General features: G+C 45.0%; 1 protein-coding gene, 1 long non-coding RNA gene, 1 other non-coding gene and 1 pseudogene across 4 annotated transcripts; 3 read left to right on the top strand and 1 right to left on the bottom strand.

Moving 5' to 3' along the window:
- Positions 1–21,734: 21,734 nt before the first annotated feature.
- On the top strand, positions 21,735–25,638 carry LOC124677386 (annotated as a pseudogene).
- Positions 25,639–50,165: 24,527 nt separating this feature from the next.
- On the top strand, positions 50,166–53,924 carry LOC124675024 (pentatricopeptide repeat-containing protein At1g80270, mitochondrial-like). Its single transcript, XM_047211085.1, has 3 exons — positions 50,166–50,249; positions 50,655–51,198; positions 52,418–53,924. Exons 1-3 carry the CDS (start codon positions 50,221–50,223, stop codon positions 53,657–53,659), a joined length of 1,815 nt encoding a protein of 604 aa, XP_047067041.1. The 5' UTR covers positions 50,166–50,220; the 3' UTR covers positions 53,660–53,924.
- A 7,958-nt stretch (positions 53,925–61,882) lies between these two features.
- LOC124678037 lies at positions 61,883–62,833 on the top strand. 2 transcript variants are annotated; one of them, XR_006994310.1, is made up of 2 exons: positions 61,883–62,147; positions 62,338–62,833. It is a non-coding gene; the product is annotated as an uncharacterized LOC124678037 (long non-coding RNA). The 2 variants fall into 2 exon arrangements; XR_006994309.1 differs by having other exon boundaries at positions 62,335–62,833.
- Positions 62,834–69,391: 6,558 nt separating this feature from the next.
- On the bottom strand, positions 69,392–69,472 carry TRNAL-CAG. The gene has a single exon. It is a non-coding gene; the product is annotated as a tRNA-Leu (tRNA).
- Positions 69,473–72,089: the final 2,617 nt, after the last annotated feature.

Raw genomic sequence — 72,089 nt, 5'->3', positions numbered from 1 at the left:
TCGAGACCTGGCTCCCAATATAAGGGCCAGCAGAGGGACTACCGAGGACACACGCAATCATAGTAATCATAGCCACCGCAAGTCTAGAGCTAGGTAATCGCAGAACTTAGTCTCTCGACGAGATCATAGCCGAAACCTTCGGCACCCCATTGTAACCCGATATTTTCATAATCAAGACCAGACAGGCAGGATGTAAGGGTTTTACCTCATCGAGGGCCCCGAACCTGGGTAAATCGCTCTCCCCGCTTGTTTGATAACCGATGTCTCGTGTCAGCCTACAGGATTCCATCTACCCTAAGCCCCAAACGGAGGGCATTGCCGAGGAGTACCCTCGACAATTGGCGCCGTCTGTGGGAAACCTTTTGGCACAAGATCCGTCATCGGTAGATTCGGCCATGTCGTCGGCAGCTTCATCGACACCGCCGACATCACCACCGGCAGCTTCATCACCAAGCTCAGGGAATTCGATTCGATTCGGTTCCTTCGAGTTCACCCCGCACAGCGACTCGTCCCGTCCGACCTTTTCGGATCTGCAAGGAGGTTTGAGCATGACGTTTGGAAGTGTTCATCGCAGCATCAACGCGGAAGGGGTCCTTCGGTTGCTCGAGCCGTTCGTCCCCAGATCAACAAGGAAACCGTCTCCATCAGTTGCAGGATGGATCGTGTCGTCATCAATCGATCTATCTGAAGGAGATATGCCCTAGAGGCAATAATAAAGTGGTTATTATTTATATCTTTATGTTTATGATAAATGTTTATATATCATGCTATAATTGTATTAACCGAAACATTAGTACATGTGTGATATGTAGACAACAAAGAAGTCCCTAGTATGCCTCTTAAACTAGCTTGTTGATTAATGGATGATTAGTTTCATAATCATGAACATCGGATGTTATTAATAACAAGGTTATATCATTGTATGAATGATGTAATGGATACACCCAAATTAAGCGTAGCATAAGATCTCGTCATTAAGTTATTTGCTATAAGCTTTCGATACATAGTTACCTAGTCCTTATGACCATGAGATCATATAAATCACTTATACCGGAAAGGTACTTTGATTACACCAAACACCACCGCGTAAATGGGTGGCTATAAAGGTGGGATTAAGTATCCGGAAAGTATGAGTTGAGGCATATGGATCAACGATAGGGATTTGTCCATCCCGATGACGGATAGATATACTCGGGCCCTCTCGGTGGAATGTCGTCTAATGTCTTGCAAGCATATGAATAAGTTCATAAGAGACCACATACCACGGTACGAGTAAAGAGTACTTGTCGAGAGACGAGGTTGAACAAGGTATAGAGTGATACCGAAGATCAAACCTCGGACAAGTAAAATATCGCGAGACAAAAGGAATTGGTATTGTATGTGAATGGTTCATTCGATCACTAAAGTCATCGTTGAATATGTGGGAGCCATTATGGATCTCCGGATCCCGCTATTGGTTATTGGTCGGAGTGAGTACTCAACCATGTCCGCATAGTTCACGAACCGTAGGGTGACACACTTAAAGTTGGATGTTGAAATGGTAGTATTTGAATATGGAATGGAGTTCGAATATTTGTTCGGAGTCCCGGATGAGATCCCGGACATCACGAGGAGTTCCGGAATGGACCGGAGAATAAGATTCATATATAGGATGTCATTTTATGTGAATTAAAATGTCGCGAAAGGTTCTATGGAAGGTTCTAGAAGGTTCTAGAAAAGTCCGGAAGAAACCACCAAGGAAGGTGGAGTCCACATGGGACTCCACCTCCATGGCCGGCCAACCCTAGTGGGGGAGGAGTCCCAAGTGGACTCCCCCTTAGGGGGCCGGCCACCCCCATATGGGAGGTGGAACTCCCACCTTTGGTGGGAGTCCTAGCTTGGCTAGGTTTCCCTCTCTTATGGAAGGTTTTTGGTTCGGGTCTTATTCGAAGACTTGGACACGAACTCTTGGGGATCCACCTATATAATGAGGGGCCAAGGGAGGGGGCCGGCCACCCCAAGATGACAAGCTGGCCGCCCCCCTTGAGTGGCCGGCCACCCCTCCCAAACCCTAGCCGCCCCCTCTCCTCCATAGCTCCCGCGTGCTTTAGCAAAGCTCCGCCGGAGTTCTCCACCGCCACCGACACCACGCCGTCGTGCCGGTCGGATTCAAGAGGAGCTACTACTTCCGCTGCCCGCTGGAACGGGAGGTGGACGTCGTCTTCATCAACAACCGAACGTGTGACCGAGTACGGAGGTGCTGCCCGTTCGTGGCGCCAGAACCGATCGTGATCAAGATCTTCTACGCTTTTTGCAAGCGGCAAGTGAACGTCTACCGCAGCAACAAGAGCCTCATCTTGTAGGATTTGGAATCTCTTCAAGGGTGAGACTCGATACCCCCTCGTTGCTACCGTCTTCTAGATTGCATCTTGGCTTGGATTGCGTGTTCGCGGTAGGAAATTTTTTGTTTTCTATGCAACGTTATCCTACGATGGTATCGCAGCCGTGTCTATGCATAGATGGTTGCACGAGTAGAACACAATGGTTTTGTGGGCGTTGATGCTCTTGTTATCTTTAGTTGAGTACTTTGCATCTTTATGGCATAGTGGGATGAAGCGGCTCGGACTAACTTTACATGACCGCGTTCATGAGACTTGTTCCTCGTTCGACATGCAACTTGTATTGCATAAGAGGCTTTGCGGGTGTCTCGTCTCTCCTACTATAGTAAAGATTCAATTTACTCTTCTATTGACAACATTAGTATCAACGTTGTGGTTCATGTTCGTAGGTAGATTAGATCTCTCTCGAAAACCCTAAACCACGTAAAATATGCAAACCAAATTAGAGACGTCTAACTTGTTTTTGCAGGGTTTGGTGATGTGATATGGCCATAATGTGATGATGAATATGTATGAGATGATCATTATTGTATTGTGGCAACCGGCAGGAGCCTTATGGTTGTCATTAAATTTCATGTTGAGTAGTATTTCAAAGTAGTTGTAATAGTTGCTACATGGAAGACAATCATGGAGACGGCGCCATTGACCTTGACGCTACGCCGACGATGATGGAGATCATGCCCGAAGATGATGGAGATCATGTCCGTGCTTTGGAGATGAAGATCAAAGGCGCAAAGACAAAAGGGCCATATCATATCACATATGAACCGCATGTGATGTTAATCCTTTTATGCATCTTATTTTGCTTAGATCGCGACGGTAGCATTATAAGATGATCCCTCACTAAAATCTCAAGATAATAAAGTGTTCATCCTTAGTAGCACCGTTATCAAGTCTTGTCGTTTCGAAGCATCTCGTGATGATCGGGTGTGATAGATTCAATAAGTACATACAACGGGTGCAAGACAGTTTTGCACATGCGGATACTAAGGTGACCTTGACGAGCCTAGCATGTACAGACATGGTCTCGGAACACATGATACCGAAAGGTAGAGCATGAATCATATGGTTGATATGATGAACACTTTGAGTGTTCGCCATTGAAATCACACCTTTTCTCGTGATGATCGGGTTTAGGTGCGGTAGATTTGGTTCGTGTGATCACTAAGACAATGCGAGGGATATTGTTTTGAGTGGGAGTTCACCTAGTTTTTAATTATATTGAATTAAAATTTGAACTCAATTTGTCATAAACTTAGTCTAAACTTTTGCAAATATATGTTGTAAAGATGGCGTCCCCAATCAATTTTAACCAGTTCCTAGAGAAAGAAAAGCTTAAGAGCAACGGTAGCAACTTCACCGACTGGTTCCGTCATGTGAGGATCTTCCTCTCTGGCGGAAATCTGCAATATGTGCTTGATGCACCGCTAGGTGACCCTCCCGCGAAACTGAAACCGATGAAGTAAAAGCTGTTTACGAGACTCGGAAAACTCGGTACTCTCAAGTTCAGTGTGCCATCCTGTGCAGTCGGGAATCCGATCTTCAAAAACGTTTTGAGCACCACGATCCTCATGAGTTGATGAATGAGCTGAAAGCTATTTTTGAGACTCATGCGGCCGTGGAATGCTATGAAGCATCGAAACATTTCTTCAGCTGTATGATGGAAGAAGGCAGCTCCATTAGTGAGCACATGCTCGCCATGACCGGGCATGCAAAGAAACTCGGTGACTTGGGAATAGTGATTCCTAACAGACTGGGGATTAATCGTGTCCTTCAATCACTGCCACCAAGTTACAAGAACTTTGTGATGAACTACAATATGCAGAACATGAACAAGGAGTTACCCGAACTCTTTGGCATGCTAAAAGCTGCTGAGATTGAGATCAAGAAAGAGCACCAAGTGTTGATGGTCAACAAGACCACCAGCTTCAAGAAACAGGGCAAGTCTAAGGAAAATTCAAGAAGAGTGGCAAGAAAGCTGCCACTCCTCCCGTGAAACCTAAGAACGGCCCTAAGCCCGATGCCGAGTGCTATTATCGCAAGGAGAAGGGACACCGGAAGCGTAATTGCTCCAAGTATCCGGCTGATCCGAAGAGCGGCCTTGTCAAGAAGAAGAAAGAAGGTATATCCGATATACATGTTATAGATGTTCATTTCACCGGTTCTCGTTCTAGTACCTGGGTATTTGATACTCGGTTCGGTTGCTCATATTTGTAACTCGAAACAGGAACTAAAGAATAAACGACAACCGCCGAAGGATGAAGTGACGATGCGCGTTGGAAACGGATCCAAGGTCAATGTGATCGCAGTCGGCACACTTCCTCTACATCTACCTTCGGGATTAGTTTTAAGCCTAAATAATTGTTATTATGTACCTGCGTTGAGCATGAACATTATATCTGGATCTTGTTTAATGCAAGATGGTTATTCATTCAAGTCTGAGAATAATGGTTGTTCTATTTTTATGAATAATATCTTTTATGGTCGAGCACCACAAAAGAATGGCTTATTTCTGTTAGATCTCGATAGTAGTGATACGCATATACATAACATTGATGCTAAGTGAATTAAATTGAATGATAATTCTACTTATATGTGGCACTGGTCGTCTTGGTCATATTGGAGTGAAACGCATGAAGAAACTCCATACCGATGGATTACTTGAATCACTTGACTTTGAGTCACTTGATAGATGTGAAGCATGTCTAATGGGAAAAATGACTAAGACTCCATTTTCTCGGTATGATGGAGCGAGCTACCGACTTATTGGAAATCATACATACCGATGTGTGCGGACCAATGAGTGTAGCATCGCGCGGTGGTTATCATTATGTTCTAACCTTCACAGATGATCTGAGTAGATATGGGTATATCTATTTCATGAAACATAAATCCGAAACTTTCGAGAAGTTTAAGGAATTCCAAAGTGAAGTAGAAAATCAACGTAACAAGAAGATCAAATTTCTACGATCTGATCGTGGAGGTGAATATCTGAGTTATGAGTTTGGCATGCATTTAAAGAAATGCGGAATACTTTCACAATTGACACCGCCGGGAACACCACAACGAAACGGTGTGTCCGAACGTCGTAATCGAACTCTCTTAGATATGGTTCGTTCTATGATGTCTCTTACCGATTTGCCGTTATCATTTTGGAGTTATGCATTAGAGACAGCCGCATTCACTTTAAATAGAGCACCATCAAAATCCGTAGAAACGACACCGTATGAATTATGGTTTAATAAGAAACCTAAGTCGTCGTTCTTTAAAGTTTGGGGTTGCGAAGCCTATGTAAAAAAGTTACAACCGGACAAGCTAGAACCCAAAGCGGAGAAATGCATCTTCATAGGATACCCTAAGGAAACTATAGGGTACACTTTCTATCACGGATCCGAAGGCAAAATCTTTGTTGCTAAGAACGGAACCTTTCTTGAGAAAGAATTTCTCACTAAAGAAGTGACTCGGAAGAAAAGTAGAACTCGATGAGATTAATGAATCTATACTCGTTGATCAGAGTAGCGCAGTACCGGAAGTTGTACCTGTACCGCCTACACCGGCAACAGAGGAAGCTAATGATAATGATCATGAAACTTCTAACGAGGAAACTACTGAACCTCGCAGATCGACAAGGGAATGTGCCACTCCTGATTGGTATGATCCTTGTCTAAATGTCATGATTGTGGATAACAATGATGAGGACCCTGCGACGTATGAAGAAGCGATGATGAGCCCAGATTCCAACAAATGGCAAGAAGCCATGAAATCCGAAATGGGATCGATGTATGATAACAAAGTATGGACTTTGGTAGACTTACCTGATAGCCGAAAGGCTGTCGAGAATAAATGGATCTTCAAGAGAAAAACAGATGCTGATGGTAATATTATCGTCTATAAAGCTCGACTTGTCGCAAAGGGTTTCCGACAAATTCAAGGAGTTGACTACGATGAGACTTTCTCACCCGTAGCGAAGCTAAAATCTGTGAGGATTTTGTTAGCAATAGCTGCATTTTTCGATTATGAGATTTGGCGGATGGATGTCAAAACAGCGTTCCTTAATGGAGACATTGAGGAAGAGTTGTATATGGTACAACCCAAAGGTTTTGTCGATCCTAAAAATGCTGACAAAGTATGCAAACTTCAGCGTTCAATCTATGGACTGAAGCAAGCATCAAGAAGTTGGAATCGACGTTTTGATAAGGTGATCAAAGACTTCGGGTTTATACAGGTGTCATGGAGAGGCCTCGTATTTACAAGAAAGTGAGTGGGAGCTCTGTAGCATTCCCGATTTTATATGTAGATGACATATTATTGATTGGGAATGATATAGAACTATTAGGCGATGTAAAAGGTTATTTGAATAACGAGTTTTTGAATGAAAGACCTTGGTGAAGCATCGTATATATTAGGCATCAAGATTTATAGAGATAGATCAAGACGCCTAATAGGGCTATCACAGAGTACATACCTGGACAAGATTCTAAAGAAGTTTAGAATGGACGAAAGTAAGAAAGGGTTTTTACCTATGTTACTAGTGCAAGGTCTTGAGTAAGACTCAAGGACCAGCTACGGCGTAAGAAAGAGAAAGGATGAATCAGATCCCCTATGCTTCGGCAATAGGGCTCTATTATGTATGCCATGCTATGTACAAGACCGGATATAGCGCATGTTGTTAGTTTAACTAGCAGATATCAAAGTGATCCGGGAATGGAGCACTCGGATAGCGGTCAAGAATATCCTGAAGTACTTGAAAAGAACTAAGGATATCTTTCTTTGTTATGGAGGTGACCAAGAGCTCGTTGTAACAAGTTACACCGATGCAAGTTGGAACACCGATCCCGATGACTCTAAGTCACGATCCGGGTACGTGTTTATATTGAATGGTGCTGCAGCATAGGTCGGGCAAGCTCGAAGCGAGTGCACGGTGGCGAAGTCTTCAACGGAATCGGAGTACATAGCGGCTTCGAGGCTTCATCGAAGCGGTATGGATGAAGAGGTTCATTATAGAGCTCGGTGTGGTTCCTAGTGCATTGGACCCATTAATCATTTACTCGTGATAACATGGGTGCCATCGCCAATGCACAAGAGCCAAGGTCACACAAGAGGCTGAAGCATATCAAGCTGCGTTACCACTCGATTCGCGAGTACATCGAAGATGGAGAAGTAAAGATTTGCAAAGTACACACTCGATCCGAATGTAGCAGATCCGTTGACTAAAGCTCTCCCTAGGGCAAAGCATGACCAACACCGAATGCCATGGGTGTTAGGTATATTACAATGTAATCTAGATTATTGACTCTAGTGCAAGTGGGAGACTCGAAGGAGATATGCCCTAGAGGCAATAATAAAGTGGTTATTATTTATATCTTTATGTTTATGATAAATGTTTATATATCATGCTATAATTGTATTAACCGAAACATTAGTACATGTGTGATATGTAGACAACAAAGAAGTCCCTAGTATGCCTCTTAAACTAGCTTGTTGATTAATGGATGATTAGTTTCATAATCATGAACATTGGATGTTATTAATAACAAGGTTATATCATTGTATGAATGATGTAATGGATACACCCAAATTAAGCGTAGCATAAGATCTCGTCATTAAGTTATTTGCTATAAGCTTTCGATACATAGTTACCTAGTCCTTATGACCATGAGATCATATAAATCACTTATACCGGAAAGGTACTTTGATTACACCAAACACCACTGCGTAAATGGGTGGCTATAAAGGTGGGATTAAGTATCCGGAACGTATGAGTTGAGGCATATGGATAAACAGTGGGATTTGTCCATCCTGATGACGGATAGATATACTCTGGGCCTCTCGGTGGAATGTCGTCTAATGTCTTGCAAGCATATGAATAAGTTCATAAGAGACCACATACCACGGTACGAGTAAAGAGTACTTGTCGAGAGACGAGGTTAAACAAGGTATAGAGTGATACCGAAGATCAAACCTCGGACAAGTAAAATATCGCGAGACAAAAGGAATTGGTATTGTATGTGAATGGTTCATTCGATCACTAAAGTCATCGTTGAATATGTGGGAGCCATTATGGATCTCCAGATCCCGCTATTGGTTGTTGGTCGGAGTGAGTACTCAACCATGTCCGCATAGTTCACGAACCGTAGGGTGACACACTTAAAGTTGGATGTTGAAATGGTAGTATTTGAATATGGAATGGAGTTCGAATATTTGTTCGGAGTCCCGGATGAGATCCCGGACATCACGAGGAGTTCCGGAATGGTCCGGAGAATAAGATTCATATATAGGATGTCATTTTATGTGAATTAAAATGTCGCGGAAGGTTCTATGGAAGGTTCTAGAAGGTTCTAGAAAAGTCCGGAAGAAACCACCAAGGAAGGTGGAGTCCACATGGGACTCCACCTCCATGGCCGGCCAACCCTAGTGGGGGAGGAGTCCCAAGTGGACTCCCCCTTAGGGGGCCGGCCACCCCCCATATGGGAGGTGGAACTCCCACCTTTGGTGGGAGTCCTAGCTTGGCTAGGTTTCCCTCTCTTATGGAAGGTTTTTGGTTCGGGTCTTATTCGAAGACTTGGACACCAACTCTTGGGGATCCACCTATATAATGAGGGGCCAAGGGAGGGGGCCGGCCACCCCAAGATGACAAGCTGGCCGCCCCCCTTGAGTGGCCGGCCACCCCCTCCCAAACCCTAGCCGCCCCCCTCTCCTCCATAGCTCCCGCGTGCTTTAGCAAAGCTCCGCCGGAGTTCTCCACCGCCACCGACACCACGCCGTCGTGCTGTCGGATTCAAGAGGACCTACTACTTCCGCTGCCCGCTGGAACGGGAGGTGGACGTCGTCTTCATCAACAACCGAACGTGTGACCGAGTACGGAGGTGCTGCCCGTTCGTGGCGCCGGAACCGATCGTGATCAAGATCTTCTACGCGCTTTTGCAAGCGGCAAGTGAACGTCTACCGCAGCAACAAGAGCCTCATCTTGTAGGCTTTGGAATCTCTTCAAGGGTGAGACTCGATACCCCCTCGTTGCTACCGTCTTCTAGATTGCATCTTGGCTTGGATTGCGTGTTCGCGGTAGGAAATTTTTTGTTTTCTATGCAACGTTATCCTACACTATCGGCTGGTTTGACAGAATCGATGAATTCATCTTCACCATCAACCCCTTGGTCGATATCTTCTATGTTGATTGGATCCGATGACTCTATGTCACCCAATATGACCTCGTACTACTGCTTGAACTGCGACACCAGGCACGGATTGGGATCAAGCGATACACCGTTCATCTGCAGCGCCAGATATTCGTCGGGAGAGGAAAGTGTCAACAGCGCCATCAAGATGACCACTTGGAGGATGGCGCGTCACCAAGTCTACGCTACCCTCAATGCAGGAAACACGGGGAATGGAGGAGAAGAAGGAGATCACACCCCCCGTTCCGGCAGACGACGTAACTCTGAAAATAGTGCCAGTAACAGTAATACTGATTATACTATCGCAGAGGAAGAATGGGTAGCTGCTCGAGCTGTCGTGATCAATATCGTTATATTCTGGAGAAGAATAGGGAGCTACTATCAAACGAGCAGGCCACCCTCGATCGACGTCTACTTGCAGCAGATCAATCTAGCGAACAACGGAGGGCCTCGAAGCAGCCAAGGTGTAGGGAAGTATCGATCAAGATTGTCTCGACTTTCGGAAGACGTTGCCAGAGAAATAATGTCAAATATATCCAAGTCCTTCATGACCACAGATACTGCGGGTATGTTGAGACCAAAGACCGTCGAAGGAGCAACCGCTAATCTAGCGGCATACTTGATCAACCACCAGCACCCGAAGGTCCAATGGCCCAAGCTCATCGGGGTGCCTTCGAAAGCCTCGCAATCCTCGTAGATCAGTTGGTTCCACGGAAAGAGAAATCTATACTTCAAGCCAGTGGTTCAAGGCATCGTTCGAGGGACGCTCGAGACGAAATTACTCAGAGCAGGATCGACAGAGCCAGACGACGGCGAGCGGCAAGGGAAGAATACGACAGTGATGAATCCGAGGAAATCCAGGAGTACGACGGCGAGATGAGGGGAGCAGATTTTTTAAGCTACAAGATCCGCGAGACAATGCCGCCCAAAAGATTCAAACCTAATCCTACTGATGCCGCTAAGTATGACAGGCAACAAGAGCCGAGGTCTTGGATAGACGATTACCTGCAGACCGTAATCCTACATAAGGGAAACCAAATAGCGGCGATGCAGTGCTTACAGCTCTACCTGAAGGACTCAGCATGAGCCTGGTTGAGAGGTCTGCCGAAGGGATCCATCAAATCATGGGACGATCTAATAGACGCTTTTGTCAAAAATTTCCAAGCTACATATAAAAGGTCTCTTGGAATCGATGAATTACGTCATTGTCAGTAGAAGCCGAAAGAGTCGATGCGTACGTACATCGGAAGGTTTACCAAACTTTTGAACAATGCCGAAGATGTGTCTGTCGACAGAGCAATCGATGCCTTCAGCGATGGCATTCGACGTGAATCTTACATAGAGGAGCCTGGACGTAAGAAGCCGAAGACTATCACCAAATTAATGGAAATCGCCAATAGTTGGGCCGATGGCGAGGATAATGTACGGAAACTTCGCCCACGCAGTGACGATGAAGATGACGACCATCCGAGGCATGAATCGGGCAGTCGAAGATATCGCCGTAAGAAAAGGAAAGACCATGGATACGATGATGCTAACATGGTAGCCGCAGGATATTCTGATCGTCGGGATGATCGGTATGACGATAGGCGAGATGATTGGCAGGACAACAATCGCAATAATTCAAGGAATCGTGACAACTACAAACCATGACCCTCGAGGATCCCTGAATTGCCTTTTGCTGAACAGATAAATGCTACCTGTTACTTACATGCGTACATTGACCCTAAGGACGATAAGAAAAAGTCGAGTCATCTACTCAGAGATTGTCGACAGTTCATTGAGATGCAAAATTGTATCCAGCAACAACAGCCAAGCCCACCACCACCACCGCCACCACCTCAGCACCAAGTTCAGCAAGTGTAGCCTCGCAACTCTAACGAGTCCTTCCCTCCACCACATGGACAGATGAGCATGATTCACAGAACTAGTGTTTCGAGGAGGGAGATGAAGAAGCTCACCCAAGAAATCAACCTGGCAGAAAGTATCATGGCCAATATTCCAGAATACATCGACCGATCGTCTCAGAGCATTCTGTTCAGCAGAGCGGACCACCCGATGACAATCCCAAAGCCAGGACATGCTGCCTTAGTAGTTGAAGCGCAAATTGGAGGATTTAATATGAGCAAGGTCTTCATGGATGGTGGAAGTGGATTAAATCTGATATTCCTGAACACAATCAAAAATATGGGAATTACGATGAGGATGTTGGAAGAAACAGATACTTGTTTCCACGGGATCCTCCCCACTTCACCGGCGTACTCTCTTGGCAAACTTTACTTGAATGTTGTCTTTGGGAAACCCGATAACTTCAGGAAGGAAAGATCGAGTTCGAAGTAGTAAATTGGGAATCACAGTACCATGCTATATTCGGGACACCAGCTTATGCCAAGTTCATGGTTGTGCCACATTATGCGTATCTCAAGCTCAAAATGCCAGGGAACAATGGAACAAACATCACAGTCTATGGAAGTTTTTCACGCTCGGATAATTGCGATCGTGAGTTTCAGAGGATCGCTGCCAAGTTTGGAATGAAACAAGAACCTGACGACCTCCCTCCAAAATCGTTAGCACTCGGCGATAAGGAAGACGAACGCATCAAGAAATTAAAGAAGAAACCAAATGATCTCACTCCGAAAGCTTCAACAGTGGGCACTTCGGCAGCTGACGGCAAGGCCACTGCCGAAGAAAGTAAAACTCCATTGCTTGTTGCAAGTACTCCTGATGAAATCAGCGATGCCTCCAAAGCCACAGGCACATTAGACAAGATCGAAGATAAGAAGAACCCTCCTCTTATTTAAGAAGATGGGTAGCATTATATACATTTAGTTTTTCCTCTTTCAATAGGGCTTTTTTAGCTCCTTAGTTTTTGCTCACTTTATTAATAAAGACTCAAGCTTTGTTTGTCTAAAGTGTTGCAGTAATTCGAGACACCCGAACAGGTTTATCAAGACCTCTTTTCGTATACTATGGCGAACATTGGTTTATTTGAAAATATACCCAAGATTGCACTCTAAAGCCTCTGAAAATACGAGTGCTACGATGCAAAATTGGTGGGAATATTGCTTTTATCCTTTGCTGCAAAAGCCTCAAGAATACGAGAGTGCTGCAGATAGCAAGGATTATAAACACATACAAAACGACCCATGACCGGTACTTTAAACTACAGAAGTACTAAAGAGCGACGGAGTCATCGACAGATCTAGCTCCATCGATTTTTTCGGGAGCTGTTGTCAAGTCATACATCGGTTGAAAGCAAAGTTGCTCATACAACAGGTTTCACAAAACCTGCAACATGGGCTGATCACTCAAAGAATGTGCTGCCAATAAACTTACATATACATCATAATACAGATGTAACACGAGTAATTAAGATTTACTCTATTCATACTAAAAATTGCCAACGACACTTCAACACAATTAAAAGAAAAATGGAAGTACATATGTACACTTTCCATCGAATCAATGCACCCGAATATTCGGATGCAACAAGTGCTAAAGTATTTACATTACAAGAGCATAAAATATTTTCCAGGACTCTCCTTCTAGAACCTTTGCTTCTTCACCTACCTTTGATCAATTTTGTTCCAGCCTGTCGACTACAATGGTAGAAGGAATATGAGCCTTGGCAAAAAGATGTCCTACATCGCCATCGGCAGTTGCAATGGCCATCAGGTCTATGGCTGGGTGTTTCGACAGAAGAAGAGCAAAAGCAGATTGAGCTCCAGCAACAAGTTGTGCAGGGACCAAGCTTCGGATTTTCCTAACGTTGACGAATTCAGACATCAAAGCTCGTAACGTAGGAGGAACCCCATTTAGGGGGGACATTATCTTCCACATTACTCTTAAGACAGTATGGCACTTGGTCAAGAATCAGTGCACTTGCTGCACCCGATCCTGAAACTTTGCGACAGTAGAAGCTTTTGATTGACTTCTCCAGAAGACCTCATCCAAATATGCAAGATGGGTCAATGCATTTACGCGTTCATGAATACGCTTGTTCTCTTCCGCTAAGTTCAGAGCTATGACTATAGGAAGCAATGAAGGAAGTCAAGTCAAGAAAATTTCTTTATCCCAGAAGTTAAGGAACAAGAAGTTAGGACACTTACAATTCAAGCTTTCTGTGGCTTTGTGCAATTCTGTGAGGGCATATCATTCTGCGTCGGCGGCCAGCTCGCCCTTCATCTCTATAACAGCGGCCATGGCATAAATACCACGCATATCCTTCTCCATCTGGACGATCTGAGCTTTCATGCGTTGGAGGCGATTACTTTCAGAAGAAGCATCCGAAGAACCTTCGGTAAAGGAGGGTATAGGAAATACCTGCAAAGTTATGCCATTAAGAACACAATGGAGTATATGAGCTCATTATTGGGATTCACTCCCATCGGGAGCGTGCAATTAAAAGTATCAAAAGTATTACAGAAGGAGGGTATTGGCAACATTGCCAATAGGGAATTCGTTACAACCAAAAGGTCTTGTGACAGGAAAATTGTTTCAAAACGAAAAAGATTACAATCCAATGAAAAAGAAGTCAAGGAGCTTGGGTCTGAGTTGACAAGCTTGGGCCAGTAGCTGATCTGTTTGACGAAACCAATTCGAGAAGCTGGCGAGCACACTTGAGCGCTGAAGTTTTATAGACACCCAAGTCAATAATTCGCCCATCTTGTTCCTTTGGCAGCTCCTTGGACATTTGTTCAATATTGGCTTTGAATCCATGACCCATCCTAAGTTGAAAAGCTAGGAGAGCGCCGTAGGTGCGTGAAGTGCGTTTCAATACCTCGATAACTTCCTTCGTGTCGACAGCAAAAGCATCTGTTAGATGTTCCAGAGTTTTGTTTTTGTCGACCTTGGGAAGAATCATCGAGTGCAACCTCAACATGACTCCTTTATTATTCTGGAGAAGAGATTGAATAAGTTTGTGAGATTCAAGGGTCAATGTCAAAGCATCGACATGGGAATTATCCGGAAGCTTCTCCAAGGCATCAGTAGGGATATCGGCAGCTTCTGCAAAGGACAAACATGAAAAATTCGTTAATTACGATTGAGTCAAGAAAGGGGAATCGAAAATAAGTCAATGGGAATTACTGAGCAAGGCCAAGACAGATTGGCGAAGAAGATCATCCTTCTCATTCCTTTGAGCTTCGGCAGCAAGCTTCGAAGTTTCTTTGTCCTTCAGCTTGTTCTTCAGCTTCTCAGGTTCCTCCTTCAAAGAATCGGAATTTTGGCGGGTTTTGGCAGCCATTTTAATTGCGTTTTCAAGCTTTGAAGAAGCAGACTTGACTTCTTTATGCAGTCGAGCTTTATCAGCTTCAAGAGAAGTAAATTGAGAGGCGAAGACCTCCAGGGAAGAAATGACCGCTCGAAAGTCCTAGAAAAATAAGAAGAAATAGCTATTAACAGGCAATCAAACCCTTTTCGGAAAGTTTCTAATCCAATGAAGACCCACTCGGAGGCTGCCAGAGTCGAATATATTATCAAAGCAGAAAGGGCTTACAGGTTTTTCAGGAGGAGAAACTGTAGTCGCGATAGTCGAAGGAATCTCCTTCCCTTTGGAGAGGGAAAAAGCTGTTCAGACTTGAGCTGTTGGGGCCGTAGCAGGAGCCGAAGCCTCCGAGGCTGCCGGGGTTGGCTTGCTGGAGCTCGTCTTGGCCTTCTTTGTCGGAGGTTCTATGAATCCCTCATCACTACAAGTATGTGAATTAGGCAAAATGGGAGCTGAATACGGACGAACTCTGTCAAAATCAAACTTTGGAGTAAGTAGAGAGGACTTACAGATCAAAAAGATCATCTTCATCGGCAAAGCTGCCGGACGATCCCTTTGAGGGCAGCACGTTGGCCTTCTCCGCAGCTGCATCAACAAAGGCAGCGGGATCAACATCGTCATCATGGATCGACTCCGCCGTATCACTTGTGTCATCGGCGAGGGATTTAGGATCTATGGAAAAAGCTTCAGGATTCATCGGATCATTGTCTTCATCTTCTGGATCTATATTTTCTTCAGTATGGGATTCTACAAGAACGGAAGAGTTTCTTTCTTCGGGGGTGTCATCCGACAAGTATTGAAAACATTCGGGAGCTACCGGGATCTATCGAAAGAATTAAGCGACGATAATGAAAATTATAAGTTTGGAAGCAATAAATTAATGCAAACACAAAGGGGAAATTACCTCGTTCGGCGGATGGTCGACATCGAAAGGTGATTGAAGAGGTAGAAGTGGAATCGAGTCTTCTTGACTAAAGTGTGTTAAACGCCTAACTTCATCAAGCAGTTCTTTCTCGGATAGTTCGACAACATTCACTCTAGTCACGTCCTTGGGGCCTGAATACAACCACATTGGGTGGGCCCTAGACATAATTGGTTGGACTCGACGTTTCAAGAAAACGGCGGCTACCTCGGTACCTATCATGGTTTGGCCATCGGATTCTTTGATTCGAAGAACTCTCTCGAATAATCTATCGGCTGTTGGCTTTTCTTCGGGTGAGAGAATATTCTTCCAAGACCTCCTAGGCATGGCCTCCGGGACATCAGTAAATCGAGGAAGTTGTGTGTCGGCTGCTGATTAATCTCTTATGTAGAACCACTTCAACCTCCATCCTTGGACAGATTCCCTCATTGGAAAATTGAAGTAGTTGACCTCTTTGCGGACGACGAATCCAACTCCGCCGATGACGAAGGACCCGCTACTGCAGTTGTATCTCTTCACAAAGAAGATCTTCTTCCACAAACCAAAATGAGGCTCGATGCTCAGGAAAGCTTCACACAGGGTGATAAAGATAGCAAGATGGAGGATTGAATTGGGGGTTAATTGCCACAATTGGATCTCGTACACACGAAGCAGGCACCGGAGGAATTCATGAGCAGGAAGGGAGAGACCGCGATAAAGAAAAGACAAGAACATCACAGTAAAACTGGCGGGGGAGGACTGGGGCTTGAAGCCGCACCTGGGAGAATGACGTTCCCCTCATCAGATGAAATTATACCAAGACTCCCAGCCCTCTTCTCATCGCGCTTGGTGGTTGTAGAAGCCGGCCAATCACCGGGCGCAGGGACAGCTGCGGAGCTCTCCGGCGTGGGCGGCACAGGAGCTGAGGCAGAAGCATCAGATGCACCTTTCCTCGGTGCACTTGGCGAAGCTTTGGTGGCGGCACCGTTGGTAGTGGCGCTGGCGGCGAGAGTGAGATTCCTCTTCTTCACCATCACGAGATCTGAAGGAAGGCTAAAACAACGGCGGCGGTGGCGGCGCAGTGGTTGAGAGCAAGGAAGATGAGCGAGGAAGAAGGGTTGCGAGAGGAAAGGGTGAAAAGGATAAAATATGTCCTCTGCGATTATAAACTAAAGGAAGTTTGAGATTAGACGACCACGTGCCGTTGTTTCCAATTTATTAAAGGGTCTTTTTCATCACTGTGCGCGGAAACCGAGGAGACGCCTTGGTAGCTACACAAATACTGGTCATTCTGCGCAGAAGCAGGGCGGGCCCACCAGGTCATGTCCTATCAGTTAGATCGCAGCAGCAATTACGTCATCGATGATGTCATGAGAAGTATCGACTCTGCATGGAGCATCCGAAGGAAATTAAAAACTATCGAGTGGATTGACCTGAGTCTACACACGTATGCAAGCATCCACGCCTAGACTCGGGGGCTACTCCCATCAGGAGCGCTGAACGTGCATCCGATAAAAAGTTATGGACTCAAAAAATAATTTGTGCGATCCAGAATCATGCCCGGGGACTTGATTCTGTGTAGGGTAGCGTTGTTTTGCCATCGGCAGTTAACCAGCAAAGCTGGACACGTTACTCGATATCCTTTACGTACTAAATCTTATTTGAAAATATTAAAGTCCCGATATAAAAGTATCGGTTGACCTTGGAAATTTGTAGAAAGCTTCGGCAGAAGAAAACATTCGAGTAGTACAACTTGAGTCTACGTACGGTTGCAAGCATCGGTACCTAGACTCAGGGGCTACTCCCATCGGGAGCGCTGGACGCGCACCCGATAGAAAAAGGCTACTGTTACAAGGAGGTCAAGATTTGTCGGTTAAGGCGAGCATTCGACAGAAGGCATGCTTTTAGTCCCTGCCCGAAGTATCTTCGGCCAGTCACTCGGGGGCTACTGACGTGGGTATTACCCTTCGGATAACTAATATTGCACTACCTCTTGCGGCCCAATCAGGGGCCCATGAAGTCACTCGATGGCCAGGTGGGACGTTACGTCGGTTCCTAAGAAGAATTCTTGAAGAACAAGACAAGGAGACGAAGAATACAAGGAAAGTTTAGACCTAGAACTCTTTGTAACCTATTCGTACCCGGATATCTCTCTCGAGACCTGGCTCCCAATATAAGGGCCAGGAGAGGGACTGACGAGGACACACGCAATCATAGTAATCATAGCCACCGCAAGTCTAGAGCTAGGTCATCGCAGAACTTAGTCTCTCGACGAGATCATAGCAGAAACCTTCGGCACCCCATTGCAACTCGATATTTTCATAATCAAGATCAGACAGGCAGGACGTAAGGATTTTACCTCATCGAAAGCCCCGAACCTGGGTAAATCGCTCTCCCCGCTTGTTTGATAACCGATGTCTCGTGTCAGCCTACAGGATTCCATCTACCCTAAGCCCCAACCGGAGGGCATTTCCGAGGAGTACCCTCGACAAGTGGGTTATCACCAGAGGTTCACTCCATAACATATTCAGGCGATACACAGAGACTATCTCTCGGTACTTCCTGCAGGGGTTTGATACGTGTATTTTACATCATTAATATTGTTACATATATGTTTAGTTTACATTGATATTTACCACCATACATCATTATTTATGCATTTTTTATTTCCGGGACTTTTCTACAAAGTCTTGGTATTTAATTTCTGGAAAGTAGAAAACCTTCTTTTTTGTATTTTATTGTTTCAGGGACATTCAGGACACCTAAAAATTGAAGGAAAATACTTGATCAATTTTTCACCGAAAGAAGGACCGTGGGCCAAAGAATCATGCGATGGGACCTAGGTTCAATTAAACCTAGATCTTCTAGCCAAAAAGTATACAATATTACAATCCATAATCTGGATCGAAGGTATCACTGCTCCCACGTATTGGTTTGATGCGTACGTCACCCACATCGTTGTCGGCGTCTGGTCTCTCTGAAAATAATGCTCGCAACATCGTAGGACGCGATTTTGGCAGTTCGAGTATCCGTAGGACGAGATTTAAGTGCGATGTAGAATGATGAATCACAGAAGTTTCGGTCGGGGCACATACCTTCGGTCGGAGGAGGCGCGTGATAAGCATATGCAGCCCATGTGTCATGTTTTTTATGCGGTGCTCATTGGGGCTGTCGGTATTCCCTCCTAGCTCATTGGAGAACGAAACCAAAGATCCGCCCGTCGCATCGCCTGGATTCGATCGCATCATGCTCTCGATCGAGGCCGCTAGTTGTGCGATCTACGCGCTGGGAGTCGTGCGCAGAGAATCAAGGTCACCACCGATTTGAGTCCTTACGGCTTCCAGATCCGAGCTCACCGACGATCTGATGGAATGCATGATGTTGACGGTCTTGAGTTGGCGTGTGGTGTTGGCGACGAAGGGCTTGATGGAATCCAATATCTCTTTCTTGTAGTCGATGAAGCGCTTCTCGTACTCCTCCTTGGTGTCCGTCATGAGGAGCAATATAGAGCATTGGACTTGGGGAGAGGCTTTCTAACACTTCCGAACTGGAGCACGGTGCAAATTGAGTTAGGTACTATTGTTTGGGCAACTCTAGATCGGGGAATTTGGGGATTGAATTACTCTGATACCACTTGTAAGCACCAACTACTAATCTATCTAGAGGCAGGAAGAACAAGATCAAATTCAGAACAAATTGTAGCATTTCTCACTGAGATCCACCCAACCACCCACACAACAAGTTCTATGGCATCGCCGTCCTACCGTAGTGCCATCCAATTCTTTCTTTGGTTCCAAGACAACGCTTACAGAGAAGGAATCATCATTTAGTAGCACACCGGCGTATCTCGCCCGTAGACCCTTTAATTGGCCCACTCCTCGCCAGCATGCCCACCCGGGGCCCATCTTCACATCTTGGGCCGTCCACCTAGAGGTCAACCATCTTGATCAACGGAATTCTCTTCTTGTTCCCTTCTAGATACAAGCAGGTTGTTGACAATATGTTTCCTTCTCACGTCCTCGATGGGTTCCATGCGACCTCTCCTTGCCACAGCCACATCGCGATAGACCTCTCCCATCGCTTGTCGTGTATTCCATTTGATGCTGCCCGAATCGGATTGTCTCACGTCTCCCACTGCCATGATCCGCGTCAAGGCATGTATTCGTGCTCCCACCCTCTCGCCTAAGTCGGCTATGTCCCGCCACCGAAGAGCAAGAGCTAGCGAAACGCAGAATCCTCTTCCTCTTTCAGTTGCACCGATGAGAGTACCCCTTCCGGCATCTGCTCCTGCTGCCTCGATAATGACCAGCTCGGACGCCTACAACATGTTCGACGAATCGACATAGAGATATAATTTCACTTCTCTAGAGTTCAAACTTACATGTGTGTACCAAATTAGCTCCCTACTTAGTTATTTTTATTTCATTATTTAGTTTTGATTTGCATAATGTGCATGCTTTGTATGTGAGCATGATGGAGGATTCTGAATCAACCTAGATGTGACAATTGATCATATGGATGATTACGATTACTCGATTGATGTTGAGGATCTGTTTGATGCTTCTCAAAAGAAAACAAAAAGGAGAGGGAAACGGCAAGTAAATTACATAAACGATGAGGACGTGGCTTTGGTATGACATTGTTGTGTATCTTAATTAGTCTCATTTTTTTGTGAATGCACCCTGTATGTATTCACTCAAACTTGTCTTCAAGGAATTTTTTCAGCTTATGACCGCATTCAAAGGTACAAGGAAATGGCCATGTCAAAGGAAAAAAAAACATCGTGTTCAAACCTTATTTGAAATTGCTACAAAGTAGTGAGAAATGGAGGTTGAAGGAATCATGGTAAAGCAACTTGTCCACTATGGACTTGGATTATGAGGATGAGAAAGATGGTGAGGAACGAAGGCGGAGTCCAATGGTGGGGGCAGTCAAGGGGGAGACCGGATGGAAGGAAGTCAAAGAAGAATGTGATGAATATGGCCAAGGCTACATACATTGGAGGGAAAGTCGATGAGTTGATTCAGGCAATGAAACATACAACGGATCAAGCTAATACAAGTAAAGATGGAGCTATCCGAAAAGAAGCAACGAGAGGATCGCAATGTGGCGAAGTGTTAAACAAAACGACGATGAAAAGTTGACCGAACAGAAACGCAATTCCATAGTCGTTGCCTTGTGGTTGCAGGTAGGAGAGTAGGCTTAGCTTCATGAAAATACTACCTCATGTTGACATCAAAACTAACCGATTGATGGCGTTGGACAATGCCGAGAGTGGCACTTATTTAATTAGTGATACACATGTTGGGTATTCTCGAAAAAATAGATAGGGCATTCCTGGTGGTGGGGGGTTGAGACTTGAGGGCCAAAGGACAATTGGCGTGATACATTCTTCACTAATGGGATCACGTTGGTGGTCGATCGGAGAAGTGAAGACCGACGGGAACAAGTTGAATTCCACGACTCGATCGGAAGTAGAAAATGGATAGAAGTGCGTGCGCGAGGAAGAAACGTGTGCTTTTTCTAAGGACCGGCGGCTAGTGGTGCTGAGCCAACATATCCTTTATCCTTTGACTGAACTGTTTTTTATTCATTTGGCGAATTTCGCTTGACTGAACTTAGTCTCGTGGAAATCATCCTAGTATAATACAGTTTATTTCCTCGTGCCACCAAGTGTTCTCTGCTGATCTTGACACCTCCTCTCTCATGTGCCCGTCAGGTCAGGGGCCGTGCCTATCCATCGCCATCCAGAATCGCTTGACCCGATTTCCATGTTCCCACGCAACGTAACCGCTGCCCCTTAATTATTTCGTCCCTGATCGCGACCTCACTGACTCTGACTTACTCGTCCTACTCCTTTCGCCATCAGTTGCTGCCCTGCCTGATCGAGCAGGTAGCAACAGCAACTGTTTGATCGTCGCTGTCGCCTATCGGGCGTCAATTCCCACTTCTCGCCGCGCCCCGTAAACCCTCCTCCCCGGCGTCAGCAACTCAATCTCAACTCCATGACGGCCATGGCCACGCGGTGCCGTTGTAATCTTTCCTGCTACCTCGCCGCTGCTCTCCTACTCCTCGTAACCGCCTTCCTCAACGCGCCGCTCACCGCCGCGCAGCCGCTGCCATGGCAGCTCTGCGGCAACAACACCGGAAACTACACTGAGGGCAGCGCCTACCAGGCCAACATACGCGTCCTGGCCAGCGTCTTCCCCACGAACGCATCCGCGTCCCCGGCGCTCTTCACGAAGGGCTCTGCCGGCACGGCGCCGGACGCCGTCTACGCGCTCGCGCTCTGCCGCGGCGACACCAACTCCTCCTCCTGCGCGTCCTGCGTCGCCGCCGCCTTCCGGAACGCGCAGCAGCTCTGCGCCTTCAACAGGGTCGCTACCATGTTCGACGACCCCTGCATCCTCCGCTACTCCGACCAGGACTTCCTGGCCAACGTCACAGATAACCGGGGTTTGCGCGTCGCGTTGAACGGCAACAACGTCAGCGCGGGGTTGGCGCCGGCATTCGACGCCGCATCTGGCAGGCTCGTCAACGCCACCGCCGACTACGCGGCGAAAGACCCGAGCCGGCGGTTCGGCACGGGGGAGGTGGTGTTCGACGAGACCTACCCCAAGATCTACTCGCTGGCGCAGTGCACGCCGGACATGACGGCGGCCGACTGCCAGAGCTGCCTCAGGCGCATCATTGGCCTGGCCACTCCCAAGTATTTCGTCAGCCAGCCGGGCGGGAGAGTCTTCGGCGTGCGCTGCAACTTCCGCTTCGAGACCTACTCTTTCTTCTCTGGCCGCCCGTTGCTGCAACTCCCGGGCGTGCTGCCGCCTGCAACGGCGCCAGCGCCTGCGGCCACCGCACAAGGTGAGTTTCTGATTGTCTTCAATGGTGGAAGCGTAGGAAAGATGGCCTACTTCTTCGCGGCAGACTACGATTAAGATGCATCTCATCTGAAACGTGCACCAATGATTTGTTGCAGGAAGAGCAAGACATAGGACAGGGTTGATCTTGGCCATTACACTGCCTATAGCTGCTGCCCTGCTACTTCTCAGTGCAACGTGCGTTTGCTTTTGGAGGAGGAGAAAACAGGCAAAAAGAAAGCCGTCAGTACAATGTAAGCTACTACAATTAGTCCTCTCATGTTAAGGACATTAAGCCCTTTGCAACATCATACAATTGAGTACTAGTTTACACGGTAAATGATTCAATTGGTGGATCAGCGGGGGAGTGGTCGCTAATTAAACCTGTACCAGCCAATGATGCAACCATGCTACCTGAAGCACACGACAATTTGCCTATTAGAATTGCTAATGCTCAACTGATCATTGTACATCTGCCCTTTTGCAACAGACTCAACTAACCAAGATGACATCCAGAGCATTGATTCCCTCCTTCTTGACCTATCGACGCTGCGGGCTGCAACAGATAACTTCTCTGAAAGCAACAAACTCGGGGAAGGGGGTTCGGTTCGGTTTACAAGGTGCCGGTCATACACCCATTATGTAATATATTATGCAAACTTAATGGTTGTAATGTATTACCAGACCTTCTTTCTGAAGGTAATTGACTGTCTTTCGATTGCGCAGGGTGTTCTTTCTGAAGGTCAAGAAATAGCGGTGAAGCGGCTCTCGCAGACCTCCATGCAAGGAGTAGAAGAGCTGAAAACGGAGCTGGTTCTAGTCGCTAAGCTTCAGCACAAGAATCTTGTCACGCTCGTTGGAGTCTGCCTGGAAGGACAGGAGAAGCTACTCGTGTACGAATACATGCCAAACCGGAGCCTCGACACCGTTCTCTTTGGTACGCATCATTCTAGCTAGCACTGCACTAGCTGTTTTCATCTCAGAAATGGAACACTGACATTCACTGGCTCCGGGCTTATATTCGTTCGGTCAGCAGATTCTGAGAAAAGGAGAGACCTGGATTGGGGGAAGAGACTGAAGATCGTGAATGGGGTTGCTCGAGGCCTGCAGTACCTCCATGAAGACTCCCAGCTGAGGATCGTCCACCGAGACCTCAAAGCCAGCAACGTCCTGCTGGACTCGGACTGCAATCCTAAGATTTCGGACTTCGGGTTGGCGAAACTGTTTGGATGGGACCAGTCGCAGGCCGTCACCAGCCACATCGCCGGAACATAGTAAGTACATGCCGTGTTTTCTCGGCACCACGATATCAGAGAGTCTAGAGCATTTACAGGACCAGTTGGTCGCGATGAATGCAGCGGATACATGGCGCCGGAGTACGCGATGCGCGGGCAGTATTCTGTCAAGTCAGACGCCTTCAGTTTCGGCGTCCTGCTCTTGGAGATAGTCACGGGGAGGAAGAGCAGCAACTTCGCCGACTCGGAGCAATCCATTGACCTCTTAAGCCTCGTGAGTCTTTACTCTCTCTCTCTCCTTGTAAATCCATTACGAAACTGTCGGGATATTTTATAATTTGCCACACATTACTTTGGACCTTTATAATTTGCCACACATTACTTGCTCTTTTACTATTTGCCACATATTACATTGATTCCTTTACAATTTGCCATATTTCTCCTTTTACACATCTATTAACTTTTTTTACTCTAAAATACGCTGTGAAATACCGTAACTGTACCCATGTGGTTGGAAGCAGTTCTGGCTGGACTGAATCGATGAACAAAACGAATCAAATTCCAACTGGTCAACCATATTCCCCATTCCTCTTCCACTGAGTACCATCCAACGAGGGAGCGTGCCAGGGTCCGCCACGGCTGGGCCGGCCGCCATGCCCGCGCTCGTCCTGTGGCCGGCCGAGCGGCGACGAGCTAGCCCATGGCAGACGCGAGCTACCCCATGGCAGGGGAGGCAGCGGAGCTCCTCGACGCGTGGTGGGGCCGGCGGGGACCCCCCAAGATGGAGCCACGGTGGTGCTCGGCAGCGGCCGCGGCTGGTGCGACGAGGAAGAGCTGGCGGTCGCTTGCCTGGAGCTGCTTTTACCGGCATCCAACTGGAGTCGCTATCGGCGACTACAGACGCCTCCCAAACAAAGGCAGGAAAAACGATGAGATCCTATTGAGTCGATTAGCTAAGATGGAATATGGCTGCCCTTTCAAGGGAAAAAAAGGGCAAATGATGATCGGAAGGAGGAAGTTTAGTGGAGAGGAATGAGTTACATGGATCGTGGCTACCCTTCATGATCGCTGATCATGGCTGCTCCACCCGTGGTCCGGTCGCTGATCATGGCTGCCGGCGGAGATCCGGTTCAGCTCGGGTCTCCTGTTTCTCCTCCGATGCATAAGGAACCAACTGATTGGATCTGGTTGATCATTTTTTTTCTTCGTAGAACTGATCTGGTTGATCGATTGACAAGCCTGGTTAGCCGGTATAAGGTACTGTATTTCATAGCGTATTTTAGAGTAAAAAAAGTTAAAAGATGTGTAAAAATTGAAATATGGCAAATTGTAAAGGAATTAGTGTAATGTGTGGCAAATAGTAAATGAGCAACTAATGTGTGGCAAATTATAAAGGTCTAAAGTAATGTGTGGCAAATTATAAAATATCCCGAAACTGTCTGAACTCTGAACCAACATTGCAACACATGCAGGTGTGGGAGCACTGGACCACAGGAACGGTGGAGGAGCTGGCGGATCCGTCCCTGGGCGGCCGGTCTCCGGGAGGCCAGATGCTGAAGCTGGTCAACATCGGGCTTCTGTGCGTGCAGGACAACCCGGCGGACAGGCCGACGATGTCAACCGTGAACGTCATGCTCAGCAGCAGCACGGTGTCGCTGCAGGCGCCGTCGAGGCCAACGTTCTGCGTCGGCGAGATGGAGGGTTTCTCGGGCATGTACTCGGAAGCGCCATATCTAATGGGATCCCAGTCCCAATACGCTGGGGACAGCAAGCCGACGGAGATGTCACCGAATGAGGATTCGCTCACCGAGCTCGAACCAAGATGATGAGGGCGTTGAACCTAAACTTGCAATGTTATGCTCAATCTTGATCATAATCTAAGGGGGCAAAATCTACTCGTTGTTTATTGGGTCATGAGGAAGATGGTGGAGAAGAAGATCCACCCAGAGCAGCTCAATGGACGTACTAATGCAGAGGGACCTCCACTGCTTGAGGCCTAGGCTTGCAGACAAGTTTGTTTTCTCTATCTGGCAATCTACACCTGTACTTTTTTTTTCGAATGCGGGGGCAAAAGATTTGCCCACCATTCATTAATTAAGGGAAGGGAAAGTGTCTTGACAAGACAAAGTATTGAATCCGAACGAAAGAAAATACTAAGAGATTACTTTTCCGTTATTACAAAGTTCAAATACTTCGTATCCGCGACCCAAAGATTTGCCTAGGCTTTCATAATCTCAAGGAGCACGGTCGGAGGAGTGATCTTGTTGTTGGAGACTCTAGCATTCCGCTCTTTCCAAACGGTCCAACTTACAAGCATGACAATTGTGGTCACCGTCTTCCGATTTGTCATCGCATCCTTCAATAACTTAGTCCACCACGCCGCAAGGGTAAGATCATTGGATCACTCAATGGGGCGCACAGAGGGGATGCCAATCCAATTCTTCACCATTCCCCAAAAGCGTTTAGTGTAACGGCAGTGGGAGAGTAATTGTGCCACCGTTTCTTGGATTTGCTTGCAAAGTGGGCATAGGCCACAATTATTTCTACCCCTCCTCTCAAGGCAATCCGACGTCCAAATCCTACTATGTAGTGTCAGCCAAGCAAAGAACTTAATCTTCGGGGACGCCCAATTCATCCATACAAGCTTGTTCATATTTGTAGCCATGGCCCTGAAGAATTGTGCATTACCTGTAGTTTAAATCTTCTGACTTTGGAATTGTATATCGACGCTAAACTTTTCTCAAAGGGTCATCGACCAGACCCAACATGCATGATTGCCTGGTATCTTGTGGCTGGTTTCGTACCATTTCCAAGGTTTCTTGGATCCCACATCTTATCTATAATCTATAATATGTAAATAGGAGCAACCCACTATGTGATTTCTCTTAACATGCAAGCATGCCACATCATCCCAATTCTTCCTATTGGCTGTCACCCTCCCCATTATGTGCTTAGGCATTGCATGCAGCCACGTTATTTAATCTATTTTTAGCCCAAAAAAAAGATCATCATTCCCGCAGACCTCTGTCTCCTCTATCTTAACTTCTTTCAACCCTCCTGCTCCTCCATTATCGTTACTGGAGCTTCCTCTTCCATCTGACGACTATCCATCTTCTCTTATACATCTACCAAACAATTCAGCGCTATTATGTCCCATTCTCCTCACCTTCTCCGACTTGAGATGGCTTATATTTAATTTCTACATATGCTTCCCCAATCCATTCCCATGGCAGTCCAGGTCCAATTCTGGAAGCTCTCATGGATATACAGTCATTCCTCTCCCTATGCTATGTGCATCTCCGCCCCCAACACAGGTATTCCATTCTCCTAAAAATTTGTGTCTGTTAATCCACAATGACGATAACTAAAATCTTCTGCATCCCACTCCTTTGCATTATAGGAGCTTGCTGGTGATTAACGATTAAGGATATGCATACCGAGCAATCAAGAAAGTTAAGGTGCAGATCTCAGTTCCTGGTTTTAACTGTATTTTGTACCATAGAAATATTATGTAGCATAACAATATTGTGTCGATGTAATCTACTACAGAGATTTCTTACTATTCGTGCATGCAGACTGATTATTGTATTCTTCTCTCCTTGGCTATCTAATCTTGCACCTATATGTGCTGGTTTTTCTCCTATTCATGTCAGACATAATAAGGGGACGGATATTGGCAGGCATAAATCAAGAAGGTAAGGTCATTCTCTGAACTGTACGACCGATATTTCTCCTTTGGCTCATTTGCTTTCCACATCTGTTTAGCTGTCCGTATGTGACCTGAGCTGGTCTCACTAATCTCTATTTACTCCAAAATATATCTGTTCATTCTAACTCATTTATTCCATGCATGTTTCATTATTGGGTCCTGATGTACCTGAACATGTTAGCTGTCCATGGATAGCTCTCCAATTCTCCATAGAGCAGGTTGCAGAGAATAGCTCTCAGTCCATTCCTGATGCCATTAGTTATGGGGAGAAAAGGAAAAAAACATGTGTAATGTGGTATTTCTTCTTTGTTTATGTTGTCAAGAATTCTGGCTTTGTAGGTTGACATTTACGGAAGGACTAAATTTCAGATTCTATATTCTAATACTGAAGATTTAAAACGTATGATTTGATCATCGATTTATACACATATATTTGTATGGAAAATTTTGCACCGCAGTAAACTTAACTAACTTCGGAAAATGTTGCTTTTCTCACTTCTTGAAATCTCTTTCATCTGCAATGATCGGATTTGTATTCCTTCTGCTTTCTTTTAGTAATGTTATCATAAATTATACCCATCGTTGATAATTGTTGTAACTTATAACAACCGCTTTTTGGATGGCTTGATATGTTCTATCTCTTTGTGTCGTATACACCTGCAATTCCTTTTTTTGTCCACCGAATTTTTGTTTTCCTTCCAATCATGCATACATCTATTTCATTAAATTGTTAATTTTTGGTTGTGGAATATGTGGCAAAGAAGCATTTTCGTTTTTTTTTACTTTTGTCCAATGTATCCAAATTTCTTGCTAGACTAGAATTTCCGCCGCAACGCGCGGGGTATCATCTAGTATAACTAAGTAATTCATCTCCACTAACCTATTTCTCTTAACATGCAACACATCCACCTCAGCAGGTCCTACTTAAAATGCCACTTCACTTAAAAAAAGCATATATGCACTTCTTCTTTTTATTTTCCTTTCAAAGCATAGACCCATCGCTTCCTCTTCCCATTCTCACGAGCTGCCCGAAATTAGAGTAGCCGCCTGCAGTAACGCCTGTGCTACCTCTGGCCGCCTTCTCCACTTCCTTCTTCCTTCTTCCCTGATGCTGCCTCTCAACCTCCTCTTCTTCAGGGAAATACCCAAACGAGTTTCCCCAATCCAAGAACAAATTAGTTTTATGGATGCAGCTACCTCTCAGAATCTACAAAATATCCTTCAGGTGATTCCTACTCCAGGAACAACTGTCGCTGATCCATGGAGCATCCCAGGCACAAAGATCTTCACAGATGCTGCATGGACGCAACAACATAATCATGACAGTCCTCCATCACGGGCGGGGCTTGGAATCATCATTCAACTTGAAGGCGCTCACCAATGTAGTCGTCTCCTCATCTTTCCTCCGGCCATTTCAGCGCTACAGGCAGAGGCTTTTGGCTTGCTTCTTGCAGCCAATCTAGTGCACCACTTACAACTCCAACAGGTTACCTTCTTCACAAACTGTGCTATCCTGGCGAAGGCAGCAGCTAGCTGTAACATAATTGAAGACCCAGGTCATTGGCAGATTAGGCCACAACTTGCTACTCTCTTCAGCAGGCCTTCCTTCCGTAGTAAGAAAATATTTCACATTCCCAGGTGTATGAACTTCAAGGCTCACTTCCAAGCAAAACTTGCTACTAGGATTCAAGACAAGCCTTTCTGTATCAGATGTATTAGCACACAGGAGAATGCAGCTTGCACTTTCAAAGATGTAATTTCAAATTTCAGCGATGCCTTGTGCACGCTTACCTCTGTAAAATGTTGTTGAGCTTAATGGAAAACTGTTATGTCCAAAAAAAAAAAAAAAAAAAAACTCCTCTTCTTCATATAAACCAATGTTAGTCCACGCTTCCACCAAAACAGCAAGGTCAGGATCTGGCCCGCTAGGGGTGGCTGTCCTGCTCACATACACAATTGAGCTAGCTAGCTAATTTTCTGCTGCCAATTTGGGTTGATCATGGTGCAGCTACGGCATAGCACATCCACTCATCCTTTGCTCTGTCGTTTCTCTCAGGTCCAACCTATGCCCAAGGAGCAGCGAAGTCTGTATTTGTTCGATCCACGGCTATTTGCTTTCCGATGTTCTGTCATCTCTAATCAACGAGGGACACGAGTTTATCATGCCGGGAGCCATCTATAAATAGGAATATGAAGATTTCAGGTGAATGCACTCATAACAGTATTATTATATGTTGAGTAAATTCTGGTTTTTACCCCCTAATTTTATATTTTTGATAGTAATTACCCAATTTAACAATTATTCATCTATATTATCCCATTTAGCAGAAGTTTTGTTAGCTTTTACCCCTTTTAAAAATCTGAGAGCTATCTGCTAGGTCGGTCTGTTTGTCAGCTACACGTTTTTCGATAAAGGAAATATATTAATATCAAAAGATACCAATTACAGACAACACCCTAATGACAGTATGGATACACACAACCAAAAAAGATAAAAGAAAACTAAGAAAGAAAAGTCCCGCTAGACTATCTCAGGCCTAGCAACAGTAATACATCCACCCCTAGACAACACCTGAAATACAGACTCTCCAAAATCAACGCCTCTAAGAAGGGAATAGTGCACCAGCGCCGTCGTTGCCCGATCAAAGATCCTAGGTATTCACCCTGAAGATTGTGCCCGCTCTCAAAACAATACCTCCAACAAGGTCATTGCCAGGCACAACCAGTTAAGGTCAGACATTGGGTTTTCACCCTGAAAGGTAGGACCCTGAACTTCACATGTGTTGCCGTCCCCATTTTCATACCACTGCTGCGAATCCCGGAACATCAAGCAAATTTCCCAACATCGCGGAGACTTGAACCTTCTCTAGCTAATCGTAGCAGACGATGTCGCTCTTTTTCATAACCGAGTCGCGCTCTACTTTTTACAGTAATGTGTACGTACAAACTATTTTGATGGAGCAATCGATGATGGTACGAAACTAATCGGTGTGATCACTAGCGATCTCAGAGGCAGCAGGCCGACAACGACTCGAGACCAAGTAAATTTCTTTCTAAATTTTGAGGCGTTGCGTTATGCCAATGGCAATAACACGTACTAGGTTGATGGCTCATCAGTCACACACACGTCGTATTTCTTGGGAGGTATCAAGATTACATGATGAGTACACATGATTATATGCCGACATTGAAAGGCAATGACACATTACTACTCGATCGGTCGCTTAAAATTACTCAACTCGGACGCATCATACAGTGTAGGGTGTTGTGATTATTTCCACAAGGTTGTAGTTATAGGAAAAACTTTAGGTTCAAGGTTTTCTTCGGATGCATGAAGAAATTGGAGAAAAATTGTGATGCACTCACATGACAAATCACGTGTAAAATTTTAGGGAGGGTAAAAATTGGCAGTATTTTCGCCAAATGGGGTAATACGGATAAAAAATTGCTAAATAGGGTAATTAGTGTCAAAACTATCAATCTAGGGGGTAAACACTGGAATTTACTCTTATTTGTTTCATGTATAAAACTAGAGCACCGTCCTTCAATATTTATTGCAGCATTATAATATATGTTGCAGCATTAGAACAAACTGGAGAAAGTGAGAACAGAATCATATATCTTCAGAAGTTCAGAAGCTATTTTGGGCATAGAGGGCTTGAGTTGATTAAGATTAAACTCCAGTCAGGCAGACCTTCAGGTGGATTTTCTCTTGTGCGAACCTCCTGGTAGAAGTTCACATGGATCAGTTAGGCAACCCTCAGGTATATTATTTCCTCTTTGTAGGTTTGATTTATTTATATAATGTTCAGCCAGATTTGGATTAAGGAAAAACGTTGTAACAATTTATTCTCAAGCTTCATGGACTGAGTTCTTTATTTGGAAATAATATGTAGTCATTCCAATGGTCTATGTATGTATGCCAGCAGTTATTACTATTTTAAGCCTCTAGGTTAACCATCCAATAGAATTAATATGGAAAATATAAAATATTTGCTGAAATATTTCGCACCTGAGAAATGTTAGTCACATTAGAAAATATATGATTCAGCTTATCAATTTTGTATGGAGTCTACATAGCACTTGGTTACCTCTTAAATTCTTTTGGTGTATTCTTAAACAATATTCGGTTGTTGGCTACTTAAGTAATTGTTTTTCAATGCTAAATAGTGCAATCCAAAGCTTTATGTTGGAGCCGGTGACAATGGATATGTGGCCACCCATGTGGGGCTGCGATCTGGCTTTTCTAGGTCCCTCCACAAAAGGAGCTCTTTCCATTTAATGGGATTTAAGGGCATGTAATTTTGTAAGTACTAGCAAATGTGCCCGTGCGTTGCACCGGGGGAACAGCTCGAGCAAATCTTCCGCGTTGAAACTTCTCCTATTTATTACCATCGTCGACGGTGGTCACATTTTCTCCTATTCATGATGAAAATAATCAAGATTGCAAGCCATTGCTGCACCGACTTGTAATATTGAGAACTTGTAACGATGGTAGGTTTCATCCTTAATTTTTATTAAGATATGAATTCAGAACAATTTACCATTAGTACAAACATAATATTATTATATATCTTTGCAAGCAAGATTTACCAATCAAAATCAAGCTAGAAAAAATAAATGTAAACATTCTCGAAATTAGAAATTAGAAGTGAGACACGATTATTTCATGTTGCAGCTAGAGATTTAATAATAAAAATATGGATTTGGTTACATCTAAAATTTGAAACATCAAAAACTCATTCAGAGCGATCGAAGATGGGAGTCATTATTGCAGCAAGACAGCCTCATAAAGCACCCCTATTCTTTGGAGTTTCCCTAGATAGAGCTATCATGTTCTGGTCATCTAATCACATCAATTCTTTATAGAATACAAACTGTCAATTGTTAACTTGAAAAGTAGTATATCGTTCACATGTAAAACACCCGTGAAGGCCATGGTGATCCGTCGGCAGCATGGCTTACTCGAGCAATCCAAATTGTCCTCGTTCAGCTACAATCCCCACTTGTTTTGGGCTTGATCCTAGATCTTAGAGTGTTGTGCCGGTGGCGGTGTGGCCGCCTCGAGCAACCCGTCGTAGTTGCGGGCTCATAGCGGTTGTTGTCGCTTGCCATGGCTAGCCACCGGCGCCGTGAACTTCATGAGCAGCCCATCGTCGTTTGCCATGACGAGCCGCCAATAGTGTGTTCTTCTCAATCAGCCCAATACCCGCTACATCCCTCCGGACGACGTCTCCAACTGGAGTTCTCCCCCTTGTGCCTCGCATCCCTCCCACCGGTTGAGGTCTCCCGCTGTTGCGTTATATGGTGCACAATACATGTGTTGTAGTCGATCGGATATACTTTGGGGGAGACAACTCATCCATCGGATTGGCTTAGTGCGACCTGCAACATTTGGTGATTTTTTTAATCATATTTTAGGTTCCGTGTTCTTCCTGCTCGATAATAAAATATATATGCTGGTGATGGTGTTTCTACCCGTGGTAATTCATGCACCACGTAAGAATAATTATTCCAACTATTTATTCATCTCCAGCTTTGTTGCCGTCATTTATAAAAGTACCTCTAATGTTCAAATTTTTTTTAGCGTAACCTCTAATGTTTTATTCATGGAGGCTAAATTCCACAACAATGCTTAGCCAAAATAATTAGCCTCAAGCTGGGCTCAACTTGGCCTTTTTCGCCAACCGCTTAATCCCCTTCCCGTGAGTCCAGAAAATTCCCCTTCTTGTTGACTGGTTCCCTTGCCGTGGCTGATGATGACGGTCAAGCCAACGAAGCCATCCGGATCCCAGGCCAGTTGCGCATCCTCACCCCTTCTGTTCGATTTTGAGTAGCACGAGGATGGGTACCAACGCGCTGTCCTTCTGTGTCGTCTTCCGCCGGAGCGCCGAGCCGCCGGCGGCGGTGGTACCAACGCGCTGTCCTTCTGTGTCGTCTTCCGCCGGAGCGCCGAGCCGCCGAGGGACAACATGTAGTTCGTCCGGCTCGCGGTGTCGTCCTCTCTGCGCTCAGGCCTGCTCTCGCCCCCTTCTGCACCAAGCCCCGTCGTCCGTGAGCAGGCTCCGCCCGCCCTCTCAATCCTTCTCTCGTCCCGCTCTTTTCCGTCGCCGACAGCCGCCGTCTCGTGGCCGAGCTCCCTCTTTTAAATGGTGCTAGTGCTACCTCTTGTTGATTCACCTTCCTGATATTCTAGGCTAATCAGAGCGTATATAAGCTGGTGGTATTTATCTTAATGTAACGATGTGGGACTATTGAACCCCCATTCAATCAATTGACTGCAAGAACTTTCGTGATTTCTATTACCAACGGAATTGGCTTGTGGCCCATTAATTGATACAGGGACAGCCCTTTGCAGTCGATGAAACGAAGCACCAAAACTGCAGTGCCCCCTCCTGCATCAAGCGCCTTCTTTTCTGATCGATCTCGCCCTGATTTCTGAATGCTGTCCCTGCTCAAGCTTCTCCCTCACTCAACCGCCTCATCTGCCGGTGATAATATCCATCCCCGCAGTATTCGCGTAGGAGCTCCCGGCGACCTGCGTTTGGCCCCGGGGTCCCAGCGTGCGGCCGTCCTCGCTCTACTCGAGTCGGAGCTGCAGAGGATCGAGGCCGACGAATCTGATGGAGCCGCAGATGGTGCGTGAAAAACGACTAATTGCGTGGGCGTGGGCTTCTCCGGTGGTCAAGCGTCCTCCGTGGCTTGACCTTCGCCAGCGATGGTGGCGAGATGAGGCGTGCCCGACGATTGCGCGCCCATCCCTTTTCTACTTTTCTCAAACAAAGTCCTGGGTGATGGATTGGGGTGACCACGTGCGTTCTGGGTGAGGAAGAAGAAAGCAACGAACCGAGCGTGCCAGTGGGCGGAGCGAGAGGGTCAGAAACTGGCACGGCCTCCACGGTCCAGGCGAGTGAGAGTTCGCCGGCAGCGCGGCTGCACGGGTTGTTGGGGAGCGATCCCGTGGAGCAACAACGTCTGCGCCGCTGCGCGGGTTGTCGGGGAGCGATCCCGTGGAGCAACAGCTTCTGCGCGTGCGAGAAGAACAGACGACGAACCGGTACAATGGCAGTCTGTGTATTATGTATTTTGGTGGGAGGGTAAAACGGTCCAAAATAAAGTTGGACGAAAATTTTGGCAGAAACCTTAGCTCCTTTATTATTAGGTATAGATATAGATATAGATTAGATTTGTTGTTGTGAATGTTTTTCACGGCTTACCATATTACTCCGATTTTGTTTTCCACTTTAGTTGATTGTTGTGTCTCCCGTTTATAATCCAGTTAGTTTACATATTTTTCATAGTATTTTTATCAGATTATTTTTCTCAAAATTCACGCTGCAAAGCGTGGGGTATTTTCTAGTTTATAGAGAAGTTGTGCTATTTACGTGGCGGTTAGATAATGACAAAGCTTAACACATTAATTAAAGAAATAATGTAAATTTAATATCTTAAATATCCCGCGGTCAATGTCAAGTCATTAAGCCAGTTATCGGACATCTTGGTGCACAACTCTTTTGCTAGCTAGGGCTCCACCTTCCACACGGCGGCGCGTGAGCTCCCATCTTCTCCGCCTCCATCTTCTTCCTCTCCAACTCGATCTTCATGTCTTACTTCTCTAGTATTGCCTTCCACACGACGTCGGCCCTATCTCGCCGCTTCCTTGTTCTCCATTGAGAAGGAGGATCATCTTCTCGAGGAGGCGTCCATGGCGGCCAATGCCGGTGCTGCATTCCTCTCGGTCTTAGCCTTCTTGTTGCCAATGGGGCGCCAGGTGGATCGACCGGCCCATCTTTCCCGACGTCGTCCTTGTAAAGAGTGTGGCAGATGGCGTCCCTTTTTTGCAACCTTGTAGTTTGTTGAAGCAATGCATGAAGGGGAAATCTTTGTCCTCGTTTTGGTTCTTATACATCTTGAGGGCGTCGAGCATCTAACAATACATGATTCATTAACAAGATGGACAACATCAAATAGATACACTATGATGCATTATGAAATAGACATCACCAAATGGACATAGATCATACCCTAACCACCATCGTCTTACCGCTCTTCTTCCGCCCTTAATCTTCTCATAGTAGCCATGGAACTTGCTACACGCCGCCTTGATGATGTTCCAACGGTGGGAGAGGGCGCCCTCGTTCCGTATCATGTTGATTGTTGATGGTGGCGTAGTTCGTCTTCTCGTTGAATGAATCAAGGATGCGCTTGTAGTACTTGCCGGAGGATTGATTGGCGCCGGTGATGGGGAAAAAGCTCACTTGCTTCCACGCGTCGATGAGACATTCATCCTCCAAAGACCTCCACCTAGGACCACGAGTGCCGCCGGTCCGCCTGTTTGTCGTCGTTGTCGTGGTCACGCCAGTGTCGACGTTGATCAACTCCTCCTGGACCTCCTCCTCCTCACCTTCATCCTTGTCGGCCTCTTCTTCATACTTGTCGACGGGGGGTTCGTAGGCGTGGCCATGGCGTATGAAGCCAGTGAGGATCTCGGCGCAGCCGGCAATCTACGCAACAAGTTACCTATTTTGAGTCGTCGACGGTGTCTACGATGCACATAACACATAAAAAGAAAGGAAACTCACCTCGTCGTCTCCCATGGACACGCCGGACGTGCGACCGAACACCTGGTGGGCGCTCCTACTCTCGTCGGGGAAGAGGTGACGGGGGAGGCCGGTGCTGTCAGGCACGTGGTTGTCGGTGCTTCCCGGGCGGCGCATGTCAGGCGAAGAGTTCAGGTCCACGCCCAAGCGAAAGGCGCAGCTACCCCTCGGTGCCGAATCCGGTGGGAACGGTGCGTTGTGCGTTGGGGTCGAAGGTCATGTCACTCGTCGGTGCACTCGGGGAGTAGTGGGCGCGGCCACCCATCCGCGAGCAGCACGCATCTGCGAGAGCGACGTCCCCTCCGCGTAGCACCCCGGCGACGAGGGTGAGCTCGAGAACCCGCCGCCAAAGTTGCGGCCAGCTGGCTGCTGGCTCCCTTCAGCGGGCTGCCGCCCAAGCTGAGGCACACTTCGGCAGCAGCCGTCGCTTTCGCGGCTTCGAGAGCGGCGAGGCGGCGCCTTCTACGGTCGGCCATCACCATGGAGCAGCGGCATTTCTCCTCCTCCCACGCCTCATGCGACATGTTCGCCGGCTTCTCTTTCGGCACCACGGTGCGTGGCTTTGGTGGCGCCTTCGCTGCCTTCGCCGAAGCCTTTCTCTTTGGCGGCATGGCGGCGGCGATAGTTTTTCGGGTTGGAGCCCGGATGGGATATGGAGTGGCGGGCGGGAGAAATGAGCGGCGGAGGGGAAGGGGTTTTGGTGGAAAAGATGTATATTTTTGGGATGTGTGGCTGATAGGCGGCTCCCATGCCCAAAAAATTTCGTGCCGCGAGGCGCCAGCGCGCCCGATCCGCGCCCTTCGCCAAGGGGCCGGCACGAAGTTGTTGGCGCTTCTATTGGGCTAGAACAAGCACCGACGCTTTTTGGGATGCGCCAGTGTGAGCCTATTTTCGATACCAGCCCCCAAAATGCTATCGGGGGCGCTAGTGGAGATGCTATGGTATGCATTTTTCAATACATCTTACACATAATAGATTCCAGTCTCATATGGCGGGAGTGTGAGTGACTTGTGGCGTGCAGGTCATACATGAGGAACACAGGCACGTGGCGCGACCGCGCAGAAGCATTTGCGGCATATATTTATACTATATTTGCGTCTCGACAAATAGGTCAGTCCAAACCACTGGACTTAGGTGTGTACATATTTTTCAACCGTGCGGTCTTTGCGTCGGCCCTGCTTATGCAGACTAAGCAAACAGATCAAATAGGAAAAAGAAAGTGTCCTATTTACTCGCCTGCAGTTAGGGATATCAATGGGTACATATGACCCGCGTACCCGCCGAGTAAAAACCCAATAAGAGTACGGGTATGGGATAATATATTACCCTTGGGTTTATAAATGGGAAAATATCGTACCCATCGGGTAGAGCGGGTACGGGTATAGGATGGTAGAACCCATACCCATTTACCCATTTAAATTTAACTAGTGGGTCATCGTAATATTCTAAACTACTTAATTTCCCCCTAATCATGTCTTCTTGTTGGCTGAACCTCGCGCTTTCCGGTCTAACAATCTTTGGTAGGTTAGTGAGGATTAGACCCCTATTTAGAACCGCTTCACCTTCTCTCATGTCTTTTTTTATCAATTTAATGTGTTGTAAGCGCGGGTATTTTTTACCCGCAGGTATCTGATGCGTGCAGTCGACACGTCCGTTGGGAACCCCAAGAGGAAGGTGTAATGCGTACAGTAGCAAGTTTTCCCTCAGAAAGAAACCAAGGTTTATCGAACCAGTAGGAGCCAAGAAGCACGTTGAAGGTTGTTGATGGAGGAGTGTAGTGCGGCGCAACACCAGGGATTCCGACGCCAACGTGGAACCTGCACAACACAATCACGGAACTTTGCCCCAACGTAACAGTGAGGTTGTCAATCTCACCGGCTTGCTGTAAACAAAGGATTAAACGTATTGTGTGGAAGATGATGATTGATTGCGAAGAACAGTAAAGAACAATTGCGGTAGATTGTATTTCAGATGTAAAGAATAGGACCGGGGTCCACAGTTCACTAGTGGTGTCTCTCCCATAAGATAAGCAGATGTTGGGTGAACAAATTACAGTTGGGCAATTGACAAATAAAGAAGGCATAACAATGCACATACATATATCATGATGAGTACTATGAGATTTAATCGGGGCATTACGACAAAGTACATAGACCGCTATCCGAGCATGCATCTATGCCTAAAAAGTCCACCTTCGAGGTTATCATCCGAACCCCTTCCAGTATTAAGTTGCAAACAACAGACAATCGCATCAAGTATGGTGCGTAATGTAATCAACACAAATATCCTTAGACAAAGCATCGATGTTTTATCCCTAGTGGCAACAGCACATCCACAACCTTAGAACTTTCTATCCCAGATTCAATGGAGGCATGAACCCACTATCGAGCATAAATACTCCCTCTTGGAGTCACAAGTATCAACTTGGCCAGAGCCTCTACTAGCAACGGAGAGCATGCAAGAACATAAACAACATATATGATAGATTGGTAATCAACTTGACATAGTATTCAATATTCATCGGATCCCAACAAACACAACATGTAGCATTACAAATAGATGATCCTGATCATGATAGAATGCCAACGATGAACATAATAACACTTTATTTTTGTTCCAGGCGTGCATTCCTATCATATTCCTTGTCAGTCACTTAGGCCATTGTATTCTTGTATTGCGTTGTTTTGTATGACACTTCATACCAACCAATATAGTACTAATACCCAAGAATTTCTTAGTGTGACTTAACTAGGAATACAACCATAACATGTATATCATTTATATACACCTGAGCTAGACTTTCTAGTCTTTTCTTTTCTTTTTGCCAAAATATCTTTTGATGTTTCTCTTTTAGCTTTCCTCATTATTCAGAAAAACACTTCAACATCAATAACTTCTAGGTTTGTTGGTCTAATACCAATAACCTTGAGGTTCTTATTTTGAAGTTAATCATCATATGACAAGTGTTCCAGATTTCACTATTAGTAACTTTGTAATACGATGAACAATTTCACTCATAATTTTATCCATTAATTCATGACAACTTTCTGAGACCATGTCTGTACATGCTAGGCTCATAAAGTTTAAACCTTGGTATTTGCATGTGCAAATCTAGCTTGCACCCTTTGTATGCTCACGTAGAATCTATCACACCCGATCATCACGTGATGCTTCGAAACGACGAGTCTTAGCAACGGTGCATATTAAGGATGGTCACTTCATGGATATGCGAATATCGTTAGTGCCCCAATAGTTGGAGGATTGTGACGCCTTGCGTCTTCAACCTTCGTACATTCCCATAAAACTTATGAGTTCATGTAGTCTCACCAAATTATATTCTATCATCTTGCAATAAGGTCTTAGATATCACATATATCTCATACCTTGATTATTTCGAAAACTAAATTTTCAGCTCCTTACTTTTCAAACAGATTTGAACTTCAAGTTTCACGGAGACAAGATAACTTTAGGTACTAATTGAAACCATAGCTCTTTGAATCAACAATGTGAGGTTTACTAAAAGTTTGCAATAGGACTTAATCAATTCTTGATTCTTTAACAATACGGTACCAATCCGTAAAGTTTCTTGTCGGATTTTAACAGTATTTCTATCTCAATTACAAGACTAGCACATGGTAGAAAAACGGATGCCAATACTACAAAATTAATTCAAAATACTACTCAGACTATGTTTATGATAATTAGTTCATGTTTTAATCTAATTACTAATGAACTCCCACTTAATACAACATCCCCCATAGTTGTTAAGTGGTACACGATCCAAATCCACTACACCAAAACCGATCATCATGTGAGATGATGTAGCTTCAATAGTGAACATAAAAATGTTGATCATATCATCCATATGACTCGTGTTCAACCTTTCGGTTTCCGTTGTCCCGAGGCCATGTCTGTACATGCTAGGCTCGTCAAGCAAACCCAAGTATTCCGCGTGTGCAACATGGCTTACACCCGTTGTATGTGAACGTTGAGTCTATCACATCCGATCATCACGAGATGCTTCGAAACGACGAACTGTACAACGGTGCATACTTAGGGGAGAACACTTTATTATCTTGATATTAATGTGAGGGTTCATCTTATAATGCTACCGTCGCGATCTAAGCAAAATAAGATGCATAAAAGGATTAACATCACATGCAGTTCATATGTGATATGATATGGCCCTTTTGTCTTTGCGCCTTCGATCTTCATCTCTAAAGCACGGACATGATCTCCATCATCAACGGGCATGATCTCCATCATCGTCGGCGTAGCGTCAAGGTTCATGGCGCCGTCTTCATGGTTGTTCACCTCATGTAGCAACTATTACAACTACTTTGAAATACTACTCAACATGAAATTTAAAGACAACCATAATGCTCCTGCCGGTTGCCACAATACAATAATGATCATCTCATACATATTCATCATCACATATCACATCACCAAACCCTGCAAAAACAAGTTAGACGTCTCTAATTTGGTTTGCATATTTTACGTGGTTTAGGGTTTTCGAGTAAGATCTAATCTACCTACGAACATGAACCACAACGGTGATACTAGTGTTGTCAATAGAAGAGTAAATTGAATCTTCACTATAGTAGGAGAGACAGACACCCGCAAAGCCTCTTATGCAATACAAGTTGCATGTCGAACGAGGAGCAAGTCTCATGAACGCGGTCATGTAAAGTTAGCCCGAGCCGCTTCATCCCACTATGCCACAAAGATGCAAAGTACTCAAACTAAAGATAACAAGAGCATCAACGCCCACAAAACCATTGTGTTCTACTCGTGCAACCATCTATGCATAGACACGGCTCTGATACAACTGCAGGATAACGTTGCATAGAAAACAAAAAATTTCCTACCGCGAACACGCAATCCAAGCCAAGATGCAATCTAGAAGACGGTAGCAACGAGGGGGTATCGAGTCTCACCCTTGAAGAGATTCCAAAGCCTACAAGATGAGGCTCTTGTTGCTGCGGTAGACGTTCACTTGCCGCTTGCAAAAGCGCGTAGAAGATCTTGATCACGATCGGTTTCGGCGCCACGAACGGGCAGCACCTCCGTACTCGGTCACACGTTCGGTTGTTGATGAAGACGACGTCCACCTCCCCGTTCCAGCGGGCAGCGGAAGTAGTAGCTCCTCTTGAATCCGACAGCACGACGGCGTGGTGTCGGTGGTGGTGGAGAAATCCGGCGGAGCTTCGCTTAAGCGTGCGGGATGTGGTGGAGGAGAGAGACCGCTAGGGTTTGGGGAGAGAGGGGGTTGGGCGCCGACCCTCTAAGGGGTGCGGCCAAGGCTGAGGCTTGAAGTGGTCAGCCCCCTCTCCTATGCCCCTCATTATATAGGTGGAAGCACCAAGAGTTCTAGTCCAAGTCTTCGAATAAGACCCCAACACTAAAACCTCCCATATGTGGGAAACCTACTCAAGGAGGGAGTCCTACCCAAGGTGGGACTCCCACCTTTCCTTGAGGTGGGTTGGCCGGCCACCCTAGGGAGTCCACCTTGGACTCCTCCCTTTAGGGTTGGCTGGTCATGCAAGGTGGAGTCCCTCCGGGACTCTACTTTCCATGGTGATTTCTTCCGGACTTTTCTAGAACCTTCTAGAACCTGCCATAAATGCACCGGATCATTTCCAAACTTGGAATATGACTTCCTATATATGAATCTTATTCTCCGGACCATTCGGAACTCCTCGTGATGTCCGGGATCTCATCCGGGACTCCGAACAAATATTCAAACTCCATTCCATATTCAAGTTCTACCATTTCAACATCCAACTTTAAGTGTGTCACCCTACGGTTCGTGAACTATGCGGACATGGTTGAGTACTCACTCCGACCAATAACCAATAGCGGGATCCGGAGATCCATAATGGCTCCCACATATTCAACGATGACTTTAGTGATCGAATGAACCATTCACATACGATACCAATTCCCTTTGTCACGCGATATTTTACTTGTCCGAGGTTTGATCTTCGGTATCACTCTATACCTTGTTCATCCTCGTCTCCCGACAAGTACTCTTTACTCGTACCGTGGTATGTGGTCTCTTATGAACTTATTCATATGCTTGCAAGACATTAGACGACATTCCACCGAGAGGGCCCAGAGTATATCTATCCGTCATCGGGATGGACAAATCCCACTGTTGATCCATATGCCTCAACTCATACTTTCCGGATACTTAATCCCACCTTTATAACCACCCATTTACGCAGTGGCATTTGATGTAATCAAAGTACCTTTCCGGTATAAGTGATTTACATGATCTCATGGTCATAAGGACTAGGTAACTATGTATCGAAAGCTTATAGAAAATAACTTAATGACGAGATCTTATGCTACGCTTAATTGGGTGTGTCCATTACATCATTCATACAATGATATAACCTTGTTATTAATAACATCCAATGTTCATGATTATGAAACTAATCATCCATTAATCAACAAGCTAGTTAAGAGGCATACTAGGGACTCTTTGTTTGTCTACATATCACACATGTACTAATGTTTCGGTTAATACAATTATAGCATGATATATAAACATTTATCATAAACATAAAGATATAAATAATAACCACTTTATTATTGCCTCTAGGGCATATCTCCTTCAGATAATTGTCAACACAAAGCAATATAACAAGTGCAATAGGTAAACATGTAAGAATCAATGCACACGGTTGACACAAGTGTTTGCTTCTGGAATAGAAAGAATATGCAAACTGACTCAACAATAAAGTAGAAGAATGGCCCTTCGCAGAGGGAAGCATTGATTACTATATTTGTGCTAGAGATTTTCATTTTGAAAACAAGAAACAATTTTGTCAACGGTAGTAATAAAGCATATGTGTTATGTATAAGACATCTTATAAGTTGCAAGCCTCATGCATAGTATACCAATAGTGCTCGCACCTTGTCCTAATTAGCTTGGATTAACACGGATTATCATTGCATAGCATATGTTTCAACCAAGTGTCACAAAGGGGTACCTCTATGCCGCCTCGTACAAAGGTCTAAGGAGAAAGCTCGCATTGGATTTCTCGCTTTTGATTATTCTCAACTTAGACATCCATACCGGGACAACATAGACAACAGATAATGGACTCCTCTTTAATGCATAAGCATTCAACAACAGTTAATATTCTCATAAGAGATTGAGGATTAATTGTCCACACCTGAAACTTCCACCATGAATCATGGCTTTAGTTAGCGGCCCAATGTTCTTCTCTAACAGTATGCATACTCAAACCATATGATCATGAAAATCGCCCTTACTTCAGACAAGACGAACATGCATAGCAACTCACATGATATTCAACAAAGGTAAAAGAGTTGATGGCGTCCCCATAAACATGGTTATCGCTCAACAAGCAACTTATTAAGAAATAAGACACATAAGTACATATTCTTCACCACAATAGTTTTTAAGGCTATTTGTCCCATGAGCTATATATTGCAAAGGCAAAGAATATAAATTTTAAAGGTAGCACTCAAGTAATTAACTTTGGAATGGCGGAGAAATACCATGTAGTAGGTAGGTATGGTGGACACAAATGGTATGGTTATTGGCTCAAGGATTTGGATGCACGAGAAGAATTCCTCTCAATACAAGGCTAGGCTAGCAAGGTTGTTTGAAGCAAACTCAAGTATAAAAGGTGCAGCAAAGCTCACATATGAACATATTGTAACTATTATAAGACTTTATATTGTCTCCTTGTTGTTCAAACACCTCAACCGAGAAAATATCTAGACTCTAGAGATCAATCATGCAAACCAAATTTTAACAAGCTCTATGTAGTTATTCATTAATGGGTACAAGGTACATGATGCAAGAGCTTAAAAATGATCTATATGAGCACAACAATTGCCAAGTATCAAATTATTCAAGACATTAAACCATTTACCACATGCGGCATTTTCCGTTTCCAACCATATAACAATGAATGAAATAGTCCAACTTTCGCAATAAACATTAAAGATAAAGCTAAGAACATATGTGTTCATACGAAACAGCGGAGAGTGTCTCTCTCCCAAACAAAGAATGCTAGGATGCGAATTTATTCAAACAAAAACAAAAAGAAAAGCAAACAGACGCTCCAAGTAAAGCACATAAGATGTGATGGAATAAAAATATAGTTTCACTAGAGGAACCTGATAAGTTGTCGATGAAGAAGGGATGCCTTGGGCATCCCCAAGCTTAGACGCTTGAGTCTTCTTAAAATATGCAGGGATGAACCGCGGGGGCATCCCCAAGCTTTGACTTTTCACTCTTCTTGATCATATTGTATCATCCTCCTCTCTTGACCCTTGAAAACTTCCTCCACACCAAACTCAAAACAAACTCATTAGAGGGTTAGTGCATAATTCATATATTCAGAGGTGACATAATCATTCTTAACACTTCCGGACATTGCACAAAGCTACTGAAAGTTAATGGAACAAAGAAATCCATCAAACATAGCAAAACAGGCAATGCGAAATAAAAGGCAGAATCTGTCAAAACAGAACAGTCCGTAAAGACGAATTTTAAAGAGGCACCAGACTTGCTCAGATAAAAATGCCCAAATTGAATGAAAGTTGCGTACATATCTGAGGATCACGCACGTAAATTGGCAGATTTTTTTAAATTTTATACAGAGACTACTGCTCAAATTCGTGACAGCAAGAAATCTGTTCCTGCGCAGTAATCCAAATCTAGTATTGACTTTACTATCAAAGACTTTACTTGGCACAACAATGCAATAAAATAAAGATAAGGAGAGGTTGCTACAGTAGTAACAACTTCCAAGACTCAAATATAAAATAAAATGCAGAAGTAAAATAATGGGTTGTCTCCCATAAGCGCTTTTCTTTAACGCCTTTCAGCTAGGCGCAGAAAGTGTGAATCAAGTATTGTCAAGAGATGAAGCATCAACATTACCTCGGGCTTTACGCCTACCCTTCTTATTCTTTTTCTTACTCTTTGATTTAGGGAATACATGTCTACCTCCCGGTGTAGATGTGAATTTTAGGGTGGCTTCTCCCACATCTATGACTGCTCCCAATAGTTTCAGCAGGGATCTTCCGAGTGTGATTTGTCCTGTTCCTACACATTCAGTAACAAGATAATCAGTGGATACTGTTCTTCCAAGAATGGTTGTATGCACACCCTCGGCTATTCCCTTAGGAATTATAACAGAGTTATCAATAAGAGTTATTCCTTCTCCCCCTTCAACGAGTCCCCAAAGTTTCAAAGATTCATAAATACTCTTAGGCATAAGGCAAAATCCAGACATAATATCACAATTGGCATGAAAAGTTTCACCACCTATAACAACTTTAATAGTAGGGTCCCATATTGAAGGTTCAGAGTTCACCAAAACTTGATCAAGACGGTTATGAACATAACTATAATTTTTTTCCAAGCAAGATGCACTTCTCTCAAGAGTGTTTAATCTATTATAGATGCTAATAAGAGCTGAATCAAAGTTATTAGCTGAACTATGTGATGCAACCAATTTTTTATGGCATTAAAAGCTTGATCACCGTCGCAATGAAGGAAATCTCCTCCCACTACAGCATCCAAGGCATATCTATAGCGAATCATAAGCCCAAAATAAAAGTTACTAAGAAGCAAACTTAGAGTCATTTGAGGTTCAGTTTTACGATAAGAATAAAAAATTCTGGACCAAGCATCTTTAAAACTCTCCTCATCCCCTTGTTTAAAAGTGAAGACTAATTCCTCAGGTGAAGAAGTAACAGGTACATAGCTAGACATGATAACAGAAGTAAAAATGCAAGTAACTAATTCTTTTGTGTTTTTAATATAGAGAACAAGACAGTAAATAAAGTAAAACTAGCAACTAACTTTTTTGTGTTTTTGATATAAGAGCAAACAAAGCAGTAAATAAAATAAAGCAAGACAAAAACAAAGTAAAGAGATTGGATGTGGAAGACTCCCCTTGCAGCGTGTCTTGATCTCCCCGGCAACGGCGCCAGAAAAAGAGCTTGATGCGTGCGATCGACACGTCCGTTGGGAACCCCAAGAGGAAGGTGTGATGCGTACAGTAGCAAGTTTTCCCTCAGAAAGAAACCAAGGTTTATCGAACCAGTAGGAGCCAAAAAGCACGTTGAAGGTTGTTGATGGCGGAGTGTAGTGCGGCGCAACACCAGGGATTCCGGCGCCAACGTGGAACCTGCACAACACAATCACAGAACTTTGCCCCAACGTAATAGTGAGGTTGTCAATCTCACCGGCTTGCTGTAAACAAAGGATTAAACGTATTGTGTGGAAGATGATGATGATTGCGAAGAACGGTAAAGAACAATTGCAGTAGATTGTATTTCAGATGTAAAGAATAGGACCGGGGTCCACAGTTCACTAGTGGTGTCTCTCCCATAAGATAAGCAGATGTTGGGTGAACAAATTACAGTTGGGCAATTGACAAATAAAGAAGGCATAACAATGCACATACATATATCATGATGAGTACTATGAGATTTAATCGGGGCATTACGACAAAGTACATAGACCGCTATCCAAGCATGCATCTATGCCTAAAAAGTCCACCTTCGAGGTTATCATCCGAACCCCTTCCAGTATTAAGTTGCAAACAACGAGACAATTGCATTAAGTATGGTGCGTAATGTAATTAACACAAATATCCTTAGACAAAGCATCGATGTTTTATCCCTAGTGGCAACAAGCACATCCACAACCTTAGAACTTTCCGTCACTCGTCCTGCAGTTTAATGGAGGCATGAACCCACTATCGAGCATAAATACCTCCTCTTGGAGTCACAAGTATCAACTTGGCCAGAGCCTCTACTAGCAACGGAGAGCATGCAAGAACATGAATAACATATATGATAGATTGATAATCAACTTGACATAGTATTCAATATCCATCGGATCCCAACAAACACAACATGAAGGATTACAAATAGATGATCTTGATCATGATAGGCAGCTCACAAGATCTAACATGATAGCACAATGAGGAGAAGACAACCATCTAGCTACTGCTATGGACCCATAGTCCAGGGGTGAACTACTCACACATCGATCCGGAGGCGATCATGGCGATGAAGAGACCTCCGGGAGATGATTCCCCTCTCCGGCAGGGTGCCGGAGGCGATCTCCTGAATCCCCCGAGATGGGATTGGCGGCGGCGGCGTCTCTAGAAGGTTTTCCGTATCGTGGCTCTCGGTGCTGGGGGTTTCGCGACGAAGACTTTAAGTAGGCGGAAGGGCAGGTCAAGGGGCGTCACGAGGGCCCCACACAACAGGCCGGCGCGGCCAGCACCTGGGCCGCGCCGCCCTACTGTGGCGCCGCCTCGTGGCCCCACTTCGTTTCCTCTCCGGTCTTCTGGAAGCTTTGTGCAAAAATAGGACCCTGGGCGTTGATTTCGTCCAATTCCGAGAATATTTCCTTACTAGGATTTCTGAAACCAAAAACAGCAGAAAACAGCAATTGGCTCTTCGGCATCTCGTCAATAGGTTAGTGCCGGAAAATGCATAATAATGACATATAATGTGTATAAAACATGTGAGTATCATCATAAAAGTAGCATGGAACATAAGAAATTATAGATACGTTTGGGACGTATCAGTATCCATTTACCCTGTCGGGTGTTATGGAAATTTTTTGTACCCATTAACTGGTATGGATACGGGTGACAGATAAGATTTTAGAAGAAGGATACAGGTATGGGATGGCCCGTACCTCCATCGCTACCTGCGGTGGAGATTGCGTTAGAGCATGTCTAATAGGCCCCGTATATTTTCGCCCCTTAAAACGCGAGTACAGGGCCTGTATTCAGTTTTCACCGGCCGAAAACTCGGACGAGCTAGCAGAACCCGTATCCCCACCCCGTAAAACAGAATTCTGTTTTACGGGGTGGGGATACGGGTTCTGCTAGCTCGTCCGAGTTTTCGACCCCTCAAAACAGGGTTTTAGACAACAATTTGCACAATAATTTCAGATCAAACAAAAGCACATCCAAAATATGTGATGCATAATTCATAGTTTTTAACATCACAACGCGATCATAGGCAATGTTCAAGCCACAGAAGTTCCCAAATGTGATCAACCATCAATGAGTCCATCGCCAGCGGCGCCACCACTCGCCGGAGACTCACCTTGAGCACTTCCACCACGAGCTTCACGCGCAGCTTTCTTCCTTGCTATGATGTCCGCCTTGGTCTCCTTCCACCACGCCAGCTGATCCTCGTCCATGCCGTCGGTGTGCATCATCATGATATCCCTCTCCTCGGCCAAGAGCTCCTTCATGGCCTTGGCTTCTTTGATTGCGATCATCTTCAAGTCAACCTCCCGCCTTGCTTCCACCTTGGCAAGCTTCACCTCCTTCTTCTTCTCGGTGATGAGGAGCTTGGTCTCCAATGTCTTCATCATCATTGCCTCCTTGGACTTCATGAGTTGATCCAACTTCTCCCGGAAGCTAGCTGCTTCGCCTTCTACCTTGACCCTCTCCTTGGCTTTCTTGTTGCCCTCGAGCTTGCCGGCGTTTCTCGCACTCAGTTCCTCCGCTTCATCATCCATGGTGAGCAGTGCCTCCTTCTTGCACTTTGGTTCATTGTCCCTCAACTTCCACTTAGGAAGATGTTGAAGAATGGAAAAGCAATGTTGAAATTGAAATTCCTTGTTCTTGGAGTCGGCCATGTCCTTGTACCGGGCTTGAGCATACTTGGGCTGCACAACAATATTATGTGATGTTTGCACAAGATCAACACATATGGATAGTAACAAACAAGGAAAACTTACATAGTCCTCCGGCACGCATCCACTAGGGGGTTGTCGGCCACTTGATCCATGGCAGCACTCCAACGAGAACAAGCTGGTTTGATGATGTTCCATCGGCCTTCAAGGGAGCGGTAGGATCTGTCGGCCATGCTCTTGGTGCGAGGCTTTAGCTGGTGGTAGAGATCCTCAATGCGCTGCCAATAGCGCGTGCCGCCTTAATCCACTCCGGTGCACGCATCCATCCCCACCTTGCTCCAAGCACGGACCAAGATGGCGTCTTCGATCTCGCTGTAGTTCGCCGTGCGTGGCTTCGGCGTCGACGAAGAACCGGCGGCAGCCGGATCAACCTCAATCACCTCCTCCTCGTCACCCTCATCCTCCTCCTCGTCATCAATCTCTTTGACGTTGCACTCCCCATCGAATGCATCGATGCCGGTGTCCAAATTCACCGCGGATTCATTGAGCATGTCCATGCACGATGTTGTGGACTCAACATCGAACACCTTTTCTACGTCCATGGTGGGTGGCGGCGGCGCGGGCGGCGCATCGGACGGAACGGAGGGAGGAGGGGTCGTGGCCTTGGAGGGCGGTGGAGGCGCGAGGCCGATGCGGCTAATTGCCTTTGTCCTCACCTTGGCCGGCGCGGCGCCCCTCGGCCCGACCGTCTTGGTCTTCATCCTGCCCCCCTTCTTGGCACCCGGCGGGGCTTCGGCCGGCGAAGGTGCTTCGAAGAATTGCTTCAAAATCCTCTTCCTCTTCAACGGGATGGTGGCGGAGATCATGTCCGACACGTCGCCGACGTTCGGCGGACCTCCGACGGGGACATCAACCACCACGGCCGAAGGAGGTGTACCGCCGGCGGTAGGCGGCCCTTGCGGACGATCCATGGCAGCGGGATCCGTCCGAGAAGGGCGGGGCGGAGGAGATCGGGCGGCGGCGGCGGTTGGCTTCAGCGAAACCCTTCGCGCGCAGTGGAGGGGAGGATACCGGTTTCGCCCACTATTCCCGCTCCCACCCCGCACAAGTAGGGGGCGAAGACCCGCCCCGTAATCGAAACCAGTAAAAATCGAAGCGGGGCCATTTTTACAGGGCGTGCTAGATGGCCGGGCAGAGCCGAAACCGATTATTATACAGGTTTGGGACTTTTAAGGGATAGTTAGATATGCTCCTAGATCCGACCGTCCGGCCGGAACGTTGGATGCGACTTGAAACCCTCCCTGCTCAACCCTCCTCTCCCCAGTCCCCAGCGCCCCCATTCTCCTGTTCGCGAAACCTAGCGCACGGCGGTAGCCGACCTTGGCTAGGTTCCTCCGTCCTACTGCACCCGCTCGACTCGACGGCCGACATGTGGCCGTCCCTTCGTCGAGCCGCCAGGCAAGCGCCCCCCCCCCCCCCCCCCGCCTCCTATCATGTTCGCGAAACCTAGCGCACGGGTCCCTTCGATTTATATTACTTCACACTAATACAAATGTATCTAGACACATTTTAATTGTAGATACATCCATTTTAATTGTAGTTACATCCATTTTAGTGGCAAGTAATATGGATCTGAGGAAGTAAAATTTTAGTCAACAATGGGAATACACATGTAGTGTTATACTGCTTTTGAGGAATAGAACCTTACCACATATGGTTTCAGAAATAAGAAGCGCATGATGATCAGGCGTGAGCGATAAAATCATGTAAACTGCACCTCAAATTCTATGTATACATGACAAAATGTGGGGCAACTTCTTTTTACCAATCGAGCCTTGAATTTCCAACTCACTTCTTTTTCAGATCAAAGAATGCTGGCCATGTGTTTCCTATATGTTCTGGATCCATGGATAGTAAATTGACAGGTCGAGGCTTGAGCGATAGTGGTTGTCAGGTGTTATCCCAATTGCTTCCACTTGGGTATCCGGAAAGTCTGTTCCCCATCTTTCGGAGATTTTGTGCAGAATCCACAGATAGGCTCACCAACAGCAAATTTTGTGACGAGTTGCGAGGTCACGAAGCAGCTGATCAACCAGATGACAACTTTGATTGCAACGATGAGCCCAGCCATGGTAATGGTACCATCGAGGCCAGCAAGAAACCTAATGCAACAAAACCTAGTATTTCAGGATCTTGGAGTTCTAATATGGATCACAGTGCTGATCTAAAATCACGACACAGATCCCGCAGGCCTTTTCTCTTCCAGGCCGTGTTGGATGCTCCTTCACATTCTATTGGATCCATGCTTGATAGATGGCTTGGAGATAGTAACCAGCTTGAAAGAAATGAAGTGTTGCTCGTTTTGTTTCACCTCAAGAAGCAGCGATTGTATTGGAAGGCTTTGCAGGTACCTGCTTAACAACTTTTTGTTTAGTACGATTGTGGGATTGCATCTTATTATGTGTACTTATTTTAGTAAAATGAATCACATGTTTACAGTTATTCATAAATACAGCATGCATCCATTTGGTGTTTACTCTTACTTTCTTGCTTGTGTCATAGTTTCTTAATGTTCATCACAAAAGTTGGCGTGCACAGTGGTTCATGCATGCATTGTGGAACTGCATTGTATTTGTTTTTTTTTAAGTTGTTCACAGTTGTGTGAAGTGTTTGGTGAAGAGGTGTCACTTCATTTGCGATAAGTCATGCATTTATAAACCCCAGCCTTGTCATATTATGAAAAATGTGTCTGGACATGCCGAAGCTTTAAGTTCGCTTGTACTATGTTGACCGCTTAATGCGTTCAAATATTACTGACCTGTTAGGGCCGAGACAGAAAACCAACAGAAGCATGAATAACTGGGCTGGAGTGGTTGAATAGAACCTCAGTTAAGCTATTTCTGTTGCTGGTTCTAGACTAGAGCGTAACTATAGAACACTTGGTTGAATTCTAAACACTTCAAGAACACATGGATTACTGATTGGTTCAAGCATTCAGTGTTACCAAATATAGAACTATGTGAATTTTCCATCCATTATGTTTCTGCGGATCCACACTTCAGCGACACCGCATAGTGATAATTTTGTAATGCATATTAATTATAGTTGTCTTTTTCACTTATGTTTTTGTGCAGAAGCTTTCTGTCGCATGGGAGATGGTTTAGTTCATCATCTCCCCCGCTCTCCTCCACATCGGAAATATTAGTTGACAGTGCTAGAGACAACTAGCATGCATAATGTACATGCCCTTGGCCAGAAATTTTGTATTTTGTAAAAAAGTTGTGAAGGAAGGATAAAATATCTAATTTTAAACCACAGGTGGAGATTATTCTGTAGGGAACATACAGTTTTTCCTCTATGCCTTACTTTATGTTGTCTTAGCAGTTGGATAAATTGGTTAGGATTCTAATACTTTTAATCTATTTCAAGTCATATTTGTCTTTTGCTTAGCACATACTATGTATTGTCTTTTCCTTGCCATTTCTTTCTTCATTCATAACACATTCCTCTTATTGGTTCTTCCATGTTTATTAGAATAGAGTAAACACAGTATTAGAAATTAGAGGCTAGTTCATAATCATGGAAATGCATACACATTTTTTTAATGTGCCTCTAAACATTTGCAGTTTGTTGAGTGGATGGAAGGAAGAAATCTACTCAAGTTTGAAGAACGTGACTATGCTTGTCATCTTGATTTGATTGCACGGAATAGTGGTATTGAAAATGCTCAAAAGTACATTGCAAGGGTCCCAAAGCCCTTCAGGAATGATATCCTGTACGAAACTCTTCTCGTGAACTGTGTCCGTGTGAGCGATATCCAGAAAGCAGAAAAAGTTTTCAGGGAAATAAGAAACCTCTCTTTACCCTTAACTGTCTCTGCTTGCAACCAGATGATATTGTTGTACAAGAGGGTTGCTCGTAATAAGGTAGCTGATATACTCATGCTGATGGAAAAGGAAAATATCAAATCCTCTCCCTTCACATACAAGCTCCTAATTGACTTGAAAGGGCGAGCAAATGACATGTCAGGCATTGAGCTGATCTTAAATGAGATGAAGGCCAGTGGTGTTGAGCCAGATTTTGCTACACGGACAATGGTTGCGGAATTCTACATATCTGGGGGCCTTACAGAGAAAGCAGAAGCAGTTATCAGTGAGATGGAAATGGAGTATATCAAGGATAAACGACATGCTATCAGATCTCTTCTTCATCTCAATGCAGCTCTCAGCAAGCCAGGTGAGGTGGTGAGGATATGGAAGTTGTGCACGGATCCTAATTTGGAGGATTTCATGGCTGCAATTGAGGCATGGGGTAAACTTGGGTGTATCAAACAGGCAGAGGAGACCTTTGAGGCAATGCTCGAAACAACAAAAAAGGTATCTTCCAGGTATTATAACGCGATGCTGAATGTGTATGCAGAAAATAAACTTATGGCCAAGGGCAAAGAGTTTGTAGAAAGGATGTCTTCTGATGGGTGTCCAGATGGCCCTCTAACCTGGGAAGCGCTTATCAAGCTCTATGTAAATTCAGGTGAGGTAGAGAAAGCTGATTCGTTTCTGCTGAGTGTTACAGAGCAGAACCCTGACCGAAGGCCCACTTATGGCTCATACATCTATTTACTGAGGGCATATGCAGAAAAGGGTGATATTCATAATGCTGAGAAGATATTTGATGGGCTGAAGATGGTAGGGTACCCAGGAAGGAAACCACCTTATGCTGTGTTACTTGAAGCTTATGTCAATGCCAAAGTCCGACCCTACGGGTTCAGAGAGAGAATGAGAGCTGACGGAGTACATCCGGTCAAGAAAGTGATAGATCATTTGAAGTTTATTGACAAGTTATACCAAAAGGGGGCGTTACAGAATTGAAAGGCTGACATTTTTCTAACGGATGTCATTTAGCATTTCTTCAGAAGTTCTACAGAGAAGAGTCTACTTGGAGCTGGTAGACTGAAGAATAGAAGAATCCATTATGCTTTTGATGTTTTGCTGATTCGAATCCATGCACGTAGTTGCATGATGGTCAAAGTTTTAAGGGAGTTAGTGATCCGAATTGCGGCTTCTCTTGAGAGGTAGCTGGTTAGCAACGTTTAGTGAAGGAAAATGAAAACATGCTCTTTTCAGGGTGCTTGCTTCCCTGAAATTTACACCGATTTTCAAATTTGGCACTCCCTCCGTCCCATGAAACATGTCTGAGATTTGTCAAAATTTGGATGTATCTAGATGCTATTTTGTGTCTAGATACATCTTAATTTAGACAAATCTCCGACATGTTTTGTAGAATGGAGGGAGTACGATGCAAACTTACTGAAACACAATTTCTCCTATAAATGTTCAAAGACTACCCTCTCAACCAGGGGGTCTGAGAGGGGCAAATGAATCTGGGTCGTTGGTTTTGCTCAGCCACATCCCACTTTTCACCACAGCCGTTGGATGTGGTAATTTTTTTTGCACCGGTTTCTGCTTGTTCTGAGTGCATGACGGTTGGGCCCGTGCTTGCGTGGGACCATTTGTTTGAGACAGTGAGGGTACATGCTGGCGTCGCTCGAAAAATGAAAACCCTAGCTTTACCGAGAGCTTCCTCTCCCCAATCCCGTTCCCGTGCCTCCCTCTCCTCCTCCAATCCAGTCCTCCTCCCCCCAATCCGCCGCCTTCTCTCTCCTTCTTTGTCCTTGCGTCGGGAGGACCGGAGGCAGAGCTGCGCCGGCCAGGAGAGGAGGCTGGGGCGCAGCGGCAAGGTGATCGTCGGCCCGGCTCCGGATGCGAGGCGCGGGAGCAGCGATGCGCCGCAGGTCAAGGACGCGGTGGTGGGTTTCTCCGCGCCGCCACTCCCCTTCCTCCAGTGCCTGCTCGTCGGTGCCTCCTTCCCCGTGGTCGTGCGGCGGCGCGGCGACTTGCGCTCGACGTCTCTGGCGGCAGCGGGCGAGCCGGAGTGGAGGAGCACCGTCGCCTCCTCGCACTGCTCGTCCGCATCGACGCGGCGACGGCGACAGTTGGACGCTGCGGCGGTGGCAGGCGCGCGCCGCTGAGGATGGAGGTGGCTAGAGGAGAGAGCCGGCGGCGGCTTGACGCGGCAGCGGCTGTGACAGGCGGCGCGAGCCGAGCGACGGGGGGCAACACGAATTCACAGCAGCGGCAGCAAGGAAGGCGCCCGCGGGGAGGAACACCGCCGTGCAGATTGGCCGGCCATGCGCGACTGGTCGACGATGGTGGCCTGCTGCACGCACAAGCAGGTGGACGAGAGGAAAAAACTGCCGCTCTCCATGATCCAGTTCATAGGCGTCCAGGGCTACGCACGGTTAGTTGCAGATTTCCCGTATACTCTGTGCTTATTTTTTCCCAGTACATTTAGTTTGCAGTTCTTACGGAAGAAGCGAGTAGATTAGATCGGTGTGCTACTAAAAAAAGGATTTGTGACTTGTGTTTCATCTTTGGACATGGACATGAGTATCTTCAGCCTACTTTCACTCCCTACTAATTTTGTAATGTATATCTCGGTGCTTGTTTATATTGTATAACCAAAGTGAAAAGTTAGAGCAATCTTAGTACAAATTTGATGGGTTTTTACTCTATAAATAGTATATACTATCTTGCTTGTCAATATTGATCACTAATCAGTTAGAGAATGTTTATTAGTCATTTAGTTGCAGCCTAGGTAGGACAGTTTCTTGCATTGGTCCCAAGAACTTTCATCAAAACAACTATCTTCTCTTCAAAATTCTCCCTTTAATTAATAATCTACCTTTTTGGCATATGTTGCAAGCGTAGACTCTAGAAATAACAGAATGTTTAATAGAAATGTGTATATACAACTGGGACTGGCATATAAATCTTGGCTCTTCAATGTTTAATAGAAATGTATATATACTACTGAAGTAGAAATCTTGGATCTTCATAGAAAACAGCATGCAAAGGTGTATAATTGATGTGTTCAGACCATAATTGCCGATTGGGAAGTGATGATGTTACGAGCTACGATGCGCATCTACAAGATGTCATATGCGGCTATGGTTCTGTCTAAATATTTCACTATTTAACGTTCTTTTCTCCAGCTGAGAAGAAGCAGCACTAGACGGCAACCATGCAGGTACTAACCTCCTAAGAAATTCCCCCTCCTTAAATTAAATATCTTGGAGTTGAACGGGGTAAAGTAAATGTTGTATTCTGTCGTTGATGCAGATAAATATTTTTTTGGTTCATTGGTGCTTTGAGTGGGTGTTAATCAATTTTTTTGTTGGGTTGTTTGTGTAGGTAAGGGAGGAGGACATCAGCTGTGCGCTCGAGTAACAGTAAGGAGAGCAGCGATATGGATCATGCATGAAGAAATGAGGTGGGAACGGGAATAGAAGCACATCAACATTTTATTTATAGGCGCCACGCTCCTGTTGCTATGATCTGTTGAATCTTTTTTTTCCCTGGGCCACAAGCTCCCAACTGATTAAACTCTGCTTGGCCAGGTTTTCTACTCTATTTGAGTGGGGAGATTCGCCAATGCAAAGGAAAAGTTATATGCTCCGTGTTACTTATAAAAAATATTTCTTCTTCTTGTTGTTTCACTATGATTATTGGTTCCCTTTATTTGATATCATAGTTGGGTGGTTCTCGTCTGACGTGTATCTGGGTAAATCACGTGGTTCCTAAGGTGACTGTTTGTTGGTCGATTAGAACCCGATAAGAAAGAATTATTTTCTTACATGTTTATTTGGGTGACCCTGCATATACCTCTTTTGCGAATACACAAAATCCTTGTGTATCATTGCACTAAAAGAGGGAAACAGTTATAGAGAGTATATAATATCTGAAGTATTGTAGGTTTTTGGGTGAATATTGGCTTTATTATTACATCTGTTATGCCTGTCAATGGAGCCTTTTGCAATTGATGCCAATGATAATAAAAAATTAAAGAGTCTACCACTGTTTTCGTGGTCACATGATATACTACCTCTTTGTGTAAGCTCTACATCTTGGAAGTTTAAACATGCATGGTTGGCTAATAATAGTGTATTCTGGAAATTTGATATACTTATTTGAACCTATAGCTCTATGCAGAATACATTTTGGAAGTTCAAAAATGCATGCTTGGCTAATAACAGTGTCTTTGGAAGTTTGATATACATATCTGAACCTGCAGCATTTCATTCTGGATTCAAGCATATGCTTGCGCTGCTCAGCCTGTTCAACGAGCAGTTTGGGTCTCTAACAGGTCAGCCTTTTTTGGTCCCTGTCATTAAGCAAGCTTAAACTGATAAAGTATTCACATTAAATCTGCATACATTTTTTTCATGGACCGATGCAATGGTTTAGACATGGTAAATAAATTGCATAGATACCTATCTATTTTGATTTCTACTCAATGCTTGACTTGATTTTAACTCAATGCACAACTCGGAGTTTATCCTGGGAGTGCCTCTACGATCTCTACTCAATTCTTAACTTGCTTTATGTTTCTTCGATTTTTTTTCCTTTTAGGTGGATGGCATGCCACAGTTTCTGTAAGCCACCTGGGTTCACATGTAGTGCCTACGCTTGAGCTACATATGTCATGATGGAGTACATACCATTTTATTAGCGGCACTCGTCCCTTTTGTCAGTTGAGATATGAGTAGTTCTGGCTGTACTTATTGTTTTCACATGCACTTCCTGTTATTAATTCTGGATAGCAATTGAGTAATGTGCAGGCTGCCAGATCATTCTGGCATTGTCAGGATCAGAAATATTTGACCATTTGTAGTTACTACTTATTTTATGCGTGCTTGTCTTTTCCGGTGTTTGGATTCAATGTACCCTTATTTTCCATAGGGTTGTTGGATGCCTTGGGTTTCCTTTTGGGTTTACTCATACTTTGTTTTTTATTGTCTCCATTCCTTCCTTTTGTTTACTCATCCGTCTCTTCTTATTACAGATGGATCACATCTTGCTTTCTGAGATACATGAATAGAGCAAGCAGTGGACTATCTATGCCCTTGTTTCTTGCATGTGGCGCTATCGTGGAGGGATGGAGGGACCGTCAAAGGCCCCATTAGGCATACTTACTTAGTCTTGTTGGTAAATAGGTTAGTACATGTTGTTCCCTTTTTAATATGACAGAATGCCATGGTTAGAATCCTTCCTTCCCCTGGCTCTCGGTATGATATAAAATTCCTTTTTCCCAGGGAAACCACGTATATGGTCAGATACCTCCAGAAGCCTACAAGATGTGCTAAAAGAGGGGGAGATCTATGCTATAAAGAAGTTCATGTGTAACCCATAAAACCCTGCTTCCAGGCTTGTATAAATAACTTCAGATCTACGAGGAATAGTGGAAAAGGAAATTTAGTAGAGTAGCTGTGTCATTCATTCACTGAAAATATTATCGACTGTAATGATATAGGTATATAAACCAAGATTCAAACTGAACATTTTTGTCTCCCTGCTCACAACAAACAAACCTAAATTTCATAGTTTAAACCCTGCCTTGATTCTGCCATTTGCGCGATAGCGCTTGAATGATTCCAGTGAACACTAATTACCAACGCTGCCGTAATAATATTATTGTAACTATTATTCAGCTCATTAGTAAGATCATTATAAAATTGTTGATGTTTAAGAGGATTTGCTGCTGTTTTTGCAGCTTTGTCATGATCTGAGCAAAAAGAAGAGTCTCGGGAAGGTGATTTGGAGGAAGGAGGCGACCAGTACTGGTCAAAACTGTTGTGTTGGAGGAGGGTGAATTTTCCATCTATAATTTTGTATTTAATTTAGTTCGGCGACACCCCTTGCTGACGGTTTGATCTTTCACTTTGTTGCTTTTCGACCGTCCAATCTCACTGTTTGACGAAAACTTTTTTCACACCGCTGGTTAGTTTGGTAGAATAGGTGCATTGAATCCATATGTTGTCCTGTGGGTTAGAAGATGCTTATTAGAGACTTTACTGTGTTTCTCTATGCCTATTTATTTTGGCACTATTAGGATAGCTTCTTACTGCGGACATGTAGAATGAAACTTCCAGTTGCCTATCATGTAGGGATTTTGAGGTATTATTTTGTGCTATTGATGATAATCCACTGTATTACAATTAATCTGTCTATGTGCGGATCTGGTGGTTGAGTTACAGCGAGAAGGCGCATAGATGCTTGGGGATCTGGTGGTTGAATTTGGTCATGTGAATGTCCTGGTCTTATTTTTTAGATTTATTCGTTTCTAGGTCGGTAATCATCTCCCCTTGTTCATGATTTTCATTTCCTACCTACATGACATGAATTGAGTTTATGGTTCCCCTTGAATCTGACCATAAGTGTTAGCCTGCTGCAGAGCTGGAAATGTATGGCTTAGAGGAAGGAGGCCGGGTGTCCCCACCTCAACGGGAGGAGGAGGAGGCTGTGCGGCGGGATTGAGGCCATGGGATTGAGTTCATATTATCTTGCAATGCACCTGATTTATTTGTGGTTGCAGCAAGTAAAGCTTCCAAAGAACTTGCAAGTTGCTAGAGAAGTGGCAATCAACTATGAACTTGCAGGTGTGTCTATGGGTAGCTGCTGATGAGAGTATATGCATATATTTATTTTTGTGTGCAACTAATGCTGAATTTCATTTTTATATTTTGGACTTGGGATAGGAATCAGTGAGTTGTGCAGCGATGCATAACAACTTTGTCAACCATTGGTTTTTCTGAAGCTCTTTTCAAAATCAGAGAGAGTTAAACTACACTGAGGCCTAAGAAATCTTAGCAATAACTGCTTTTTCAATGTTATCAATCGTTTGGCATATGCTTTTCCAATGAATCTGTATTACAATGTGCTTCATGTGTGAGTATCATTATCATCGGGAACAAGTCCAGACTAAATCAGAAGATGTTTCCTTGACATGCACCTGCTAGCTTCAACCATTTGTAGGTGATTCCATGTATAGAGCGGGGTACTCACTACCTTCCGTGATTAAATTTGTAGGTGTCCATGTATAGAGCGAGTTTCAACTAACAGGTTTAATATTGAACTATTTTCATGCTACTGCAGTTTTTTCAGATAGCTTCAGTCATTGTGTTTCTTCCCCAGGATTGAGCTATATGCCGATGAGGTCTGACCAGGGGATTGAGATATTTGAAGTGTGCACTGGAGTTATTGGAAGATAATTCCATCAATGAATTCATAACTTTTGGGACATAATAAGTTTAGGTAATAGCTCTTTATTTTCTCAGTAATGTCTCTTCCAATACTTAAAAACGAAAAACAGTACATGGTGGTCAACTGTTAATTAGGCTAGAATAGCTTGTGTGATGGTGGATCTGTTTTGGTGTGATCTTTCTAAGCATGCACTGTTAGTAGTGTTCTCATGCATTTGTAATAAAATTGATCAACGGTTAATGGGAGCACCATAGGCTAATTTAACTCTCTTCTTAATCTATAAGTTATTTACCATATTTTTCGAGACCTTTACTGTTAACTGTTATATCATACTCTACATTCTTCCCTGGTTTGCATCGATTGGTGCAATGTATATTAGCCCACAGTGATGAGAAGAATGTTGGGTCCAGGCTACTGTATTTCACCCCTAAAGAGCTGAAGAGAATCTGGCAGTAATAATTCTAATAACCTCAAATTATGTTATAGTATATGTTATGTCCCACAATGCAACCAGAGAGATGGATTAACCTGCTGACCATGACAATTTATTTTCCTTTTGGATGTTTTGCTTGCTTTGTAATGCTTTCTTTTTTTTAGCAGTGGCTACACCGAGATGTAGAGTTTCTGCGGGAGCGTGAAGCTCGATCTAATTCCGCACCACGACTATGGTTGCGTATTTGTTGTTCCGTTGATCTTTATGTTGACTAGGGTTGTCCAAAAGCTTAATTTGTCCATTGATTGGAAGGTATAATTTTTTTCGCTTCCCTCTATCCTTTTTCTTCCTATTCTCATGTGATTGGAGCTTTTTATCGATCTGTTTTTCTCGGTAATGATGTGTATGCTCTCCGTTCCTTAGCCCTTCATGGCTATTTCATTAGTTGGGTAGAATATCATGCCATTTTCGAATCCTTTTGGTTAATTAAAGTCATATGAGATAAAAAAAAAATCAGGGACTGTAGTGCTTTAGATAAGGTGGGGATTGTAGTGTTTTAGATAAGCTGTGAATGCAATGAAAATATAAATACATGACTGTATGGCTGCTATGAAAAGTGGGAGACGGGGTTACTGTGCAGGGTGAAAGTCCTCGAATAAGCTATGCCCATTTTCAAGCGACGAAAGTGGTAGCAGGGAACAACCGAGTGAGGGCGGAAGCTGGATTGTAGTTCTCACCGGTTAGCACAAATATCCATCTTCGGGCTTACAATTGGACGTGCCATGGACTGTAAATATTTTTCAGGAATAACTAGGCTACAATACTCTTCTGCAAAAAATACAATTAGAAGTTGAATTAGTCAAAATTTCATTGTATGAAGGCATAGCTTGAGATATAAGAGGCGTCACAGTGGCTCAAACACAAAAACATATTGCCCAGGACAGAAAAAAGAATTGTCCACTATGAAACTATTAAGGAACTAAATGTACTGATATGACCTTGTCATCTATTAAGATGTATGTGTGCCTGCTAAAAATGTACTTGTGAAGTTAGCTTATGGCTACTAAGAATAGCACAACATGGCATAGAAGCCTGTTAGTCTGATGTGTCTGAATTAGTCTGATGCTTATGACTACAATTACACGTGCCATGGACTGCAAATTTATATTTGTCTGGTTAATTAGTCTGATGTGTCTGAATTTTGAATTTTGCAGCTACCTAGAAGATTGCTGATGGTCCCTGAATTATGGCCATAACACTTACATGTGTGCAGTTATGCCATTCTGATACCGCCTTTTCTTTGCTTAATGCTCCAGTGCATTGTCTCTGTATTGCAGAAATAGTTCGATTGTTATAGGCTAATTCAATATGGTCTGACCTAGCGGTTGACCATAATTAATTTATCTCAATCCTTCGTTTCTAGGTAGATATAAATCACGACATTGATCATGTGATGAGTTCATGTTTGTCTTGCATGAGAAGAACAAAGCTGATTGTTGCATGAAACATATAATTTATTTGCCTTCTCTAAAATATTTACTTTGCTTTGTAAAGTTTCAGTCCAGAAATATAACAGTTAATATGTCAGTAATAGCAGCCTCTGATGTACATAATAAAATCCAATATTTGCCAGATTTTAGTTATCCTGTTTTATAGTTCTGTCATACTCTTGATTCTGTGTTGTCCATTGCTTTAACTTGTTTCTCATAAAAGATTATTCAGCCTTCTGTGGAAACTGCAGTGGATGCTGCTACAACCTCCATTTGTCTTCGGACCAGCACTGCTGCCAAGAAACCAAAGCAGTGGCTGGTCTGCATGCATAAGGTACAACCTAATTACTTTGTGTATAGACGTTTCTGCTCTCTCATACTGCTGTTGTCTTGCAATAGTTTTGTTCCTATATCGTTCCTTTCTTTAACATGACTCTTTTTGTTTTCTGATATAGTAACTTCAGCCATTTCTCTATCATACCAGTACATTATAATGATATTTTGTTCTTTTTACTGTTTAGCAGGCCATTTTCTGTACAACTTTATCTTCATGGATGGTTCTTGTTACGGGCTTGGCTCACAGGCCCAGGTGAAGAGCTTATCAGTATCTTAATAATGCTCGCTACCTCAACATCTGCTGGTATTCAGCGTGCCTTCCTTACTACATCGTTGAGATGAGCTCACCGCCTTGACGCATGCTACTACTTCATGTGGGTTCTCTGCTAAGCTGTCAAGCTGATGTGATGCCTTTACTACCTGCCTATAAACTGCCGTTGGACTTGTATTCTCTGCTGCAGCAGCGACCTGATGTGTAGCTGTGTAAATAGCTATGTAGAAAGCTATTTTGTGTAAGTGCACGCTGCTCTATAAGCATGCTTTTATAAGTAGATCCTTTGTGACCATCGTTCAGCCAGGTCCTATGCCCAGAATATGGGTTGAACTTCATCTGCACTTTATCAACTTCTATGGATGGCATGAATTATTGCCCAGGAAGACTTTGTGTCGATATGCTTCGATTTCCATCAGTTTCTCCTCTACAATAGTGGTATTGCTTATTTTGGTATTTTGTAGTAATTGTGATAAATCATACATGTCTTAGGCTTACATTTTGGACCTGTGCCCTGCTGCTAGAACATGCTTATTTATTTGTAGAACCTTGCCCATGTATGGGGTGCACATGGTATTGGATATACAGTCGGTTTCAGAGTTCTAATAATATGCTAATATCATTAGAATTTGTATTTGTGCTTTTTTTTTGCCATGGAATCTGAACTGTAAGAAGAGAAAAGGGAATCATCAGAAGCATGCTTCCCTGTAACAACGCAAACTCGTACAATGTTTCATGAGATTTCTCAAGGCCTCTGGCATGCTTCAGCCCACCTGATACAATACAAATTGATTGGTATGTGGAACTCGAGAGACAGATTGTAATTTACTGAAGAGAAATTATGCTGCCTGTGGAGTCTCACTCTGTTACATGCCAGTTAAGCACTTAGTTAATTGTGAGTGGAAGCGATCCTGTGAACCTACTTCGAGTCTAAAATAGAAGTACAAAAATACTAGATTAAACAAACATCCCAAGTAGAATGAGTCGTAATAAAAACGGCAAGAAACTATTTATGTAACGTGTCTTCCACGATCATTGTTACATGTAAGAATTATGACAACCTAATTACATACACCTATAGATTCTTCGCATACTATCTCTTGGATTGCTTCGTTGAGGGTCTTTCGTGTCGTAAATGAAACACTGCCAAGAAAGGTTAACATCAGAATTCAAGTGTTGGTGCCATAATTTTATACTCCTATAAAGTGCTTGAACACCTATTTAGCTTTTTCGGTATGTTTAAGGTTACCATTTAGGAACATCAACCGACATCAAGAAGTATGAGCGTTATACCGACTGGCAAAATAGCAGTGTTCCATCGATTATTATCATGTATACAACATGAACATTTTGTGAAACCACAATGGATCCAGAGCAAGGAAAAATTATGCCATTCAGAGTGATGGACTGCTATAACTGGAAGCACGCGATTAGAAAATTTCCACGAAATCATTAGAGAGCTTTCAACCATTCCTAATATACTTATGACAATATTAGTCTTAGATGAACCTATACCTATTTCTATCTATCTATGTTGGAATTTATGTTATGGGTAGCTAACCAGGGACCAATCATGAGACTCATGGTATAAAGTCAATAAATCTCAATCCAAAATTTACAATTATAATATTGTCTCGCTTTTGACTTGCGTCGGGGCGCAACGAAATGAAGCGCAAAGGTTTTTTGCAATTTTCAAAAAAAAAAAAAGAATCCTGTAAACCATGTGATGTATGATTGGATGTAGTATAGTGACGTATATTGAAATGTAAAGTTCACTTTTCATAGATTGTATAGATCTCTGCAAGATATTAAAGCAGTTAAATTTTGGGCAAATTCTTAATACTAAAATAGGCTAAAATTTATAGTTTAAATTCTAACTTGATTCTGTCATTTGCGCGATAGCGCAACAGGTCATCTAGTTGCTTTAAAACTCATGATTGCATGGCTGTAAAGAATCTGGAATGACAATGCTGATAAGAGAAAGGATATCTGCAGTTTGGGCTTCAGAATTCTGAAACTCTTATTTGTGGCCATTGATGGATGTATGGCTGGCACACTGGTCTTTCCCACATATAAGTAGCTAATATGGTTTTATTTCGGTACTTATCCAGTTTAATCAGCCTGGCTATTAAGAAATGCTACAGTTTCCCCGTCACAACTCAATCTCTACTACCAGATTTAGCTCACTACCGGAAAACGTTTCTTTGCTAAGTTTTTTTTTTTCTTTGCCGAGCGTCAAATTTTGTGGTACTCAGCAAAGACCACCTTTGCCGAGTGTTTTATAAAATACACTTGGCAAAAAGCACATATACACTAAAGGCAGAAAATACACCATGCAAAGAAAAAAATACACTCGACAAAGTGCCAGAACTTGACACTAGGCAATGATTGTCTTTGCCCAGTGTCACTCGAAATTTGACACTCGGCAAAGACATGCAACACGTGACCACTTGACGGCAACCTTAACAGCTGTCACTCTTTGCCGAGTGTCTGTTAACACAATCTTTTGACTATAGTATTTTTAGTTGGCATCCGGCAAAGATTCTCCTTGCCTTGTGTTTTTTGGATAGCACTCGACAAAGACTATTTGCCTAATGTCAAATCTGGACACTCGGTAAAGATATGATATTTCACAAAAATGGACGCTGCGAGGCACCTATTTGGAACCGCGTGAAACCGAGATCGTAGCTGTGATAGAACAACATCTAGTAAACCTAAATATGATTTTGCAAAAAATCTAGAACAAGTGAACGCTTAGTTTAAATTGGACCGCTTCCACCGAAATCAGCGGGAGACCGTATACAAGAATCACAATGACAAGAGCCTATGACCATAGTCACGAGGAAACCTTTAATTACTGGATCCCGACGACATGTGACTGGAAAAAGGTAGTGGTTACCAGGGATGCGGAATAGTGCTTTGGGAGCATCTTTATAAGGGGTCTTGCCACACACACACATCAAAAACAATTCAATACTCCTAATCAACATGCCTGGTTTAGTGGTAGATAAACAACTCCTGGGAACAATTTACCCCTATTGAGTTTCAGTTAGTTTATCATCAATTGCACCGTCTCCACTCAGTTTTAAATCTTTGTTACTTTGTTCACAACTTATCAACAACAGCTGCTTTTGATTTAATTTGATTTGGATTTAAGACAACTTGCAGGTGCCTTTAAGTGAAGGTAAGGAGAGACAATAAAACCATTACCGGTCAGCTCCACTGTGGATTCGATAATCTTACTTTTGAAAACTAGCTACAGGCGATCTGAGACCTTGCAGACATCAGTCCTCCTAGACCTTTCCGTGAACAAGCCGATGGCTTCTAGGCTCCGCTGGTGAGCACGACAATGACGCAAATCTTCAGGTTAGGTTATTAGGTCCGATAATCTAGATAAGAATTGAGATAAGTATCTAGATTCTCATAAAAATGAACTGTGCTATGGAATGAGATGAACCACCTATGTAGAAAAAATGCGCGATTTATCCGATATCGATTACGGTGCGCCTTGGATTGTTTTAAAGCCGCGAACGGTATTAGGTACTCGATCCCATACAGTTTCTTAGGGAACTTCGAACATGCCACCGCATTTAGACACAAAAAGTGTCTAAATCGATCCGTTTGTGGTGACCCGCGAATAGGCTCGCGGCCCGTGTTCATTTGCGGACTTGCGGGTGGCAGTGCATCCAATGGTGGCTACCACAAAAAAATAAATAGGTGAAGAAATTTTTAAACAAACTTTACATATACCGGACCCAAAAGTCCACATTTTTCTTACAAAATAAAAAATAAAAACATAGAGATAATTTTGGTGCTGAGGAGGTGCTGCCTCCATGTCCTAGTCTACTTCACCGAGGTCGATGAAGGCCTACGGTGCTGGCCACACATTCGCCACCAGAGGAGGGGGAGGCGGCTGCTTTGGAGCAGGCGGTGCCACCGCGGCCTGTGCGATAGTTGGATGGCCTCGTGGAGGCCATCCCACTTCGCGAGCTCCTCCTTCATGGAGAGATCGATGTCGCGCGCGATGGACTCCTCCTCTGTTAGCGGTGACACATCATCCTCTATTGGCTCGTAGTCGGGGTCGTCCTCCAGCGGGTCCTCGACCTCCTCCTCCGCTAGCTCGTGCGGGCACGCCGGCAGCCACGACAGCAAGTCAAGGTACCGCGTGTCGGCACTGTGTAGTGCGAACAATTTGGTTGCCCTGGAAGTGGGGTGGGAATGTGTACCCCACCCACTCCTCTTCAGTGTCTGCTCCTTCACCGGAGGCATCTGGGGCGGTGCCTCCTGCTCCTTCTACGCCTTGTAGTCGACGACGCATCATCATCGAGGCCCTCCAGGTGGGCCTTGATGGATTGACGCTGAGCATCGTTCTTGGCCTCAAATCATGTCGCCCACAGAGGCAGAAAATAACATATAAACAAATGCGAAAAATTATGAGAAGTCAAACGAAAACTAGAATATGGAGTCGCAGTATAATTCATTACATGTACAAATAAAAAAATATGTTGGCCATTTCGAAATTACGGTACAAATAACTTCTCAAGCTACCAAACTTTCAGCAATAGTCCGTCGAAGTGCAACCATGATACCATTAGCAGAAGAGGAAGAGGGTCCACCGGTGAAAGATGCACCGTCCTCGTGCACATATGTGGCTCGCTCGATCTTGACCTCCTCATCCTAAAACACTTGTATAACTTTTTTGGATACTTCATCCTCTAGTCAACCCATTGTATCCATGTATCAAAGGCACTATCTAGCCGCAAATGGAGCTGCGGATTGGAAGCATCACTACAAGAAATTTGAGACAAAAACTGCAAGCAAATCAAGCTATTTTAGAGCATGTCTAACATGCCCCGTATTTCGCTGCCCCGTATAAGTCTCTTATTTCGCCCCGTATCGAAAAACTGCTCCATTTCGAGCCATTCCGTCTAGCAGACCCCGTATTTCGCTCCGTATTTTCAAAAATAAAAACCCCGGGAAGTTCATCTTCATTGATCATACTAGGGATCATACATACATATTGATCATACTACGGATCATACTACATCTAACTAAGCATCAACCTACGTCTAGTCGTCAAGGATGACGTAGGGGATGAAGGCGATCCTCGCCGCCTCCTCCCGCGCCTCCCGCGCCTCCCGCGCCTGCCGCGCCTCGAACTCCTGGACGGCGGCGATGGCCGCCGCCCGCTCGTCTCGCCTCCGCCCGAGCTTTCTCGGCGGCCTCCGCCTCGGATTCGGCCACCGCACGGCGGTAGGCCGCCTCCTCTTCCGCCGTCGCGTCTTCCTCCTCGCCGCCTCCGCTTCCTCCGCCGCTGGTGCTGCCGATGGTGGCCCTCCATGCCGCCAACGCCGCGCGGTCGCGCTGCCACTGCGCGCGCCATTTCTCGAACGCTTCGCCGCTCATCGGCTTGAGCGGCGGGTCCCGCTTGTACCACCGCCCACCCGCGGCGTACTCCCGGAGCGGCTCCGGCACGTACGGCGCGCCGGCGTACTTGTAGGCCGCGCGACGGCTCCCGGCGGCGGACAGCTTGCACTTGAGCCGCCACGCATCCTCTACGGTGTCCGGCGAGCGGGATCGCTTCGATCCGCTCGCCGGCGAGGCGCCATCGCGGCGGCGGGAGTCCATCCCGGCTTGGGGGTGGAATGCGGCACGGAGGAGCGGCTAATTGCTCGCCGGAGCAGGGAGGAGGAGGCGGCGGCGCACGGCGGAGCTAGGGTTGCGAGTGAGGGGTTAACCCCTCACTCGCACCTGCGCCCACTATATGTACGGGGCGACGGGGCCGATTTCCGGGCCCCGTATTCCGCCGAAACGGGGCGGCCCGAATACGGGGCCTGCTAGACGGCCCAAACCGCGCCTGCCCCGTATGTCGCCGGAATTTTACGGGGTGGGCGGGTTATACGGGGCCTGTTAGACATGCTCTTACCCTAGGCTGCGAGGACGACATCGTCTGGCCGAGGTGGAACAGAGCCACGCTCGTTGGGAAGGAGGACCTAGCTATCACGGGAGGATGATCACGACCTGGCTGCGGGAGGACGAGCACGACCTCGCTGTTGCGGGAGGACGAGCGCGACCCGACGAGGACGAGCTTGACTGGAGGATGAAAGCGTCGCGGCGGGGTGAGCTCAGGGCCGGCTCAAGGATTTGAAGGGCCCCAGGGCAATCTTTATAAATGGGCCCTATTTAGGCTGAGTGCACGCTAGATGGGCCTAAATTTTTTTCCTCTACCTTTTTCTATATGCACTATGCCAGAAATAATGGGCCCCCATTTTGGTTGGGCCCCGGGCCGTCGCACTTCTTGCCCCGGGCCAGAGCCGGCCCTGGGTGAGCTAGAGGGGCGAGCGTCGCGGCGAGTGAGCTAGAGGGACGAGCATCGATGGAGGCCGAGTGACCGGAGGCAGCATAACTCTAGGTCCCCATGTCCATCGTGCACGTGCGTGCCTGGGCATAGAGGAGTGCGTGAGGGTACATGTTCCTACCTTTTTTTCTTTGCATTTCACTTGAGTCAAAATCCCAAACCTGTCGGGAATCCCGGGAGTGGCAATTCTGCCGTAAAAACGAGGAGCATCTGGTTTACCTCTTCAGTAGAAGCTCGGGAAACGCTCGAGAAACTGGTCGATGGGAGCTTCTGCGTGGAGACATGATCTGGGCTTCGCGCTGCGTGGACACAGGATCGGGGCTTCGCAGTGGGAAGAAGAAACGGGCGGAAATTTTCCCTTCTTTAGGATTCAGTTCCTTCGGACCTAGAATTTGCTCTATAAGATGATGAAAAGAAGTGGCCCTAGCTGTCCTCCGACTGCGGAGGCGTGGAGTAGCAATTAGCAGTTAGAGCAGTTTCTGGTCCGCACTCGCACGCGACAGCAAGGCATTGCCAAACCTTTTGTGACCGTGTGTTGGAAGAACTGTGATCGAAGCTGACCTCCGAAAGCAACCTTAGCCTCCATTGCAAAATGGGAAAAAAAGAAAAAATATGTCAAGAGTGGGATTTGAACCCACGCCCTTTCGGACCAGTACCTGAAACTGGCGCCTTAGACCAACTCGGCCATCTTGACTTAACGCTGTTATTGAACGAAAAGATTTAATGTCTAGTGAAAGTACAAGCACACTGTACACTACTATTGGCCTCGTCCTTGAATGCTCGCCAAACTTCTAACAGAACACTAGGATTCTTCTGAAGATTTAGCTCGCTTTTGTCGACAAATCTAGCGCAAAGATGATACTGAAACATGTACTCTCTTTTGATACGAAGTGGTTATAATTTTATGGATGAAACAATCTCGTGTGAGTATAAAACACAGAAGAACAAAGCATAGCTCCATTGGTAAGGTGTGTGGGAGTGCATGCCAATCATCCGGTTCGAGTCTGGACTCTGGAGGGATCCCTAGAGCTCAAAGAGTTTCTTCTATAAAAATATGCTAGTCCTGGTTACAATGGTGAGAATATTTACAATTCGTTTGTCCAGCCCTCCCTACCACAATTTTGGGCGAATTTCTTTTTATATTTACAATTCGTTTGTTTCATATCGTATGGGGTAGAAAATAAAAGAGAAATACGGAGTACTAATTTTGAGAAAGAGCGGTTGTTGGACTGTGTGCTCTGGGCCTCGTGAACTCGCTGTGATAACAAGGTGCGTCTCTTTTGATACTTGTTGAAATAGCAATTTTGGAATATTTTCCTGAAACAAGATGATACTCAAATATGTACTCTCATTTGATACGGTGTGGTTATAATTTCATGAACGAAACAGTCCCGTGTGAGTACAAAACACGAGAACATAGCATCACTTTGTTGGTTAGGTGTGCCGTGTGGGGGAGTGCATGCTAACCACCTAGGTTCGAGTCTTAAGGGCTCCCTGCTGCTCACAAAGTTTCTTCTATAAAAATAGAGGAAATTTCAAGAATACCATAAAATAACTGTTGCGTTTTGAATTTTTTTTAAGCAATCGGCAGGAGCACTGCCTTTTCATTAAGCAAGAGGAAAAAACGAACCAAACTGTACAAAAAGATGCATGTTTAGATTATGGTGGTAACATGGCAAAACCCACCAAAAGAAACAAAAAGGTGGCTAATCTAGCTCGGTCGGGATGGCCGGCCCAAAGCTGACAAAAGCACGCTCCTGCTGCCGGATGTCTTCCGTGGCAATGTCCGCAACCTCGGGGTAGGTGAGGCGAAGACCCGTGAAGATGCGGCGATTCCTTTTGTTCCACGCGTTCCAAAGAACATAAAGGAAACGGGCACTAATACGTCTTTGCTCATCGCGAGACTTGCCGACGATCATGTCGTTCCACCATTCAGAAATGGACATGAAGGTTAACTTGCAGTTGGCTGATTTCAGCTTATGAACTACAATTTAACCTTTGCAATGGTCCGTGGGCAAGGATATGATGGAGCTAGTAACATGAAAGGTAATGCTAATGGTCTGAAAAAATTGATTATGGATGAGTCTCCTTCTGCCTATTATGTTCATTGTTTTGCTCATCAACTACAGTTAACTCTTGTTGTTGTTGCTAAGGAGAGTGGTGATTGTACTTGGTTCTTTCAGCAGCTTGCTTATTTGTTAAATGCTCTTGGCATGTCTTGTAAAAAGATGAGAATGCTTCGAATAGCTCAGGCTGAGGAGCTGATTGATGCATTGGAATTGGAAGAAGTGGAAACCGGAAGTGGGCAGAATCAGGAGATGGGTTTGGCAAGGCCATGTGATACACGTTGGGGATCTCACTTCAGAACCGTGAACAATGTCATCTCTATGTATGGTGCAATATGACGCGTTCTCATCAGGATTGGAAAAGAGTACCACGGTGCAGAGGCCATAGCAGCTCTAACCGTGCTGACATCATTTCGGTCATTTGAGTTTGTTTTCATGGCACACTTGATGCAAGAAATATTTGGATACACAGATGCATTGAGCAGAGCTTTGCAAAGGAAAGACCAAGATATTGTTAATGCTATTGAGCTTGTTGATCTCACAAAGTACCACTTGGAGGGCTTGAGGTCTGACCCTGGATGGGATGATTTTCTTTTGAAGGTAACATATTTCTGTACAAAGCATAAGATCAAAGTTGTTGATATCACTAGTAGGAAAACCCTTATAGGCGGAGCTTAGTTTTGTGGCGCACCACTAAAAATGCGCCACAGAATGTTATTTTGTGGCGCACCATGCTAGGTGCGCCACAGAAATAGCTTAATTTTGTGGCGCACTACTGAACATTGCGCCACAGAAATTATATGGTGCCCACATCCTGCCACCACCAATTATTAGTGTAGGTATTTCGTGGCGCACATGGCGTGCTGCGCCACGAAATAACTCTTTCGTGGCGCACGTGCTTCGGTGCGCCACGAGTAGTTGATTCCGTGGCGCACCTGTTCGGGTGCGCCACAGAACTAAGGTAACTTATATCATCGCTCGTGCCCTCCCCCACGCCTGTTCACCTCTCCCCTCTCCCCTCTCCCCTCCCCTCTCCCTCTCCCCTCTCCTCCGATCCGTACCGCCGCGCGCCGCCATGGTCGTCGCCATCGCCGTCGCCTTCCTCCGCGAGGGCCGCATGCCGCCACGGTCCTCCCATCCCCGCCACCTGCAGCACAAGCTGCCGCTTCGGCGAGGAGGGGCCGCCGCGAGGAGGGGCCGCCGTCGCGTGAAGGTGGAGGAGCCGCCGCGCCTCCTCCACCACTG

Source organism: Lolium rigidum, chromosome 7, assembly GCF_022539505.1.
Source record: "Lolium rigidum isolate FL_2022 chromosome 7, APGP_CSIRO_Lrig_0.1, whole genome shotgun sequence".
NCBI classification, from domain to species: domain Eukaryota; kingdom Viridiplantae; phylum Streptophyta; class Magnoliopsida; order Poales; family Poaceae; genus Lolium; species Lolium rigidum.
This window is presented reverse-complemented; position numbering and strand designations above follow the sequence as displayed.

What these genes read in the sequence shown, in the direction of transcription:
- LOC124675024 (XM_047211085.1), top strand. Translation starts at nt 50,221, where the DNA reads ATGTGGCCGTCCCTTCGTCGAGCCGCCAG. An exon ending in TCCCTTCGTCGAGCCGCCAG is followed by an intron (nt 50,250 to 50,654) that starts GCAAGCGCCCCC and finishes CTTCTTTTTCAG; the next exon opens with ATCAAAGAATGCTGGCCATG. An exon ending in TGTATTGGAAGGCTTTGCAG is followed by an intron (nt 51,199 to 52,417) that starts GTACCTGCTTAA and finishes AAACATTTGCAG; the next exon opens with TTTGTTGAGTGGATGGAAGG.